The 71,863-nt window shown below is 45.2% G+C and overlaps 1 protein-coding gene and 1 long non-coding RNA gene across 3 annotated transcripts; one reads left to right on the forward strand and one right to left on the reverse strand.

Annotated features, from left to right (window-relative positions):
- Positions 1-2,990: 2,990 nt before the first annotated feature.
- Positions 2,991-60,350, reverse strand: sh3tc2 (SH3 domain and tetratricopeptide repeats 2). The gene is made up of 25 exons (XM_045719398.1): positions 59,993-60,350; positions 46,306-46,404; positions 45,315-45,425; positions 42,718-42,845; positions 42,393-42,498; positions 41,943-42,086; positions 40,969-41,170; positions 38,375-38,448; positions 36,640-36,835; positions 35,199-35,335; positions 34,464-34,514; positions 33,449-33,717; positions 32,814-33,008; positions 32,346-32,647; positions 31,849-32,080; positions 29,857-30,183; positions 28,446-28,666; positions 28,066-28,232; positions 25,837-26,014; positions 25,519-25,669; positions 24,828-24,950; positions 24,442-24,592; positions 24,063-24,259; positions 22,863-23,103; positions 2,991-3,049 (listed from the first exon to the last, which is right to left on the reverse strand). Exons 1-25 carry the CDS (start codon positions 60,033-60,035, stop codon positions 2,991-2,993), a joined length of 4,104 nt encoding a protein of 1,367 aa, XP_045575354.1. The 5' UTR covers positions 60,036-60,350.
- On the forward strand, positions 26,230-27,627 carry LOC123743080 (uncharacterized). 2 transcript variants are annotated; one of them, XR_006769827.1, is made up of 4 exons: positions 26,230-26,337; positions 26,611-26,657; positions 27,219-27,265; positions 27,442-27,473. It is a non-coding gene; the product is annotated as an uncharacterized lncRNA (long non-coding RNA). The 2 variants fall into 2 exon arrangements; XR_006769826.1 differs by lacking the exons at positions 27,219-27,265; positions 27,442-27,473 and adding an exon at positions 27,533-27,627.
- Positions 60,351-71,863: the final 11,513 nt, after the last annotated feature.

Raw genomic sequence — 71,863 nt, forward strand, 5'->3', positions numbered from 1 at the left:
ATCAAGTTAGAGTAGCTAGCTTGTCTAACTATCTTAGCTGGCATTCCCGCTTGCAAGATTGGTAGACTTTAGAAAAGCAAGCACTGCCTCCCGAGTGGCACAGTGGTCTAAGGAACTGCATCGCAGTGCTAGCTGTGCCACTAGAGATTCTGGGTTTGAGTCCAGGCTCTGTTCCAGCCGACCGGGAGACCCATGGGGCAGCGCACAATTGGCCCAGCGTCGTCCGGGTTAGGGGAGGGTTTGGCCGATTGGGATGTCCTTGTTCCGTCGTGCACTAGTGACTCCTGTGGCGGGCTGGGCGCAGTGCACGCTGATGCGGTCACCAGGTGCACAGTGCTTCCTCCGACACATTGGTGCAGTTGGCTTCCGGGTTAAGTGTGCACTGTGTCAAGAAGCAGTGCGGCTTGGTTGGGTTGTGTTTTGGAGGACACACGGCTCTCAACCTTCGTCTCTCCTGAGTCCGTACGGGAGTTGCAGCGATGAGACAAGACTGTAACTACCAATTGGATACCATGAAATTGGGGAGAAAATGGGGTAAAAAAAAGCCAAAGATGAAAAGCAAGCAATTACTAAATTACCTGAATACCTTCAATCGGTTACCCAGATTTTAGCAGAGATGCAGAGAAGCTATGGCTTTTATCTAAAATTCAGTGAAACAGAAAGCAATCCAAAAACTAAAGAAATAAGTCCTAGCACTCCTGTTGTAAAGAAATAACCACCAGTCAGGAGGATACAGACAGCTCAAGAGTATGCTTAGATATGCAAAACAATAAAACATATTTTGATTATGGCTCTAGGAAAAAGCTTTTTCAGGTGTTTGACAAAATTCTAAATTGTCCAATTTTTCCGATGGGGGGCCTAGCCCACTTCGAGACCAGCCATCCTTGCTTACTTTGTGCCCCCTCAGATTTTGGGGGTGCATGACACCCCAGTGTGTGTGTCTGTGTGTGCCAGCTGTGAATGTGACCCACCCTCAGTGTTCCTGCTCTGTATACAGTAGCTCTGCCTGCTAATGTGACCCACCCTCAGTGTTCCTGCTCTGTATACAATAGCTCTGCCTGCTAATGTGACCCACCCTCAGTGTTCCTGCTCTGTATACAATAGCTCTGCCTGCTAATGTGACCCACCCTCAGTGTTCCTGCTCTGTATACAATAGCTCTGCCTGCTAGTGCGTGTGAGCTCAGAGCTGATTATTACAATGACACATCTTCACAAACGCTGGACAGCTTTAAACTCAAGTATATGATGTATGCTGTACTGTAGTCAAAACATGTCAAGATGTATGTTGAAAACTTCCCATAAGCAGCAGTGAGTCATGTTCGTTATTTCTCCTCTTGAGCATTGAGCATTGAGCATTGAAAAGACCTCAAAACCTTTTAGACTGTTTATTTTCTTCAGTGAAATATTTCAAATATATATATATTTTTTTAAGTGTTCTCAATGAATGTGAAGGACTGTTGGAAATGTTACTTAAGTATAGCTATGGCTTTTATCTAAAATTCTATGAAACAGAAAGTCAGCCACAAACTAAAGAAATAAGTCCTAGCACTCCTGTTGTGAAGACCTGGGTAGGTGATGGAGGCTTTGCTGACTCGCCAGGAGAGTCAGTGATGACACACACACACACACACACACACACACACACACACACACACACACACACACACACACACACACACACACACACACACACACACACACACACACACACACACACACACACACACACACACACACACACACACACACACAGAGAGAGAGAGAGATGAGCAGTCAGCAGTCCTCATCAGCAGGTTAAATAATGAAGGAGTTCCATTCATTTTACACTCCTGTCATCACATCTCAACAGAAGCAATTGTCCCTCCTCTCTGATTCATTGAAATGGCTTGAGAGTAAAAACGAATACGGTGGGATGGACAAACTCAGCATAGGCCCTTGGGGACGGTTTCCTAAACATGGGAATGATGTAGGACTAAAAAGCATGCTTAATGGAGAATCCCTGTTGAAAATGCTCTTTAGACCAGGAATACTATGTCATGCTTAATGGAGGATCGCTGTTGAAAATGCTCTTTAGACCAGGAATACTGTGTCATACTTAGTGTAGAATCCCTGATGAAAGTGCTCTTTAGACCAGGAATAGGCTTGGCCTGGTTCCTGGGAAACTAGTGATGTCCTACCAGAGACACATTGTCAATGATCCTGTCGGTCCCTCTCACTCTTAATCTCCTCTTTGTCTATCTTAGCTCTTCTAATGTTCTCTGGAAGTTCTCTGTTATGTTTGTGAGATCTCTCAGAGTTCACTCAAAGTACTAACGCATTTGATTTCATGAATAACTGTCTGGGAAGTAAACACTGAATTACTTTTATTTACTTAAAAAAACCTCTTAAGGGTCCGCCCCTTTTTTTCAATTTTCGCCTAAAATGACATGCCCAAATCTAACTGCCTGTAACTCAGGCCCTGAAGCAAGGATATGCATATTCTTAGTACCATTTGAAAGGAAACAATTTGAAGTTTGTGGAAATGTTCAAGGAAAGAAAAAAACAACCGTTTGTCACGTCCTGACCATAGTAAATGGTTATTTTCTATGGTAGAGTAGGTCAGGGTGTGACAGGGGGTGTTTGTCTATGTTTTGTATTTCTATGTTCAGTTTCTAGTTTTGTATTTCTATGTTGGTTTTGTTTAGTATGATCTCCAATTAGAGGCAGCTGGTCATCGTTGTCTCTAATTGGAGGTCATTTTTAAATTGATGTTTGTCCCACCTGCTTTTGTGGGTGATTATTTGTGAGTAGTGTTTGTTTCTCCTCTGTGTCACAGTTTGTTATTTTGTAGATTTCAATTATTTGATGTATTGCATAGTTTTCATGGATTAAATAAATATGTGGAACGAAACACACGCTGCACTTTGGTCTGATCCTTTCTACAGCCATGATAGAATCACCCAACCACCAAAGGACCAAGCAGCGTGGTATGGATCAGCAGGGCAAATGGACTATGAGGAGATATTGGACGGGAAAGGACCCTGGAAGCAGGCTGGGGAGTATTGCCGACCTAAGGAGGAGATCGAGGCAGCAAGAGTGGAGCGGCGATACTACGAGACGCTATATCCACCAAGAGGGAAGTGCGAGAGGCACCCCCCAAAAAAAAATTGTGTGGGGGGGGGGGGGCACACGGGGAGTTTGGCAGAGTCAGGTTGGAGACCTGAGCCAACTCCCGATGCTTACCGTGGGGAGCAAGTGACCGAGCAAGCACAGTGTTATGCGGTGAAGCGCACTGTGTCGCCAGTGCGCACTCACAGCTCGGTGCGCTCGGTGCAAGCTCCTCACCGTTGCCGTGCTAGAGTTGCCCATCAGCCAGGAAGAAGTGCGCTGGCTCAGCGTATCTGGTCTCCAGTGCGTCTCTTCGGCCCAGGTTATCCTGCGCCTGCTCTACGCACGGTACCCCCTGTTCACCAGCACAGCCCAGTTCGTCCTGTGCCAGCGCTCCGCCCTTGCTGGGCTCAAATAAACATCCAGCCAGGACGGGGTGTGCCAGCCCTAAGCTCCAGACCTCCAGTGCGCCTCCACGGCCCAGTATACCCTGTGCTTGCTCTGCGCACCCAGTCTCCTGTGCGTCTCCCCAGTCCGGTGAGACCGGTTCCAGCTCCACGAAGGAAGCCTCCACTGGTGGGGGGGGGTGGTTGTTTCTTGGGGGGGTTTGTTGTTTTGTGTAGGTCGGTCGGAGTCCGCACCTTTGGGGGGGGGGGGTACCGTCACGTCCTGACCATAGTAAGTGGTTATTTTCTATGGTAGAGTAGGTCAGGGTGTGACAGGGGGTGTTTGTCTAGATTTTCTATTTCTATGTTCAGTTTCTAGTTTTGTATTTCTATGTTGGTTTTGTTTGGTGAGATCTCCAATTAGAGGCAGCTGGTTGTCGTTGTCTCTAATTGGAGGTCATATTTAAGTTGATGTTTGTCCCACCTGCTTTTGTGGGTGATTATTTGTGAGTAGTGTTTGTTTCTCCTCTGCGTCACGGTTTGTTATTTTGTAGATTTCAGTTATTTGATGTATTGCATAGTTTTCACGGATTAAATAAATATGTGGAACGAAACACAAGCTGCACTTTGGTCCAATCCTTTCTACAGCCGTGACACCATTCTTTTGTATTTTTTTGTACCATCATCTTTGAAATGCAAGAGAAAGGCCATAGTGTATTATTCCAGCCCAACTGTAATTCAGATTTTGGCCACTAGATGGCAACAGCATATGTGAAAAGGTTTATACTGATCCAATGAACCATTGCATTTCTGTTCAATGTTGTATCAAGACTGCCCAAATGCGCCTAATTTGTTCATTAATAACTTTTCATATTCAAAACTGTGCACTCTCCTCAAACAATAGCTTGGTATTCTTTCACTGTAATAGCTACTGTAAATTGGACAGTGCAGTTGGATTAACAAGAATTTAAGCTTTCTGCCAATATAAGATATGTCTATGTCCTGGAAAATTTTCTTGATACTTACAACCTCATGCTAATCCCTTTAGCCTACGTTAGCTCAACCATCCCGTGGAAGGGACACCGATCCCAAAGGAAAAAAATATAATTTATTCAACTTCTGTAGTGCTTTTCGTAACAGAAATAATCTCAAACCGCTTGAAAAAGCAAAAAAATAAACAATCACATCATATGACAGAGTCAGTCTGGACAATGATTTGTTTTGAGTGTTTCAAACCTCCAACAGATGGAGCGACAGTCCTGCTAGTTATATTCCAACAGATGGAGTGACAGTCCTGCTAGTTATATTCCAACAGATGGAGCGACAGTCCTGCTAGTTATATTCCAACAGATGGAGCGACAGTCCTGCTGGTTATATTCCAACAGATGGAGCGACTGTCCTGCTAGTTATATTTCAACTCTGTTTATCCCTCTGTTTATCCCTTCGCTGTTCGGACAAACTCTCTGCAGCATTGTCTGACAAGGTAAAGCAATCTAAATGAGAGGCAAAGATGAATTGTTATGCTTCAGTAAACAACAACCTAATATGGTGCCGTAGATAGGACGCTGGGACAGAAGGGTGTGAGGGGGATTACACACAAGGAGCTAAGAGAAAAAAAGAGAGAGCGAGAGAGGGGGAGGAGAGTGTGTGTGTGTCCACTGCAGCACCAAACCCTGGGAGAGAAGGGATATTTCATTGAAGAAATATTCAGCATGAAACATTGTTAGTGCTCTCTGCTTAGCATCAGCCTCTGCTAGGGGGCAGTTTAGAGTTTACCCTGTGAAATGGAACATACAGATCACTGCCAAACTAAAGGAAACGCTTAAGTGTGTGTTGAAAGTGTGTGTGTGTGTGTGTGTGTGTGTGTGTGTGTGTGTGTGTGTGTGTGTGTGTGTGTGTCACTCATCCAGATCTCAACCCAATTGAACACTTATGGGAGATTCTGGAGTGGCGTCTGAGACAGTGTTTCTAGTGGGAGAATGACTCCAATAGAGTTCCAGACATTTGTAGAATCTATACCATGGTGCATTGAAGCTGTTCAGGCTCGTGGTGGCCCAACACCCTATTAAGACACTTTATGTTGGAGTTTCCTTTATTTTGGGAGTTACCTGTATGTGTTGTATTTTAAACATCTCAAGCCAGTAGTAAAAGCTTGGGTAATGCAAATCAGTGTTCCCGTTTCCGAGCAGGGCCAGAGTACACTGAATTGATCTGCTGTTCATCTGGTTAAATATGGCCACTTGACACACTCCAGTAAATATGGAACAATCACTAAGAATCTCCTGGCAGAAAATAGGAAAATAATGGCCCCATAATAGACTAAAAGAATGGAAATTGAAATTGTGATATTCGGATGTACCGATCCTGTGCAGGTGTTGTTACACGTGGTTTGCCACTGCGAGGACGCTCAGCTGTCTGTCCTATCTCTCTGTAGTGCTGTCTTAGGCGTCACACAGTACGCACATTATCTTTGAAAGACAGGGACCTGAAAAAGGGACGTTTCTTTTTTTGCTGAGTTTAAGACAACAATGTAGGGGAAATGGCACTGCACAGCTTCCATAAAGCAGTTGCTTTCAAACTAGGGATTTCATGTCTAATTGAGGTAAGACAGTAATTTTGCTCATAGATTATGCATGTATGAACTACACATTGACACATCCAGCCCAAAGCGGGAGGTTTAAAAAATATACTTACTAGTTGACAAAGTACCGGAGCATGTCTTTAAGTACAGGACGTTGTACACCTCTGTAAAAAAACTTCCAGCTAAGTAGTGGGAGGTAGGCCTATACTCTGTGTGTGTGTGTGTGTGTGTGTGTGTGTGTGTGTGTGTGTGTGTGTGTGTGTGTGTGTGTGTGTGTGTGTGTGTGTGTGTGTGTGTGTGTGTGTGTGTGTGTGTGTGTGTGTGTGTGTGTGCGTGCGTGTGACAACCCTCCCACTCTGTCTGCCATATTCTTTCTCTTTTTTCTTGTTTTCCTTGTTAGGATGTCGGCGGGCAGAGCTGGGACGGTCGTCAGCGACATGGGACACACCTGGGCCCGGATGTGTCCCGGGATAAATACACCTCTTCCCCGTTCATTGAGGAGACTCTCTCCATGCAGACACACCTGGGCCCGGATGTGTCCCAGGATAAATACACCTCCATTCATTAGGAGACTCTCTCCATGCAGACACACCTGGGCCCGGATGTGTCCCAGGATAAATGCACCTCCATTCATTAGGAGACTCTCTCCATGCAGACACACCTGGGCCCGGATGTGTCCCAGGATAAATACACCTCCATTTATTAGGAGACTCTCTCCATGCAGACACACCTGGGCCCGGATGTGTCCCAGGATAAATACACCTCCATTCATTAGGAGACTCTCTCCATGCAGACACACCTGGGCCCGGATGTGTCCCAGGATAAATGCACCTCCATTCATTAGGAGACTCTCTCCATGCAGACACACCTGGGCCCGGATGTGTCCCAGGATAAATACACCTCCATTCATTAGGAGACTCTCTCCATGAGACACACCTGGGCCCGGATGTGTCCCAGGATAAATACACCTCCATTCATTAGGAGACTCTCTCCATGCAGACACACCTGGGCCCGGATGTGTCCCAGGATAAATACACCTCCATTCATTAGGAGACTCTCTCCATGCAGACACACCTGGGCCCGGATGTGTCCCAGGATAAATACACCTCCATTCATTAGGAGACTCTCTCCATGCAGACACACCTGGGCCCGGATGTGTCCCGGGATAAATACACCTCCATTCATTAGGAGACTCTCTCCATGCAGACACACCTGGGCCCGGATGTGTCCCGGGATAAATACACCTCCATTCATTAGGAGACTCTCTCCATGCAGACACACCTGGGCCCGGATGTGTCCCGGGATAAATACACCTCCATTCATTAGGAGACTCTCTCCATGCAGACACACCTGGGCCCGGATGTGTCCCAGGATAAATACACCTCCATTCATTAGGAGACTCTCTCCATGAGACACACTGATAGATTTTGGTTGTGGCATTTTTGTGGGCGTTTTGTTATTTTGCTTTGGCACTTTTCAACACCCCTCATTATCACATTTAATCACGCAACCACTCACTTACACTACTGATTACCGACTACACACACCATTGTTAATTGTCTTTATGTTACTTCAGTTAATAAATATATTTTTGTTATTCCTTATCTCCACATGGTCTCCCTGTTTGTTATGGACTTCGAGCCGGTTCGTGACAGTGTGTTTGCATTGTATGTAGAGAAAGAGTATGGGGGCACCAGTCTATCACTATTCCACTAACCACTACAGTGTTTCCACAACTCATCCACTCTGCTGTCACTCACACAACCCACTGCTTACACAGTGTCAGCACAATGAAAGAGAGAGAGAAAGAGGGTAGAGAAAGAAGGAGCGAGAGAGAGGGGGGGGCAGAGAGAGAGAGTGGAGAGAGGACAGAGAGAGAGGGGGGGAAGGAAAGAGAGAGGGTGAGAGAAGGACAGACAGAGAGAGCGAGAGAGAGAGAGAGAAAAGGAAAGAGAGAGGGGGAGAGAAGGACAGAGAGAGAGGGAGAGAAGGACAGAGAGAGAGGGGGGAGAAGGAAAGAGAGAGAGTGAGAGAAGGACAGACAGAGAGAGAAAGACAGAGAAGGAAAGAGAGAGGGGGGGAGAAGGACAGAGAGAGAGGGGGGAGAAGGACAGAGAGAGTGAGAGAAGGACAGACAGAGAGAGAAAGGAGAGAGAGAGCAAGAGAGATGAAACAGCCCACTCATGTCCAGCACACATCACCCACATACTGTTTAGATGCTGTTGTTCGGAGTTGGCAGTTATCAACAACATAAAGAGTGTGTGTGTAAAATCTGTTATTTTCACCGAAACAAAAAAAGCCCACTTCTCATGCGCCACGCATCTCCTCACGTCTCCTAAAACAGGGAGTGTGGCAGGCTCAAAGGAACTGTTCACTAAACATTTTCCTCTGGTGAATGAGGACACAAGGCAGCAGCCCAAAAGTTCTACGATAGAAAAGAGAGAGGTCACATACTGTACCATAAGTCATATTCCTTTAGTGTATCTGGGTTTCTTTGTCCTGGTAACACCTCATGTAAAGCACACGCACGCAAGCACACGATTGGAGATGTTTCCACAAAAGAAATAATCTAGTTGATATGGGGATGACAATGTCAATGACATCTAGTAAAAGACATGAAGTCAGTCAGAACAATGTTTAATGAACAAACATGTCCCCTGAGAACACTCAAATTGAAAACAATTCCAAACTTAATTTGGAGCTGTATCAAACTTGTAGGCCTCCGGGAAAGAGAGGCTGCCTTCGGGGAAGAGAGGCTGCCTCTGGGGAAGACAGTCTGCCTCTGGGGAAGACAGTCTGCCTCTGGGGAAGACAGTCTGCCTCTGGGGAAGACAGTTTGCATCTGAAATGGCACCCTATTCCCTATACAGTGCACTCGTTTTGACCAGGTTAGCACACTTTATAGGGAATTCGATTCCATTTGGGAGGCAGTCAGCTCTGTATGCCAGTCATGTGTGCAAACAATGTTTGGCGTGGCGTATAGACTCTCCAGTCAAGTCTGTTGAATGCAGATTAACACAACAACACTCAAATGTGTGTGTGAGAGAGAGACAGAAACAGATAGAGAGATACAGAAACATAGACAGAGGAAGAGAGAGATACAGAAACAGAGAGAGAGAGAGAGAGAGAAAGAAAAGAGAGAGCGAGATGGAGAGACAGAAACAGAGAGAGAGAAGCACAGAGAGACAGAGATACAGAAACAGACAGAGAAAGAGAGACAGAAATAGAGAGAGCGAGAGCGAGAGAGAGAGAGAGAGAGAGAGAGAGAGAGAGAGAGAGAAGCTACGTGGTCATTGTGATGTGTTTGTGTAGACACTGAGTTAGCTGAATTGGATCATAACCAATCCTTCAACATGTCCAATAATAACACGTTTTGAAGCTCTTTGAAGATTCTCTCCAAATATACTAACATAGTTCCTCAGCAATCAACAATGATATAAAGTACTGATACTGACTCAATAGTATTGAGTTCTTCATTACAAACATGCACGGTATTCACTACCAAAGCTCAGACAGTACCTTTAGGTCTCTGCCAGCAAAACTCTCTCACTTTCTTTTCTATGTGATATCTCTGCAATAGAACACACCTGCCTCTGGATGGATGTGAGTGTTGATATGTGATATCTCTGCAATAGAACACACCTGCCTCTGGGTGGATGTGAGTGTTGATATGTGATATCTCTGCAATAGAACACACCTGCCTCTGGGTGGATGTGAGTGTTGATATGTGATATCTCTGCAATAGAACACACCTGCCTCTGGATGGATGTGAGTGTTTTCTATGTGATATCTCTGCAATAGAACACACCTGCCTCTGGGTGGATGTGAGTGTTTTCTATGTGATATCTCTGCAATAGAACACACCTGCCTCTGGATGGATGTGAGTGTTTTCTATGTGATATCTCTGCAATAGAACACACCTGCCTCTGGATGGATGTGAGTGTTTTCTATGTGATATCTCTGCAATAGAACACACCTGCCTTTGGATGGATGTGAGTGTTGATATGTGATATCTCTGCAATAGAACACACCTGCCTCTGGATGGATGTGAGTGTTGATATGGAAATACCGCCCAGCAGAAGTAGACAGATGGACTTGGTTATGACACATGTGATCATGTGGTCAACCTGAAACCAGAATGTGACCAAGAGGACTGTTTCCAACTCAGTCTGGGTCACTGCCAGACTAGTTCAGAGAATAATAAACTTCTCTATCTCTGATCTCTCTGTCTCTGCTCTCCCTCCCTCCTCTCCCGTTCCATATATGATCCATATTTATCTTCCCTATCTTTCACCCTGCCCACCCCCTCTCTCTTTTTCCCCAGAACCTGTTGCCAAAAGAGAGGGGATGGAACCAGGACTCGATATACAGTACACATTAGCATACTGCCATCGAGTGGCCAAACAATAGATTACAAACTGGCTTAGTGAGTTCAAGCAGCACAACAATGATCTCTACTGGTTAAAATACAACACAATGTGTACATTTGATACTGACTGTGTAGACTCTACTATGGGCTTTTAACGCTTAATTATTTCTCAAAGTAATGAAGAAATAAATGAAGAACAATTCATCTGACGATACGCACTGGAGAGCACAAACTCCTTTCCTCTCCACTCATTTGAAGCCAAACTCAGACTGCAAATGTTTGCTAATGTTTGTTCATGTTGTGGTGTTTCAAGCATATCCCTACCGCCTGGCATGTCCCACATTTGTATATACAAAATCACACGCGATTAGAAATGTTAACATTCGGTCAATTGTAACCAATATTGAGAACCATATCACGAGGTGATCTCTCTGTAAACCATCAATATGCGCTAAGATCACACACACAGCTGATCTCAATGCCAACCACTATTGGCCACTATGGCCTTTTCTCATATGAACAAAAGTCCGTCCTCCGCCCTCTCTCCTCCATCTTCTCTCCTCTGTGACCCGGAAACCAATTAGTGGTCAAGTCGAGTGTCAATTTGTTCCTAGGAAAACGGAAGACGGTCCTCCTCTCCTCGATAGCCTCCCATTTACGAGGAAGTACAAGTCTATCCCACCTGATGCCACTTTCAGAACAACTGGGAACTCGGAAAGAAACATGCTCCGACTTGGCAAAATCCTTCTGAATGGTTATCCAACTCGGAAACTCTGGCATCTTTCTAGAGCTCCGACTATCTGACCTGAAAGTCACTAACTTCCTGATTTCACCTTGTTTTGTCAGAATTCCTGTAAGGTACAGGGCTGCAGGAAGGCTCGAGGTCAGGGCAGGCTGAATGGTCAGGCAGGCTCGAGGTCAGGGCAGGCTGAATGGTCAGGCAGGCTGAATGGTCAGGCAGGCTCGAGGTCAGGGCAGGCTGAATGGTCAGGCAGGCTGAATGGTCAGGCAGGCTCGAGGTCAGGGCAGGCTGAATGGTCAGGCAGGCTGAATGGTCAGGCAGGCTCGAGGTCAGGGCAGGCTGAATGGTCAGGCAGGCTGAATAGTCAGGCAGGCTGAATGGTCAGGCAGGCTCGAGGTCAGGGCAGGCTGAATGGTCAGGCAGGCTCGAGGTCAGGCAGGCTGAATGGTCAGGCAGGCTCGAGGTCAGGGCAGGCTGAATGGTCAGGCAGGCTGAATGGTCAGGGCAGGCTGAATGGTCAGGCAGGCGGGCTTTAGCATCAGGGCAGGCAGAAAAGGCTGGAACAGGGAGGGCTAGAAAACAGAGACTAGGAAAAACAGGAGCACGGAAAAACACACTGGTAAGCTTGACGAGACAAGACAAAATGACTACAGACAAACGGGATAAATGCACTTTGGATAATGGGGAAGATGGGCGGCACCTGGACAGGGGTGGAGACAAGCACAGAGACAGGTGAAACAGATCAGGGTGTGATAATGTAGTTTTTGGGGGTATATGTACTTTACTTTACTATTTATTTATTCGACTACTTTTACTCTTACTTCACTACATTCCTAAAGAAAATAAAGTACTTTTTACTCCATACATTTTCCCAGACACTCAAAAGTATTTGTTACACTATGTGTAACGGCTGTCTATGGAAGAAGTGGACCAAAATGCGGCGGAGTTAGGGTTCGTCATATTTAATGTCACGAACACTATGCATTTACAAAAACAACAAAAACTGACAGCCAACACAGTCCTGTCAGGTACTACCACATTGACAAGCACAATTACCCACGAAACACAAAGGAAACGTAGGCAACTTGTGTGTGACTCCCAATCAACCACAACCCTCTACAGCTGTGCCTGATTGGAAGTCACACGGCCAAAATCAACGAAACAATAAAACACTCACTCCCTTCTGCCACGTCCTGACCCAACTACACCCTCTACTGGTCAGGACGTGACACTATGACACGAAAATAGTCAAATTCACACACAAATGCTTTGTTTGTAAATTATGTCTGAGTGTTGGAGTGTGCCCCTGGTTATCCATCAATAAAAATAAAAAATAAATTGTGCAGTCTGGTTTGCTTAAGAGGTTATAAGATTTATTTTTTTAAATGTATGCGGAATTTTTAATCGTTAATACTTTTACTTTTGATACATAAGTACAGTTTGGCATTTCCATTTACTTTTGATGCTTAATACAGTATTTCATAATTAGTCTTAATACAGTATGTCATCCATTAATAACTAGTCTCAATACAGTATGTCATCCATTAATAACTAGTCTAAATACAGTATTTCATCCATTGATAACTAGTCTAAATACAGTATGTCATCCATTAATAACTAGTCTTAATACAGTATGTCATCCATTAATAACTAGTCTTAATACAGTATGTCATCCATTAATAACTAGTCTTAATACAGTATGTCATCCATTAATAACTAGTCTAAATACAGTATTTCATCCATTGATAACTAGTCTAAATACAGTATGTTATCCATTAATAACTAGTCTTAATACAGTATGTCATCCATTAATAACTAGTCTTAATACAGTATGTCATCCATTAATAACTAGTCTTAATACAGTATGTCATCCATTAATAACTAGTCGTAATACAGTATGTCATCCATTAATAACTAGTCTTAATACAGTATGTCATCCATTAATAACTAGTCTTAATACAGTATGTCATCCATTAATAACTAGTCTTAATACAGTATGTCATCCATTAATAACTAGTCTAAATACAGTATGTCATCCATTAATAACTAGTCTTAATACAGTATGTCATCCATTAATAACTAGTCTTAATACAGTATGTCATCCATTAATAACTAGTCTTAATACAGTATGTTATCCATTAATAACTAGTCTAAATACAGTATGTCATCCATTAATAACTAGTCTTAATACAGTATGTCATCCATTAATAACTAGTCTTAATACAGTATGTCATCCATTAATAACTAGTCTTAATACAGTATGTCATCCATTAATAACTAGTCTTAATACAGTATGTCATCCATTAATAACTAGTCTTAATACAGTATGTCATCCATTAATAACTAGTCTAAATACAGTATGTCATCCATTAATAACTAGTCTTAATACAGTATGTCATCCATTAATAACTAGTCTTAATACAGTATGTCATCCATTAATAACTAGTCTTAATACAGTATGTTATCCATTAATAACTAGTCTAAATACAGTATGTCATCCATTAATAACTAGTCTTAATACAGTATGTCATCCATTAATAACTAGTCTTAATACAGTATGTCATCCTTTCATAACTAGTCTAAATACAGTATTAAATCCTTTCATAACTAGTCTAAATACAGTATTAAATCCTTTCATAACTAGTCTAAATACAGTACTAAATCCTTTCATAAGTAGTCTAAATACAGTATGGTCAAGTGGAAAAGAAAGTATTCCTGAGCTGTCCACATCTAGAATTGGTAACTAAATCAAACCAATCATGATTGTGTTAATATAATATGTTTCCATTAAATTAAAGTCTAATTAATCGACTATACTGTACACAACTATACTGCACTGTACTTTACTGAACTATGATGTTCTTAACTATACTACTGTACTGAACTCTACTACTGTACTGTACTGAACTACACTGTACTGAACTATACTACTGTACTGTAATTAGCTATACTGTACTCTACTCTACTACTGTACTGAACTATACTACTGTACTGTACTGAGCTATACTGTATGGAAATAAACCACATAACTGAACTATACTACTGTACTGAACTATTCTACACTACACTACCGTACTGAACTACACTACTGTACTTAACTATACTATACTACACTACTGTACTGAACTATACTACTGTACTAAACTATATTACTGTACTGAACTACACTGCACTGAATTATACTACTGTACTGTAATGAACTATACTGTACTCTACTGTCCTGCACTACTGTACTGAACTATACTACTGTACTGTACTGAACTATACTATTCTGAAATATACCACTGTACTGAACTATACTAATGTACTGAACTATTCTACACTACCGTACTGAACTATGCTACATGACTGTACTGAACTACACCACTGTACTGAACTATACTACACTACTGTACTGAACTATACTACTGTACTTAACTATACTATACTACACTACTGTACTGAACTATACTACTGTACTGAACTATACTACTGTACTGTACTGAACTACACTGCACTGAATTATACTACTGTACTGTAATGAACTATACTGTACTCTACTGTACTGCACTACTGTACTGAACTATAGTACTGTACTGAACTATACTATTCTGAAATATACCACTGTACTGAACTATATTAATGTACTGAACTACACTACTGTACTGAACTAAACTACACTACAGTACTGAACTAAACTACTGAACTGAACTATACTACACTACTGTACTGAACTACAGTACTGTACTGAACTATACTACACTACTGAACTACACTACACTACTGTACTGAACTATACTACTGTACTGTACTGAACTATACTGTACTGAAATATACTACTGTACTGCACTATACTACTGTACTGAACTATTCTACACTACCATACTGAACTATGCTACACCACTGTACTGCACTGTACTTAACTATACTATACTAATGTACTGAACTATACTGTACTCTACTGTACTGCACTACTCTACTGAACTATACTACTGTACTGTACTGAACTATACTATTCTGAAATATACCACTGTACTGAACTATACTACTGTACTGAACTATTCTACACTACCGTACTGAACTATGCTACATGACTGTACTGAACTACACCACTGTACTGAACTATACTACACTACTGTACTGAACTATACTACTGTACTTAACTATACTATACTACACTACTGTACTGAACTATACTACTGTACTGAACTATACTACTGTGCTGAACTACACCACTGTACTGAACTATAATACACTACTGTACTGAACTATACTACTGTACTTAACCATACTATACTACACTACTGAACTATACTACTGTACTTAACTATACTATACTACACTACTGTGCTGAACTATACTACTGTGCTGAACTACACCACTGTACTGAACTATACAACACTACTGTACTGAACTATACTACTGTACTTAACCATACTATACTACACTACTGTACTGAACTATACTACACCACTGTACTGAACTATACTACACTACTGTACTGAACTATACTACTGTACATACTATACTACACTACTCTACTGAACTATACTACACTACACTACTGAACTATACTACACTACTGTACTGAACTGTACTACACAATAGTACTGAACTACACTACTGTACTTAAATATACTATAACGACACTACTGTACAGAACTATACTACACTACTGTACTGAACTATACTGTACAGAACTATACTACATTACCATCCTGGACTATACTGTACTGAACTATACTACACTACTGTACTGAAATGTATTACACTACTGTACTGAACTATACTACTGTACTGAACTACGCCACTGTACTGAACTATACTACACTGCTGTACTGCACTATACCGTACTGAACTATACTAACCCTACTCTACTGAACTATACTACTGTACCGTACTGAACTATACTGTACTGAACCATACTACACTACTGTACTGAACTACACTACTGTACTGAACTATACTACACTACCGTACTGAACTATACTACACTACTGTACTGAACTATACTACACTACCGTACTGAAGTATACTGTACTGAACTATACTACTGTACTGTACTGAACTATACTGTACTGAACCATACTACACTACTGTACTGAACTGTATTACACTACTGTACTGCACTTCACTAGTGTACTGAACTTCACTACTGTACTGAACTATACTACACTACTGTACTGAACAACACTACTGTACTGAACAATACTACACTACTGTACTGAACTACACTACTGTACTGCACTATACTACACTACTGTGCTGAACTATACTACACTACTGTACTGAACAACACTACTGTACTGCACTATACTACACTACTGTGCTGAACTATACTACACTACTGTACTGAACTTTACTAATGTACTGAACTGCACTACTGTACTGAACTACACTACTGTACTGAACTAAACTACTCTACTGAACTATACTATACTACTGCACTGAACTACAGTACTGTACTGAACTATACAACACTACTGTACTGAACTACACTACACTACTGTACTGAACTATACTACTGTACTGTACTGAACTACTCTGTACTGAACTATACTACTGTACTGTAATGAACTCTACTGTACTCTACTGTACTGCACTACTGTACTGAACTATACTACTGTACTGTACTATACTGTACTGAAATGTTCTACTGTACAGCACTATACTACTGTACTGAACTATTCTACACTACCGTACTGAACTATGCTACACCACTGTACTGCACTATACTACTGTACTTAACTATACTATACTACTGTACTGGACTACACTACACTACTCTACTGAACTACACTGCACTAACGTACTGAACTATACTGTACTGAACTATACTACACCACTGTACTGAACTATACTACACTACTGAACTACACTACACTACCGTACTAAACTATACTGTACTGAACTATACTACACTACTGAACTACACTACTGTACTTAACTGAACTATACTACACTACTGTACAGAACTATACTACACTACTGAACTACACTACACTACCGTACTAAACTATACTGTACTGAACTGTACTACACAACTGTACTGAACTACACTACTGCACTGAACTATATTACACTACTGTACTGAACTATACTGTACAGCACTATACTACACTACCATACTGAACTATACTGTACTGAACTATACTACTGTACTGAACTGTACTACACTACTGTACTGAACTATACTACACTACTCTACTGAACTATACTACTCTACTGAACTATACTACTGTGCTGAACTGTATTGTACTGAACTATACTACACTACTCTACTGAACTATACTACTGTACCGTACCGAACTATACTGTACTGAACTATACTACTGTGCTGAACTATACTACACTACTGTACTGAACTGTATCGTACTGAACTATACTACTGTACCGTACTGAACTATACTACTGTACCGTACTGCACTATACTACTCTACTGAACTATACTACTGTGCTGAACTATACTACACTACTGTACTGAACTGTATCGAACTGAACTATACTACACTACTCTACTGAACTATACTACTGTACCGTACTGAACTATACTACTCTACTGAACTATACTACTGTGCTGAACTATACTACACTATTGTACTGCGCTATACCGTACTGAACTATACTACACTACTCTACTGAAATATACTACTGTACCGTACTGAACTATACTGTACTGAACCATACTACACTACTGTACTGAACTACACTACTGTACTGAACTATACTACACTACCGTACTGAACTATACTGTACTGAACCATACTACACTACTGTACTGAACTACACTACTGTACTGAACTACACTACTGTACTGAACTATATCGTACTGAACTATACTGTACTGAACCATACTACACATTCTTACAATACAAATTTTGGATTAATTACCAGCCTTGTTATTTTCAATGGTCCTGATAATAGTATGTTTTCATTAAATTGAAGTCCAATCAATTGACTGTACTGTACTCAACCATACGGCACTGAACTGTACTGAACTATGCTTTTCTGAACTTTACCACTGTATTGTACTGAACTATTCTTCTGTACTGAACTGTACTACTGTACTGTACTGTACTACTGTACTGTACTGAACTATTCTACTGTACTGAACTATTCTACTGTACTGAACTATTCTACTGTACTGAACTAAACTACACTACTGTACTGAACTAAACTACTGAACTGAACTATACTACACTACTGAACTGAACTATACTACACTACTGTACTGAACTACAGTACTGTACTGAACTATACTACACTACTGAACTACACTACACTACTGTACTGAACTATACTACTGTACTGTACTGAACTAAACTACTGAACTGAACTAAACTGCACTACTGTACTGAACTAAACTACTGAACTGAACTATACTACACTACTGTACTACACTACACTACTGTACTGAACTATACTACTCTACTGAACTATACTACTGTACTGTACTGAACTACACTGTACTGAACTATACTACTGTACTGTAATGAACTATACTGTACTCTACTGTACTGCACCACTCAAGTTTCTTACAATTCACTGGGTCTATATTCTTACAATAAGTATTTTTGGATTAATTACCAGCCTTGTTATTTTCAATGGTCCTGATAGGTCGATATTCATTGGTGCCTTGAGAAGAGAATCTAGACACAGCTGCCTGTTATCTAACTCGTTTGACCCGGTAACAGATCAACTGATCTGCTGGTCTTTTCCTTTTTGGTTGCTTGCAAGTTTGTTTTAACACACTGGTGCATGTAATGTCCAGTCAGTAGCACTTTAAGACATTCAGTACTGACCTACAGCTGACTTTAAGTCTGCCTGTTGGTTACAATTTAGGGTTTAAAGTTACACATGATCACTGCCTGCTTCCACCACCGTGGATTGTTTGTGGACTTACCAGAGGAGCACTATCAAGCAGGTGCCTGCCCAGTAATTGGAATGTTCTATTGGAAAAACGGGGGGTATTTTCTTAATGTCTTAAATCACTTAATGTTTCTGTGATGTTATGGCCTGACATGTTGAAGTATATTATGTATTAGCCAGTGGTATACTAACTATTTGTTCTGTATACATCTGGACCTTCTTTGGACACTCTTAACAAACCTCCAAACAAGCTTCAATGCCATACAACTCTCCTTCCGTGGCCTCCAACTGCTCTTAAATGCTAGTAAAACTAAATGCATGCTCTTCAATCGATTGCTACCCACATCTGCCCGCCCAACCAGCATCACTACTCTGGACAGTTCTGACTTAGAATATGTGGATATCTACAAATACCTAGGTGTCTGGTTAGACTGTAAACTCTCCTTCCAGACTCACTTTAAGCATCTCCAATCCAGAATTAAATCTAGAATTGGCTTCCTATTTCGCAATAAAGCCGCCTTCACTCATGCTTCCAAACATACCCTTGTAAAACTGACCATCTTACCGATTCTTGACTTCAGCGATGTCATTTACAAAGTAGCCTCCAACACTCTACTCAGCAAATTAGATGTAGTCTATAACAGTGCCATCCGTTTTGTCACCAAAGCCCCATATACTACCCACCACTGCGACCTGTATGCTCTCGTTGGCTGGCCCTCGCTTCATACTCGTCGCCAAACCCACTGGCTCCAGGTCATCTACAAGTCTTTGCTAGGTAAAGGCCCGCCTTATCTCAGCTCACTGGTCATCATAGCAACACCCACCCGTAGCACGCGCTCCAGCAGGTATATTTCACAGGTCATCCCCAAAGCCAACACCTCCTTTGGCCGCCATTCCTTCCAGTTCTCTGCTGCTAATGATTGGAATGAATTGCAAAAATCACTGAAGCTGGAGACTTATATCTCCCTCTCTAACTTTAAGCATCAGCTGTCAGAGCAGCTTACCAATCACTGAACCTGTACACAGCCAATCTGTAAATAGCACACCCAACCATATTGTTATTTAATTTTTTGCTCTTTTGCACCCCAGTATCTCTACTTGCACATTATCATCTGCAAATGTATCATCCAGTGTTAATGCTAAATTGTAATTATCTCGCCACTATGGCCTATTTATTGCCTTACCTCCCTAATCTTACTACATTTGCACACACTGTACATAGACTTTTCTATTGTGTTATTGACTGTATATTTATTTATCCCATGTGTAACTGTGTTTGTCACACTGCTTTGCTTAATATAGGCCAGATCGTGGTAGTAAATGAGAACTTTTTCTCACCTGGTCTACCTGGTTAAATAAAGGTGAAAGAAAAATAAATGATATTTAGAAATATTGACTAAAGGATCTGTTTGTTATTTAGAAACTCTGGCCTAAGTTTATACTGTATGTTAGGGTTGGTTAATGAATCCTTACAACTGAATAACACCAAAACAAACACAAAGATCTAGTCATACATAACTTTAATTCACTTTAATTCAATTCAAAAACTAAATATTTACAAAAGCTTTATAAACCTCTGTAATATACAGAGTATGTAAACTATAGAAAAATTGCTCTTCATAATTACATACAGACATAATATGAATGAGAAAAAACACTGTCATTGCTAGACATAGTAAAGATGGCTGACATCTTTGTCTGTCTAAATAGCTGTAGGAGTGATACTATCTTTATGGAGAGTATCTGTGAGGATGTGAACAGATCTATCATCATCCTGGTTAGTCTGTGGCTGAACGGTGTCTGTCTGTCTTTATAACGTTACTGTCTGAACAATCAACATCAGTGTCTATACCTGTGTCTGTAGGGCTGTCTCCATGGGTTACCTCTGTGTCTGCCTTGGAGAGGAGAGTCTATGTCTGTATCTGTGTCTGTGTGACTGCTGTCTGTAGGGCTGTCTCCATGGGTTACCTCTGTGTCTGCCTTGGAGAGGATCTGTGTCTGTGTGACTGCTGTCTGTAGGGCTGTCTTTGTAGGGTGTGTCTGTATTTGTGTCTGTTGAGTCGCTATGTTTGATGCATGTGTCTGTTGGCATAGTCTCTGTGGTGTTAGGGTCAGAAGGTATTCTGTCTGTACTGTCAGTTTCCTCTGTTATTGTAGTGTCTACAAATACACTGCTTGTTGTTGTATAGTCATTATGTGTGTGTTCAACATCTGCTTGACCAGGGCTTGTGTCTGTACTGTCAGTGTCTTGGTCTGTGTGAGTAGCCTCTGTGAGGTTCTTGTCTGGATTTGAGTGACTGGTGTCTCGGTCTCCTTTAAACACATCAGAATATGTTTCATGGCTATCTGCATTGATGTGTCTGCTATCCTTACAGTTAGCATTTTTGTAGTTAGCTTCTGCATTGATAGAGTCACCACATCCAGTCTCAGTCTCTGTTTCTCTCTTTTCTGTGACTCTATGCTGTCTCTCTGTGTTTCTACTCTCTATAGTGTTGGGGTGTCCTGTCTCTGTCTCTCCTCTCTCCATGTCTCCCAGTCCTGTGTGTTGTCCCTCTGTCTCTCCTCTCTCCATGTCTCCCAGTCCTGTGTGTTGTCCCTCTGTCTCTCCTCTCTCCATGTCTCCCAGTCCTGTGTGTTGTCCCTCTGTCTCTCCTCTCTCCATGTCTCCCAGTCCTGTGTGTTGTCCCTCTGTCTCTCCTCTCTCCATGTCTCCCAGTCCTGTGTGTTGTCCCTCTGTCTCTCCTCTCTCCATGTCTCCCAGTCCTGTGTGTTGTCCCTCTGTCTCTCCTCTCTCCATGTCTCCCAGTCCTGTGTGTTGTCCCTCTGTCTCTCCTCTCTCCATGTCTCCCAGTCCTGTGTGTTGTCCCTCTGTCTCTCCTCTCTCCATGTCTCCCAGTCCTGTGTGTTGTCCCTCTGTCTCTCCTCTCTCCATGTCTCCCAGTCCTGTGTGTTGTCCCTCTGTCTCTCCTCTCTCCATGTCTCCCAGTCCTGTGTGTTGTCCCTCTGTCTCTCCTCTGTCCATGTCTCCCAGTCCTGTGTGTTGTCCCTCTGTCTCTCCTCTCTCCATGTCTCCCAGTCCTGTGTGTTGTCCCTCTGTCTCTCCTCTCTCCATGTCTCCCAGTCCTGTGTGTTGTCCCTCTGTCTCTCCTCTCTCCATGTCTCCCAGTCCTGTGTGTTGTCCCTCTGTCTCTCCTCTCTCCATGTCTCCCAGTCCTGTGTGTTGTCCCTCTGTCTCTCCTCTCTCCATGTCTCCCAGTCCTGTGTGTTGTCCCTCTGTCTCTCCTCTGTCCATGTCTCCCAGTCCTGTGTGTTGTCCCTCTGTCTCTCCTCTCTCCATGTCTCCCAGTCCTGTGTGTTGTCCCTCTGTCTCTCCTCTGTCCATGTCTCCCAGTCCTGTGTGATGTCCCTCTGTGTCTCTCCCCTCCATGTCCCATAGCCCAGCATGCTCCAACCTCAGGCTCTTTGCACTGTCCATGTCAATAGCCTATCTGTAGACTCACTACGTCTAGTCTCTGGCTAGATCTCCTTCATGTCGGTGTTTCTCGTCTCCAGGTCTGTATCACATGTCTCTCCTCCCCTCTCCTCCGTCTCTCCTCCCCTCCCCTCCCCTCCGTCTCCTCCCCTCCCCTCCGTCTCTCCTCCCCTCCCCTCCGTCTCTCCTCCCCTCCCCTCCGTCTCCCCTCCCCTCCGTCTCTCCTCCCCTCCCTCCCCTTCCGTCTCCTCCCCTCCCATCTGTCTCCTCCCCTCCCCTCTGTCTCTCCTCCCCTCCCCTCCGTCTCTCCTCCCCTCCCCTCCCCTCCGTCTCCTCCCCTCCCATCTGTCTCTCCTCCCCTCCCCTCCCCTCCGTCTCTCCTCCCCTCCCCTCCCCTCCGTCTCCTCCTCTCCACTCCGTCTCTCCCAGCCCAGAGAGTTCCCTCCTCAGGCTCTGTGCCCTGTCCCTGTAAGCCTGGCAGAGCAGTGGGTCTGGCATGTGGTTGGCATGGATCTCTGCCAGCTTCATGTAGACCACATACAGTGCCTGTGGGTTGGCACGGTCCTCCAGGGCAGCAGCCTGAGCCAGCTGAAAGTAGCCCACCGAGTCATAGGCATCCTGGGGAGAGGAAGGTAGGGGGAGTGGGGGGAGAGTTGGAGGAGAGGAGGGTGGGGGGGTGGATGAGAGGAGAGAAGGGAAGCAGGGGGGAGATAAAAAGGGTAGGGGGGATGGAGGAGAGGAGGGCAGGGGGAGATGGAGGAGAGAAGGGCAGGGGGAGATGGAGAGAGCAGGGGGAGATGGAGAGAAGAGGGCAGGGGGGAGAGATGGAGGAGAGGAGGGCGGGGGGAGATGGAGGAGAGGAGGGCAGGGGGAGATGGAGTAGAAGAGGGCAGGGGGGAGAGATGGAGGAGAGGAGGGCGGGGGGAGATGGAGGAGGGTGGTGGGAGATGGAGGAGAGGAGGGTGGTGGGAGATGGAGGAGAGGAGGGCAGCAGGGGGGAGAGATGGAGGAGAGGAGGGCAAGAGGGAGATAGAGGAGGGCAAGAGGGAGATGGAGGAGAGGAGGGGGAGCGAGATGGAGGAGAGGAGGGCAAGGGGGAGATGAACGAGAGGAAAGGAAGGTAGGGAGATGGAGAGATGGGGGAGAGGAGGAGGACAGAGGTGTTGGGATTAATTGGCCTTTTAGTTAATGTATTAATTAATAGTGTAAAAGGGTTTGTTACTATTTCTCTCTCCTTCTTTTATTTAACATGTATTTCATCAGGCAAGTCAGTAAGAACAAATTCTTATTTACATTGACGGCCTCGGCCAAACCCTAACGACGCTGGGCCAATTGTGCGCCGCCCTATGGGGCTCCCGATCGGTTGTGATACGGCCTGGAATTGAACCTGGGTCTGTAGTGACACCTCTACCACTGAGATGCAATGCCTTAGACCGCTGCACCAGTCAGGAGCCCCTGTCTCTGTCTCTCTCACATACTGAAGTTTTATTAAACTGGAAAGCCTATACAGATGAATGAACTATCCGATATTAAAGAAAATCAGCAGTACTTCTGACCTCCAGAGCCGGAGCCTTTACCTTTAGTTTGTGCAGGGTCAGGTCCCCCAGCCTGCAGTAGACCTTGGTGTAGTATCTAGCCTCCAGGGGGTGCTGCAGAACAGCAGGGCTGAGAGACAGAGACTTGAGGTAGTAGTTCTCTGTCATCTCATACTGCTCCAGACTGTAGTACACCGTAGCCAGACGGTGGTACGCTGCGCGCTCGTTCACACACACACCTGGGGGACAAGAACATAGCAGGATGGTTATCTACACCAATGGAATGAATAGATTCAAACCAAGATAGGTAGTTCTGGTTAGAGGAAGCAGACCAGTAGCTGGAGCCAAAGGGTTTCTGCTTCAAATCCCGGTCCAGGTCATAAAAGTGGAAATTGAACTCTGTCCCTCCCTCCTCCAGTACCTGTTTTGGTGCTGATCTGTACAGCCAGAATGGCGTACTGTAGAGCCTCTTCATGTTCTTCCTGGGTCATCAGTAGTTCAGTCAGTTTACTCAGCAGTCTGAACTCTGAGTCGACGTCACGAATGCTCCGAGCAAACGGGAGACTGCCGTCCTAAAACAAGACCAGTGGTGTTATAATGTGTTGCTTTTAACAGGCTGAGGCCAGAGTTTAAAGACACCTGTTATAAATGTCTGTACATTTCCAATTGAACTGAAACTATTATACAGAAAGCTTTGAAATAAATGTTACCAAGAAGTCAGAACAATCTGCAATCTCATGGAGTAGACGGACACTCCAAAACCTAATTTCCTCCTCTGGTGACCAATAAAGTTTAATTCAATGATACCCTGTAGAAGGGCAGTGATGCCAGTCTCTTCCTGTTGCCTTTGAAGAAGACGTCTCCTGCCTCCTCGTAGATACTCATGGCGAAGCGTGGGTCGTTCATCCTCAGGGCTGTCTTCACTGCCGCCTGCCAATCAATCATAATCGATTCATAATCAATACATCACCTTATTGATCCAATGCTGTGAGCGAGCGTCTCGTATGGTCAAAGTAGCAGGACTAGAAGATGGGAACTATAATTCATTCAACACTTTGTTGTTTGGATTTGGGTCATGCATTGCAGGATGTTGTAAACAAGGTTTGTAGAGAGACAGATTGTGACATCATATGATAAAACATGCTATGATGATTTTATCCAGTGTGATTATAGGTCAGGTGTGGGGAGTAGATGGTTATCACTGTGGTTGTTGACTGATAAAAGTCCATAATGTTTATGCCTGCTCTTCTTGTCCTCCCTCCCTACCCTTCTCCCACGGTGAGGGGTCCTGTCAGCAAATTCGTCTTTGTGGATGAGGTAGTAGATGTGTTCTCTCTCTCTCTCCCCCCTCTCTCTCCTCTCATCCCCCCCTCTCTCTCTGAACTCACCTGTAGATACATGTCAGCCAGTTCGTCTTCATGGATGAGGTAGTAGATGTGTTCTCTCTCTCTCTCCCCCCTCTCTCTCCTCTCATCCCCCCCTCTCTCTCTGAACTCACCTGTAGATACATGTCAGCCAGTTCGTCTTCATGGATGAGGTAGTAGATGCGTCCCACCTGAAGCCAGGTCTCTGACTCTTCCTCTCTCTTCCCCAGGTCGATGGAGATACGCAGACTCTGCTTACTGTAGTCCAGAGACTTCCTTGATGATCTGTTTGAATTGAATAACTTTATCAATCCTCAGAAATTCAGAAATTCACAGAAATTCACTCAAAAGCAGTTACTTTGCAGTGTTGATAGGGAGAGAGAGAGGGAGATAGACACAGAGTGAAAGACAGAGAGAGAGAGATCGAAATTGAGACAGAGATGTAAACCTACTTCTCAGTATTGAGGGAGAGGTAGAGGCTGCTGAGGATCTCTAGATATTCTCCCTCTAGTCTCTTGTCCTTCAGGTCCCTGGACACAGACACACAGTGCTCATAGTAGAGGATACTCTGTCCATACAGCTGCACGTTAGCATAGTGACGACTCAGGACTTTAGCCACCACCATCTGACCTAGAGAGAGAGAGAGACACACACAAGAGGACAGAGACACAAGAGGACAGAAACACAAGAGGACACAGGACAGACACAAGAGGACAGAGGATAGAGACACAAGAGGACAGAAGACAGAGGACAGAGACACAAGAGGACAGAGGCCTGGAGGGTTAGTTTTGACAGTGATATTTACTGGGTAGGTTCCTGGTGTGGAGGGTTAGTTTTGACAGTGGTATTTACTGGGTAGGTTCCTGGTGTGGAGGGTTAGTTTTGACAGTGATATTTACTGGGTAGGTTCCTGGTGTGGAGGGTTAGTTTTGACAGTGATATTTACTGGGTAGGTTCCTGGTGTGGAGGGTTAGGGTTAAGGTAACTCACTGGGTAGGTTCCTGGTGTGGAGGGTTAGGGTTAAGGTAACTCACTGGGTAGGTTCCTGGTGTGGAGGGTTAGTTTTGACAGTGGTATTTACTGGGTAGGTTCATGGCCTGGAGGGTTAGGGTTAAGGTAACTCACTGGGTAGGTTCCTGGTGTGGAGGGTTAGTTTTGACAGTGATATTTACTGGGTAGGTTCCTGGTGTGGAGGGTTAGTTTTGACAGTGATATTTACTGGGTAGGTTCCTGGTATGGAGGGTTAGTTTTGACAGTGATATTTACTGGGTAGGTTCCTGGTGTGGAGGGTTAGTTTTGACAGTGATATTTAATGGGTAGGTTCCTGGTATGGAGGGCTAGTTTTGACAGTGATATTTACTGGGTAGGTTCTTGGTGTGGAGGGTTAGTTTTGACAGTGATATTTACTGGGTAGGTTCCTCGTGTGGAGGGTTAGGTTTGACAGTGATATTTACTGGGTAGGTTCATGGTGTGGAGGGTTAGTTTTGACAGTGATATTTACTGGGTAGGTTCCTGGTGTGGAGGGTTAGTTTTGACAGTGATATTTACTGGGTAGGTTCCTGGTGTGGAGGGTTAGTTTTGACAGTGATATTTACTGGGTAGGTTCCTGGTATGGAGGGTTAGTTTTGACAGTGATATTTACTGGGTAGGTTCCTGGTGTGGAGGGTTAGTTTTGACAGTGATATTTACTGGGTAGGTTCCTGGTGTGGAGGGTTAGTTTTGACAGTGATATTTAATGGGTAGGTTCCTGGTATGGAGGGCTAGTTTTGACAGTGATATTTACTGGGTAGGTTCCTGGTGTGGAGGGTTAGGGTTAAGGTAACTCACTGGGTAGGTTCCTGGTGTGGAGGGTTAGTTTTGACAGTGATATTTACTGGGTAGGTTCCTGGCCTGGAGGGTTAGGGTTAAGGTAACTCACTGGGTAGGTTCCTGGTGTGGAGGGTTAGGGTTAAGGTAACTCACTGGGTAGGTTCCTGGTGTGGAGGGTTAGGGTTAAGGTAACTCACTGGGTAGGTTCCTGGTGTGGAGGGTTAGGGTTAAGGTAACTCACTGGGTAGGTTCCTGGTGTGGAGGGTTAGTTTTGACAGTGGTATTTACTGGGTAGGTTCATGGCCTGGAGGGTTAGGGTTAAGGTAACTCACTGGGTAGGTTCCTGGTATGGAGGGTTAGTTTTGACAGTGATATTTACTGGGTAGGTTCCTGGTGTGGAGGGTTAGTTTTGACAGTGATATTTACTGGGTAGGTTCCTGGTGTGGAGGGTTAGTTTTGACAGTGATATTTACTGGGTAGGTTCCTGGTGTGGAGGGTTAGTTTTGACAGTGATATTTACTGGGTAGGTTCCTGGCCTGGAGGGTTAGGGTTAAGGTAACTCACTGGGTAGGTTCCTGGTGTGGAGGGTTAGGGTTAAGGTAACTCACTGGGTAGGTTCCTGGTGTGGAGGGTTAGGGTTAAGGTAACTCACTGGGTAGGTTCCTGGTGTGGAGGGTTAGGGTTAAGGTAAATCACTGGGTAGGTTCCTGGTGTGGAGGGTTAGGGTTAAGGTAACTCACTGGGTAGGTTCCTGGTGTGGAGGGTTAGGGTTAAGGTAACCCACTGGGTAGGTTCCTGGTGTGGAGGGTTAGGGTTAAGGTAAATCACTGGGTAGGTTCCTGGTGTGGAGGGTTAGGGTTAAGGTAACTCACTGGGTAGGTTCCTGGCCTGGAGGGAGATGAGGAGGCCCATCTCATAACACAGCCTGGCATCCTGGCTCCTCCCCCTGTCCTTGTAGCTCCGCCCCAACCATAAGTAGGTCTGGACGTGCTCCTCGTCAACGGGACACTCCCAAATCTCCAGGAACAACCACAGAGACCTGAGGGATATACATTAGGAAACAGTCCCTTTCATTTAGCAGGCTACAACCATGTAGAGATACAGATACTAACTCGACCAGGAAAGGATTCATATTATTAGAAATGTAACATGCACGCCGCATGTACGCAGTCACCTACAGTATACACACACACACACACACACTTCTGACCCACTGCCCCCTCAGCCCCACACACCCTCCCTCCTTGCTGACCTGAATAGGAATCGTTCTGCCAGTGTGGGTGCCCCCACGCCCAGTGCCAGGCAGCCCAGGTTGGCGAGGGCCAGGGCCTGGTTCCTCTGGTTGCCACTCTCCCTGGAGATGGTGAGGGCATGGTGGAGGTGGCTGCCGGCCTCGGGGATGCCACCCTGCTGCCGCAGACACAGAGCCAGCAGGTTGTGGATCACTCCCCTCTGGGTCGGGCTGTCGGTTCCCTGCAAGGAAAGAAAGGAGATAGAGGTTTGATTGATTGATTCATTGATTACAAGATCTTTTCAAGTCCTGTTAAAAACTACTGTAACACGAGCAGGTGGAAAGGCAGAGCTACTACCTTGTTCCTTACATCTGACCAGTTCTTTCAGAGCTAAACAAGTGCGTAGTGGGTAGAGACTAGAGGTCAATGTTGGCTGTGATGATGATACTCATAATATTGTAGAGATAATGATAATGTTACCTGTAGAGACTGTAGTTACCTGTAGGGACTGTAGTTACCTGTAGAGACTGTACTTACCTGTAGAGACTGTAGTTACCTGTAGAGACTGTAGTTACCTGTAGAGACTGTAGTTACCTGTAGGGACTGTACCTACCTGTAGTGATTTTAGTTACCTGTAGAGACTGTAGTTACCTGTAGGGACTGTAGTTACCTGTAGAGACTGTACCTACCTGTAGTGATTTTAGTTACCTGTAGAGACTGTAGTTACCTGTAGAGACTGTACTTACCTGTAGAGACTGTAGTTACCTGTAGAGACTGTAGTGACCTGTAGAGACTGTAGTTACCTGTAGGGACTGTTGTTACCTGTAGAGACTGTAGTTACCTGTAGATACTGTAGTTACCTGTAGGGACTGTACTGACCTGTAGAGACTGTAGTTACCTGTAGAGACTGTTGTTACCTGTAGATACTGTAGTTACCTGTAGAGACTGTACCTACCTGTAGTGATTTTAGTTACCTGTAGAGACTGTAGCTTACCTGTAGAGACTGTACTTACCTGTAGAGACTGTAGTGACCTGTAGATACTGTAGTTACCTGTAGAGACTGTACTTACCTGTAGAGACTGTAGTGACCTGTAGATACTGTAGTTACCTGTAGAGACTGTACCTACCTGTAGTGATTTTAGTTACCTGTAGATACTGTAGTTACCTGTAGAGACTGTAGTTACCTGTAGAGACTGTAGTTACCTGTAGAGACTGTAGTTACCTGTAGATACTGTAGTTACCTGTAGGGACTGTAGTTACCTGTAGAGACTGTAGTTACCTGTAGGGACTGTAGTTACCTGTAGAGACTGTAGTTACCTGTAGATACTGTAGTTACCTGTAGAGACTGTAGTTACCTGTAGAGACTGTACCTACCTGCAGAGACTGAAGTTACCAGTAGGGACTGTAGTTACCTGTAGAGACTGTAGTTACCTGTAGGGACTGTAGTAGTGGCTGCAGGGTGTTCTGTGCCCTCTCAGGCTGTCCCGTCAGGACTAACAGCCATCCCAGCAGTACTGACGCCTCAAACCCCTCCTCCTCGTTGATACCTCCCCCGGTCTGTACAGCCTGCTGGGCACAGGGCAGGGCCTTCTCCAGGGCCCCGTGTTGCTGGTACACACAGGCCAGGCCCAGACATAGGTCTCTCTGGGTCTTAAGGTCGTCACCCCGCTCTGCAATTGCCAGAGCCTGCTGCAGGTACACCACAATCTGGGCTGGGAGAAGAGACGTCCCCTCTTTCCATCGCGGGTTCAGACGCACCTATGAAACATTTACATGTAAAACATTTGAAGAATTATAAACTCAGCAAAAAAGACACATCCTCTCACTGTCAACTGCATTTATTTTCAGCAAACTTAACATGTGTAAATATGTGTATGTACATAACAAGATTCAACAACTGAGACATAAACTGAACAAGTTCCACAGACATGTGACTAACAGAAATGAAATAATGTGTCCCTGAACAAAGGGGGGGGGGGGTCAAAATCAAAAGTAACAGTCAGTATCTGGTGTGGCCACCAGCTGCATTAATTAATGCAGTGCATCTCCTCCTCATGCACTGCACCAGATTTGCCAGTTCTTGCTGTGAGATGTTACCCAACTCTTCCACCAAGGCACCTGCAAGTTCCCGGACATTTTTGGAGAGAATGGCCCTAGCCCTCACCCTCCGATCCAATAAGTCCCAGACGTGCTCAATGTGATTGAAATCCGGGCTCTTCGCTGGCCACGGCAGAACACTGACATTCCTGTCTTGCAGGAAATCACGCACAGAACAAGCAGTATGGTTGGAGGCATTGTCATGCTGGAGGGTCATGTCAGGATGAGCCTGCAGGAAGGGTACCACATGAGGGAGGAGGATGTCTTCCCTGTAACGCACAGCGTTGAGATTGCCTGCAATGACAACAAGCTCAGTCCGATGATGCTGTGACACACCGCCCCAGACCATGACGGACCATCCACCTCCAAATCGATCCCGCTCCAGAGTACAGGCCTCGGTGTAACGCTCATTCCTTCAACAATAAACGCGAATCCGACCTTCACCCCTGGGGAGACAAAACCACGACTCGTCATTGAAGAACACTTTTTGCCAGTCCTGTCTGGTCCAGCGATGGTGCGTGTGTGCCCATAGGCAACGTTGTTGCCGGTGATGTCTGGTGAGGACCTGCCTTACAACAGGCCTACAAGCCCTCAGTCCAGCCTCTCTCAGCCTATTGCAGACAGTCTGAGCACTGATGGAGGGATTGTGCGTTCCTGGTGTAACTCGGGCAGTTGTTGTTGCCATCCTGTACATGTCCCGCAGGTGTGATGTTCAGATGTACCGATCCTGTGCAGGTGTTTTTATACGTGGTCTGCCACTGCGAGGACGATCAGCTGTCCGTCCTGTCCCCCTGTAGCGCTGTCTTAGGCGTCTCACAGTACGGAAATTGCAATTTATTGCCCTGGCCACATCTGCAGTCCTCATGCCTCCTTGCAGCATGCCTAAGGCACGTTCACGCAGATGAGCAGGGACCCTGGGCATCTTTCTCTTGGTGTTTTTCGGAGTCAGTAGAAAGGCCTCTTCAGTGTCCTAAATGTTCATAACTGTGACCTTAATTGCCTACCGTCTGTAAGGTGTTAGTGTCTTAACGACTGTTCCACAGGTGCAAGTTCATTAATTGTTTATGGCTCATTGAACAAGCATGGGAAACAGTGTTTAAACCCTTTACAATGAAGATGTGTGAAGTAATTTGTATTTTTATGAATTATCTTTGAAAGACGGGGTCCTGAAAAAGAAACGTTTCTTTTTTTGCTGAGTTTATGTTCTTTTGCATTTTTTTTAATTTTTTTAAGTTTATTTCCAGTCTGTTGTATACTGTGTAGTAATATTTCATTTGTTTTTGAAATATTAGAATGTGATTGCTTAACAAACAAACCATAGCCTACCGAGTTCCTGCTGAACAGTTCTATCCTGTGGAAGGCGTCCTGTAGTGAGTGGTCCTGTCCAGTGTCCAGGCTGAGTGATGCCAGGGCCAGGTAGGGCATGTATTTACGGTTGTAGAGCCGGGACAGGAGCCAGTTGAGGTCCAGGGGGGCGATGGGGCGTCCCTCCTCAGCAGACAGGGTAACGGTGAGGAACTGGAGACGCTCTACGAAGGGCAGGGCATCATCTATCTTTCTATATTAATAATTGTAATAATAATGATGATATACTTGATTTATAACAAACTTTTAATTATACAACAATCACATCAAAAGTGATACAGTGTGTGTATTAAAAGTATATAAAAACAAGGGACATAGGCTGTGTCCAAAATGGCATCCTTATTCCCTATATAGTGCATTCCCTTTGACCAGAGCACTATGGGACCTGGTCAAAAGTAGTGCACTATATAGGGAATTGGATGCTATTTGGGAGCATTGACAACACAGACAACACCAACCTAAGGAGGAGGAAGAGGCTGGCAGTGAGGTAGCAGACCCGTGCCTCGAGGTGTTTGTCCCCCTCCACCACAGACCTCCGCAGCACCAGCTTCAGCAGCTCAAACTCATCCAGGGAGGTGAAGGTGTGGCAGGGGAGGCAGAGGAGCAGAGCACTGGCCTTCTCCAGGGTCGGGGGCAGCTTTTCAGCCATCTTCTGTTTGAGGTAGACAGCTGTGAGGTTGGTGTACAGGGCGATGAGGAGAGGGAGGTCAGAGAAACCGTCGACAGAGACTCCAAGGGCTTCCTCGTAATACACACGGGCCTGGGACAGAGGGGTACGAAAAGGACATTGAAATGCATTTAAGAGTACACTCATGTAATGCATGTGTGTTTGTGTGTGTGAGTGCATGCATACATGTATGTGTTTATACATGTGTGTGTGCTGTGTACATGTATGTGTACTCTAGTGTTCCTCCCTTCTGCCCTACCTGGGAGTACTTGAGCTTCTTGGCACAGAGCCTCCCCAGTAGGAAGCATGCCCGTCGGTGTGCCCAGGCCATGCCAGTTCTCTTGGCCCCCTCCCTGACAATCTCCAGGTGACCCAGTAACTCCTCTTCACTCTGCCCTGAGAACGTCAGCCACAGGAATGAGTGGTGGAGGTCATATAGGGGCAGGAAGTCCTCCTGGAGGAGAGGAGAGGAGAGGAGAGGAGAGGAAAGGAGAGGAGAGGAGAGGAGGGGGGAGGGGAGTGGTGGGGAGAGGAGAGGAGAGGTGGGGAGAGGAGAGGAGAGGAGAGGAGAGGAGAGGAGAGGAGAGGAGAGGAGAGGAGAGGAGAGGAGAGGAGGAGGGGAGGGGAGGGAGGAGAGGAGAGGAGAGGAGAGGAGAGGAGAGGAGAGGAGAGAGGAGAGGAGAGGAGAGGAGAGGAGAGGAGAGGAGAGGAGAGGAGAGGAGAGGAGAGGAGAGAGTACTTTATTGCCAATCAACAGTGCTTGAATGAATGAATGAATGAATGAATGAATGAATGAATGAATGAATGAATGAATGAACAAACACAAGTGAACTGTATGAACCCTACAGGTCTAAATCCTTTCCATTTCTAAACAGTGGCCCTGTGACCTCTCACCTGAAAGTGATGCATGTTGAGCAGGGTCAAGGTGCGGTCACAGACCTCCGACTCCTCCCCCTCCCAGCTCCCCTCCTCCAGGAAAAGGGGTGGGTCTTCCTGGAACTCGTTCATCTCTCTGAAGGTGTTGTACAGACTGAAGGACAGCAGCTCCCCGTCACCGCCACACCCTAAAGCATTCTGGGATGCGTAGGAGGAGTGGTATGGGAGTGTAGCATCACTCTTCTCTGAGATGATGGACTGCTGGGCACTGGTGGGGGGCTTATGCTCTGAGAGAGAACGATATGAACACTGAGTGTAAGGGTTTAGATACACTGCATATGAAACTCAATGTAATGTACAATGTTCAAGTAAACTGCATTAGAAATGTAGCTATGAAACATCCTTGGCTGTCAAAGTAAATTGTACTCGCAGTTCAGCTTGGTGCAGCCTTCTCAACAAAATATGACAATATTCTCTCCCTTGTAAAATGTCATGTATGTTAAAAGTCAAACATTATTAGTTTCCTTCTCTCCTAAACAGGGAAGAAAAATAAAGAGTTTGACTTTGTATAGAGTTCCCTGCTGTCTCTGTTGTTTCCAAAACATCTACAGCTGTCAGGAGAAAATGTTATTGGCTTTGACTGAGACAGAAGGATATATTTAAGCAATAAGGCACAAGGGAGTTTGGTATATGGCCAATATACCATGGCTAAGGGCTGTTCTTCTGGACACAGCCCTTAGCCGTGGTATATTGGACATATACCACAAACCCCTGAGGTGCCTAATTGCTATTATAAACTGGTTACCAACATAATTAGAGCAGTACAAATACAGTTTTGTCACACCCGTGGTGTACGGTCTGATATACCACAGTTGTCAGCCAATCAGCATTCAGGGCTGGAAACACAGTTTATAATGGCCTCTAAACAGTCCTCTACCATTCAGCTGAGACTGTATTAAGAATCTGATCAACAACGTATTATTAACGTTGATAAACATAATATTACCTTGTTATTAGATAACGTATTACTAACCTTGTTTAGGTTGGTTTCTGATGTACGTAAAATCAGACTGATCCAGTCTATCTGAAGAAAACATGCATATATTTTACCACCTTTTCACAGTAAAAAATGTTTACATATATAGAAACACAGTGGTTCTCTACCTACAGTAGTCTGACAGTACTCAGTAAAACACAGTGGTTCTCTACCTACAGTAGTCTGACAGTACTCAGTAAAACACAGTGGTTCCCTACCTACAGTAGTCTGACAGTACTCAGTATAACACAGTGATTCTATACCTACAGTAGTCTGACAGTACTCAGTAAAACATATTGGTTCTCTACCTACAGTAGTCTGACAGTACTCAGTAAAACACAGTGGTTCTCTACCTACCTAGTCTGACAGTACTCAGTATAACACAGTGGTTCCCTACCTACAGTAGTCTGACAGTACTCAGTATAACACAGTGGTTCTATACCTACAGTAGTCTGACAGTACTCAGTAAAACACAGTGGTTCTCTACCTACAGTAGTCTGACAGTACTCAGTATAACACAGTGGTTCTATACCTACAGTAGTCTGACAGTACTCAGTAAAACACAGTGGTTCTCTACCTACAGTAGTCTGACAGTACTCAGTAAAACACAGTGGTTCCCTACCTACAGTAGTCTGACAGTACTCAGTATAACACAGTGGTTCTCTACCTACAGTAGTCTGACAGAACTCAGTAATTCCCTATACTGTATTGACCGAATGATCCTCCCCCTACCTAGTCTGTAGACAGTACTGATGTCAGAGGAGAAGAGTCTCTCTAGCAGGCCACTGTCTCTGGGTTCAGTACTGCAGGGGTTAACCTGGGACAGAGAAACACGCTCCTTCTCACTCAGAAACACAAGTTGTCCATCTCTGAGAGGGAGAGAGAGAGAGCGAGAGTGAGAGAGTAGAGAGAGAGAGGGAGGGTGAGAGAGACAAAGAAAGCATTATCACCCACATGACTCTGCTCTCAACCACCCCTCCATCCCAGCCCATCTTTCCAACCATCCATCTCTTTACACCAACATCTCTCCATCCCTCCACCCCTCCATCCCTCCAGCCCATCTCTCCATCATCCATCTCTTTACACCTCCATCCCTCCACCCCTCCATCCCAGCCCATCTCTCCATACATCCATCTCTTTACACCTCCATCCCTACATCTCTCCATCCCTCCACCCCTTCATCCCTCCAGCCCATCTCTCCATCCATCCATCTCTTTACACCTCCATCCCTACATCTCTCCATCCCTCCACCCCTCCATCCCATCTCTCCATCCATCCATCTCTTTACACCTCCATCTCTCCATCCCTCCATCCCTCCATCCCAGCCCATCTCTCCGACCATCTATCTCTTTACACCTCCATCCCTCTATCCTTCCACCTGAAGCCTCTACTATTGACAACAGATAAACAGATAGACCATGTAAATGTGAACAGAAAACATCACACATTGTCTGCGATCCTAACTGTTCCTAGAAGACTGAGAAGAGTTGACAGGTGAATAAAAACATGTTTTGAAAGAAAATACAAATTGAGTAAATTAGATTGTGCACAAATAACTTGTGAGCACATTATTGTGGAACAAACTCCTATTTGTGTTCACAATAACTGTTCACAACAAAATCAGTATAAGTGAATAATACTTATAGTCCTCACAATGGTTTGTTATTGTAATGCTGTTATGTACAGTCCTCACAGTGGTTTGGTATTGTAATACTGTTATGTATAGTCCTCACAGTGGTTTGTTATTGTAATACTGTTATGTATAGTCCTCACAGTGGTTTGGTATTGTAATACTGTTATGTATAACTCTTACAGTACCATCAAACCTCTGAAACTTATCCAGAACGCTGCAGCCTGCCTTGTTTTCAACCTTCCCAAGTTCTCCTATGTCACCTCTCTCCTCATCACACTCCACTGGCTTCCTGTCGAGTCTCGTATCCACTAGATGACCATGGTGCTTACCTACAGAACAGCAAGAGGAACTGCCCCTCCAAACCTTCAGGCTATTCTCAAACCGTACATCTCAACCCGAGTTCTCCGTTCTGCCGCCTCTGGTCTCTTGTCCATCTTCCGAAAGCACCTGAAACCCTACCTCTTCAAAGAGTAACCCACCCCTGGATAAGATAGTCTGCTAAATGGCTAAAATGTAAAAATGTAAATGTATTGCTCTTACAGTGGTTTGGCGTTGAGTGGCTTCACGTGAGCCTTGTGTACGAAGCCAGTGTTTCCTGTAGAGCAGTGTGTTCCTATGAACAGGTCCAGACCTCGGAGTAGCATCCCATGTATCTCAATCAGGTCACCTCGACTCAGCTGGAGCTCATCACAACCTACTGGGTTATGGTCCACTACAGCCTCACAGGAACCAGTTACTGCAGGGAGAAGGGAGAGGAGAGGGGGTTGGAGTAAATGCCTAGTATTTACATTGAACACTGGCCATGGCATGAGTATAGTGTGGCGTAGGTAGAAGGTTCCTGCTCTCAACTGTAGGATGGTCAAACTGTCCTCTCTCTGGAGGCTTAGGACCTCACCTACAGGCTGGTCAAACTGTCCTCTCTCTGGAGGCTTAGGACCTCACCTACAGGCTGGTCAAACTGTCCTCTCTCTGGAGGCTTAGGACCTCACCAACAGGCTGGTCAAACTGTCCTCTCTCTGGAGGCTCAGGGTTAGGGGCTCACGCATAGGGTAGTCAAACTGTCCTCTCTCTGAAGGCTTAGGTTTAGGACCTCACCTGCAGGCTGGTCAAACTGTCCTCTCTCTGAAGGCTTAGGATCTCACCTGCAGGCTGGTCAAACTGTCCTCTCTCTGAAGGCGGGTTAGGACCTCAACTACAGGCTGGTCAAACTGTCCTCTCTCTGAAGGCTTAGGATCTCACCTACAGACTGGTCAAACTGTCCCCTCTCTGAAGGCTTATGACCTCACCTACAGGCTGGTCAAACTGTCCTCTCTCTGAAGGCTCAGGGTTAGGGGCTCACGCATAGGGTAGTCAAACTGTCCTCTCTCTGAAGGCTTAGGTTTAGGACCTCACCTGTAGGGGGGTCAAACTGTCCTCTCTCTGAAGGCTTAGGGTTAGGACCTCACCTGTAGGGTGGTCAAACTGTCCTCTCTCTGAAGGCTTAGGGTTAGGACCTCACCTGTAGGGTGGTCAAACTGTCCTCTCTCTGAAGGCTTAGGGTTAGGACCTCACCTGTAGGGTGGTCAAACTGTCCTCTCTCTGAAGGCTTAGGGTTAGAACCTCACCTGTTGGATGGTCAAACTGTCCTCTCTCTGAATGCTTAGGACCTCACCTACAGGCTGGTCAAACTGTCCTCTCTCTGAAGGCTTAGGGTTAGAACCTCACCTGTTGGGTGGTCAAACTGTCCTCTCTGTGAAGGCTTAGGGTTAGAACCTCACCTGTTGGGTGGTCAAACTGTCCTCTCTCTGAATGCTTAGGACCTCACCTACAGGCTGGTCAAACTGTCCTCTCTCTGAAGGCTTAGGGTTAGGACCTCACCTGTAGGGTGGTCAAACTGTCCTCTCTCTGAAGGCTTAGGGTTAGGACCTCACCTGTTGGGTGGTCAAACTGTCCTCTCTCTGAAGGCTTAGGGTTAGGACCTCACCTGTTGGGTGGTCAAACTGTCCTCTCTCTGAATGCTTAGGACCTCACCTACAGGCTGGTCAAACTGTCCTCTCTCTGAAGGCTTAGGGTTAGGACCTCACCTGTAGGGTGGTGAAACTGTCCTCTCTCTGAAGGCTTAGGGTTAGGACCTCACCTGTTGGGTGGTCAAACTGTCCTCTCTCTGAAGGCTTAGGGTTAGGACCTCACCTGTAGGGTGGTAAAACTGTCCTCTCTCTGAAGGCTTAGGGTTAGGGCCTCACCTGTAGGGTGGTCAAACTGTCCTCTCTCTGAAGGCTTAGGGTTAGGACCTTACCTATAGGATGGTCAAACTGTCCCCTTTCTGAAGGGGAGCATCCGGCACAGCTAGGGTACTTCCTCAGGGACCACCTACACAAACAGGAAACACATCAGCTTGGCACAAAATGGCAGCCATATTTCCCTACAAGATATGAGATGAGAGGAGGGGTAGAAGGGGTATGGGTTAGGTTAGAGACTAGGTAACTTACTGGTAGAAGGGGTATGGGTTAGGGGGTAGAGACTAGGTAACTCACTGGTAGAAGGAGTATGGGTTAGGGATAGAGACTAGGTAACTTACTGGTAGAAGGGGTATGGGTTAGGGGGTATGGACTAGGTAACTTACTGGTAGAAGGGGTATGGGTTAGTGGGTAGAGACTAGGTGACTTACTGGTAGAAGGGGTATGGGTTAGTGATGGAGACTAGGTAACTCACTGGTAGAAGGGGTATGGGTTAGGGATAGAGACTAGGTAACTCATTGTTAAAAGAGGTATGGGTTAGGGGGTAGAGACTAGGTAACTTACTGGTAGAAGGGGTATGGGTTAGTGGGTAGAGACTAGGTAACTTACTGGTAGAAGGGGTATGGGTTAGGGGGTAGAGACTAGGTAACTTACTGGTAGAAGGGGTATGGGTTAGGGGGTAGAGACTAGGTAACTTACTGGTAGAAGGGGTATGGGTTAGGGGTAGAGACAATGTAACTTACTGGTAGAAGGGGTATGGGTTAGTGGGTAGAGACTAGGTAACTTACTGGTAGAAGGGGTATGGGTTAGTGGGTATAGACTAGGTAACTTACTGGTAAAAAGGGGTATGGGTTAGGGGTAGAGACAAGGTAACTTACTGGTAGAAGGGGTATGGGTTAGTGGGTAGAGACTAGGTAACTTACTGGTAGAAGGGGTATGGGTTAGTGGGTAGAGACTAGGTAACTTACTGGTAGAAGGGGTATGGGTTAGGGGTAGAGACTAGGTAACTTACTGGTAGAAGGGGTATGGGTTAGGGGTAGAGACTAGGTAACTTACTGGTAAAAGAGGTATGGGTTAGGGGGTAGAGACTAGGTAACTCACTGGTAGAAGGGGTATGGGTTAGGATAGAGACTAGGTAACTTACTGGTAAAAGGGGTATGGGTTAGGGGGTAGAGACTAGGTAACTTACTGGTAGAAGGGGTATGGGTTAGGGGGTAGAGACTAGGTAACTTACTGGTAAAAGGGGTATGGGTTAGGGATAGAGACAATGTAACTTACTGGTAGAAGGGGTATGGGTTAGTGGGTAGAGACTAGGTAACTTACTGGTAGAAGGGGTATGGGTTAGTGGGTATAGACTAGGTAACTTACTGGTAAAAGGGGTATGGGTTAGGGATAGAGACAATGTAACTTACTGGTAGAAGGGGTATGGGTTAGTGGGTAGAGACTAGGTAACTTACTGGTAGAAGGGGTATGGGTTAGTGGGTAGAGACTAGGTAACTTACTGGTAGAAGGGGTATGGGTTAGGGATGGAGACTAGGTAACTTACTGGTAGAAGGGGTATGGGTTAGGGGTAGAGACTAGGTAACTTACTGGTAAAAGGGGTATGGGTTAGGGGGTAGAGACTAGGTAACTCACTGGTAGAAGGGGTATGGGTTAGGGGGTAGAGACTAGGTAACTTACTGGTAGAAGGGGTATGGGTTAGGGATGGAGACTAGGTAACTTACTGGTAGAAGGGGTATGGGTTAGGGGGTAGAGACTAGGTAACTTACTGGTAGAAGGGGTATGGATTACGGGGTAGAGACTAGGTAACTCACTGGTAGAAGGGGTATGGGTTAGGGTAGAGACTAGGTAACTTACTGGTAGAAGGGGTATGGGTTAGGGTTGGGACTAGGTAACTTACTGGTAGAAGAGGTATGGGTTAAGGGGTAGAGACTAGGAAACTCACTGGTAGAGGAGCTATGGGTTAAGGGATAGGGACTAGGTAACTTACTGGTAGAAGGGGTATGGGTTAGGGATGGAGACTAGGTAACTTACTGGTAGAAGGGGTATGGGTTAGGGATAGAGACTAGGTAACTCACTGGTAGAAGGGGTATGGGTTAGGGATAGAGACTAGGTAACTCACTGGTAGAAGGGGTATGGGTTAGGGGGTAGAGACTAGGTAACTTACTGGTAGAGGAGGTATGGGTTTGGGTAGAGACTAGGTAACTTACTGGTAGAAGGGGTATGGGTTAGGGGGTAGAGACTAGGTAACTTACTGGTAGAAGAGGTATGGGTTAGGGAGTAGAGACTAGGTAACTTACTGGTAGAAGGGGTATGGGTTAGGGGGTAGAGACTAGGTGACTTACTGGTAGAAGGGGTATGGGTTAGGGATAGGGACTAGGTATCTCACTTGTAGAAGGGGTATGGGTTAGGGATAGAGACTAGGTATCTCACTGGTAGAAGGGGTATGGGTTAGGGATAGAGACTAGGTAACTCACTGGTAGAAGGGGTATGGGTTAGGGATGGAGACTAGGTAACTCACTGGTAGAAGGGGTATGGGTTAGGGATAGAGAGTAGGTAACTCACTGGTAGAAGGGGTATGGGTTAGGGATAGAGACTAGGTAACTCACTGGTAGAAGGGGTAGGAGTTAGGGATAGAGACTAGGTAACTCACTGGTAGAAGGGGTATGGCAGCGGCTGCATGGTGTTGACAGGCACTAGTCCGTGTTGTCCGGTGGAGAGAAGGGTGCCCTCCCAGTGACTGTCCTGCCCCGTGTCTTTAACCATCAGCAAGTCGTTACGTCTGAAACACAGCTCCTCCTCCTCCTCATCACTATGCTCGGCACTGCTCACCAGCGCCTTGGCAAAGAACGACCCTGGGGGAGAGAGAGATAAATACAGTTGAATGACACGCAGAGAACAACAGACACACTCTCAGACAGGGGGATGCAAGTTTCTGTAAAGAATGAACATTTGACTGAACTGAGGCTCTGTCCTCCTTCACAGAATCCATTAAAAATCCATTCTCACTCAACACAGGCACTTCTTCCTTTCACTGGCTATTGATTTCTCTCAGGCGTTAGGGAGAAGAGTACTTCCTTGTAAAACATTATGCCTACTCAGACATTGTACAATGTAAATGCATGGTAGTACAATCGCTCTCTAAATTAAATTAAGTTAAACATCCATCTTTGTTTTGCTGTGTTACTTTATCTCTGGACATTGCATAACATGTAATCAGTTTAGATTTAGTTGCATTTCATTTCTAGGTATCTGGAACAACATGTTTTGAAATGGAACAACTTTTTCGCTTCTGTTCTGTTCTGTTCTGAGAGTGTGATATAAACTGCTGTTGATGATGAGGGTTAAGAAAGTAGAGAATATAAGCTGTCCATAAGGAGTTTGTAGAGGTCTTCATAACGTGTCCATTAGTCATTTGTACACTGTCCATAAGATGTCTATAAAGAGTTCATATGATGTTAAAATGGTCTTCATAACCTGTCACAAGGAGTTCATAAAGTAACCATCCCTACCCTTCTGCAGCAGCAGTCCCAGGTAGTGTGGCCAGGTGCTGTTCTTAATAAGGTTATAACATGTCATAAGGTGTTCATAAGGTGTTCATAAAGAGTTCATAAGGTGTTCGTTCACCCTCCTGCAGCAGCAGTCCCAGGTAGAGTGTGGCCAGGTGTTTCTCATCTACAGTCACAGTAATCTCCAGGTCCCTCAGCAGCTCAGTGTCCAGCCAGAACGACTGGTCACACAGGAAATTCTCCAGGCACCGCGCCACATAGCCTGGACATACAAACGAGACATATGTTCATAACATGTCATAAGGTGTTTATAACATGGCATATGGTGTTCGTAAGGTTCACCACGCCACATAGCCTGGAGACACAACAAAGTAAGATGAAGTTGTCCCTACATCCTGATGTAAGATCTGTTTTTTCCAGGCTGATGGTTTAGTTTAGGATCGGGTGAGGGACACTGATCCGAGTTCTGCGCCTATTTGCAACTTCTAACCAGACCGGATGTAATAATCAGCCACCAGACTGTGTTAATGAGAGTTTGATCCAGGTCAGGTAGGATAGTACAGCTCACCTAGAGCCAGGTAGGTAGAGAACTTCCACATCTCCTCTACAGTCTTGAAGGTGATGACAAAGCTGTCCTTCTCAGCGTGGACAGACAGCAGACGGGCAGACAGGTCCTGTAGGGAGGCAGAAAAACCGAAGACATTGATGAAGAAACAGCGAGGATGCAGAGAAGGTCACTTTTATTCTCTACCAACCACTAGCATCTACATCAGAGAGAAACAACTTTTATCAGGACAACGGTTGGAACTGCACCTCTGGTCTAGGCGGGGTCATCTGTTTTGGCATGCCTTGAAGTCTAACCTCTAACCCCTGACCTATGACCTGTGACTAACCTTGAAGAGCTGGATGACGTCCTGACTGTTGCTCTCGACGACCCTGAGTCTGGTACGGAGCGCCTCCTGTAGCTCAGAGTCAGGTATTACACCTGAGCGCCGCCGACCGCTGAACACCAGCACCACGTCTACACACAAGCAGACACACACACTGTCAGTCTCGAGATCACAGGTGGGAGTATTGACTGCTACTGTGATATTGTAATGTAGAAATCAACATGCAGAGGTAAAACTTTTAGGAGTAACTTTTCCGAGTGTGTTACAGAGCCATTCTCAGTGAGTGTATTGTAGAGCCATTCTCAGTGAGTGTATTGTAGAGCCATTCTCAGGAAGTGTATTGTAGAGCCATGCTCAGTGAGTGTATTGTAGAGCCATTCTCAATGAGTGTATTGTAGAGCCATTCTCAGTGAGTGTATTGTAGAGCCATTCTCAGTGAGTGTATTGTAGAGCCATTCTCAGTGAGTGTATTGTAGAGCCATGCTCAGTGAGTGTATTGTAGATCCATTCTCAGGAAGTGTATTGTAGAGCCATTCTCAGGATGTGTATTGTAGAGCCATTCTCAGGAAGTGTATTGTAGAGCCATGCTCAGTGAGTGTATTGTAGAGCCATGCTCAGGGAGTGTATTGTAGAGCCATGCTCAGTGAGTGTATTGTAGAGCCATGCTCAGTGAGTGTATTGTAGAGCCATTCTCAGTGAGTGTATTGTAGAGCCATGCTCAGGGAGTGTATTGTAGAGCCATGCTCAGTGAGTGTATTGTAGAGCCATGCTCAGGGAGTGTATTGTAGAGCCATTCTCAGTGAGTGTATTGTAGAGCCATGCTCAGGAAGTGTATTGTAGAGCCATTCTCAGTGAGTGTATTGTAGAGCCATGGTCAAGGAGTGTATTGTAGAGCCATTCTCAGGAAGTGTATTGTAGAGCCATTCTCAGGAAGTGTATTGTAGAGCCATTCTCAGTGAGTGTATTGTAGAGCCATGCTCAGTGAGTGTATTGTAGAGCCATGCTCAGTGAGTGTATTGTAGAGCCATTCTCAGGAAGTGTATTGTAGAGCCATTCTCAGGAAGTGTATTGTAGAGACATTCTCAGTGAGTGTATTGTAGAGTCATTCTCAGGAAGTGTATTGTAGAGCCATGCTCAGGGAGTGTATTGTAGAGCCATGCTCAGGGAGTGTATTGTAGAGCCATTCTCAGTGAGTGTATTGTAGAGCCATTCTCAGTGAGTGTATTGTAGAGCCATTCTCAGGGAGTGTATTGTAGAGCCATGCTCAGGGAGTGTATTGTAGAGCCATGCTCAGTGAGTGTATTGTAGAGCCATTCTCAGGGAGTGTATTGTAGATCCATGCTCAGTGAGTGTATTGTAGAGCCATTCTCAGGAAGTGTATTGTAGAGCCATTCTCAGGGAGTGTATTGTAGAGCCATGCTCAGTGAGTGTATTGTAGAGCCATTCTCAGGGAGTGTATTGTAGAGCCATTCTCAGTGTGTGTATTGTAGAGCCATTCTCAGGGAGTGTATTGTATAGCCATGCTCAGTGAGTGTATTGTAGAGCCATTCTCAGTGTGTGTATTGTAGAGCCATTCTCAGAGAGTGTATTGTAGAGCCATTCTCAGGAAGTGTATTGTAGAGCCATTCTCAGGGAGTGTATTGTAGAGCCATGCTCAGGGAGTGTATTGTTGAGCCATTCTCAGTGAGTGTATTGTAGAGCCATGCTCAGTGAGTGTATTGTAGAGCCATTCTCAGGAAGTGTATTGTAGAGCCATTCTCAGTGAGTGTATTGTAGAGCCAATCTCAGTGAGTGTATTGTAGAGCCATTCTCAGGAAGTGTATTGTAGAGCCATTCTCAGGGAGTGTATTGTAGAGCCATTCTCAGGGGAGTGTATTGTAGAGCCATTCTCAGGGGAGTGTATTGTAGAGCCATTCTCAGGGAGTGTATTGTAGAGCCATTCTCAGGGAGTGTATTGTAGAGCCATTCTCAGGAAGTGTATATTAGAGCCATTCTCAGGAAGTGTATTGTAGAGCCATTCTCAGGGAGTGTATTGTAGAGCCATTCTCAGTGAGCTCATATAACACAGCAGCTGCTGCGTGTGTCAGTGTTAGACTAGGAATAACATAGCTATTACAGCCTTGAGTGACTCTTAGTGGAGTTTTAAAGGGACCCTTTAACATTAGGTCCATTTGGGGGAGAGCTACACTGGAACCTGCTGGAGGAAAGACACAGAGAACCGTAGAGTAGCTACGTTGCTGTGTCGACAGTAACGTTAACATTAAAGTCAGTTTTCTTACAGGATGTTGACATACTGTACAAACAGACAACATGAACGATACAGTGATTATATAGACGACTGTATAGAATACAGACAGGGTCAATAGAGGTGTAATGACAGCATCAACACAAACAGATCCACAATAAGCATCACACCACACAGCCATGACCAGCAGCTTTTAACACCGCAACGTTAGCAGTTAACACATCCATAGCAGGAATAGAGAGAGAAACACCCTGGCTGTCCCAAATAGCACCGTGTGGGTCAAAAGTAGCACCTATAGGTATTAGGGTACCATTTGGAACACATCCGTACAGAGTATCTGTGAGTAGAACAGTACCTGAGGAGAACCTCTCTCCCACGGCCAGTGACACGGTGCTTCCTCTGGTGAACGCCTCCTTCCTCTTCCAGTAACTATCCGACTCTACCTCCCCGCTCCCAGACTCCACCCCTGGAGAAGACAGGAAACAGAGGTCAGGTCAGGTCAGAGGAACCCTCAGGAAGGAACGGGTGAGACAGTTGTTTCGGGGGTTGATTTAAAATAGACTTTTGTGTCAGCTACATGTGATCTGTATGCAAGTGCAAGATCATCGAGCAACCTTGTTTTGTGACAACTGTGAAGAGGGAATGGAGACCACAATGCTTCATCGTATATCCTTCTGGAATGCAAACCAGTCAAGGTAACCAGACAAAGTGACCGAATTGGAGGTTTGACTCTGTTACTGTATGAGGAACCATTCACACTAAAAGTTACATATCTGCTGGTGTACAGTATATTCTGTGGTCCAGCTGATGAGGATTTCAACAGAGATTAGTCTGTTTCCTCCAGAACATCAACAGAACATAAATTGTCTATCAAAGCCCACCCATCTATTAACATACTGCCTCTCCCAGATGGTCTATTATAATATAACGACCTGCTTGAGCTGTCCTGACAGGGCTTTGTGACCGCTGGAGGCTTCCCCCGTGTTGTGTGACACACACTTGCACGCGCAAACACACACACACACACACACACACACACACACACACACACACACACACACACACAGAAACACATAAAAACAATCAAAAAGGCTTCATGAGCAGCTGGGCTGGCTTCCCCATGTTGTTGTCACATTGTACAGAGAGGATGTCCCCAACACTTCCTCAACCTGGGACTGTTGAGGTTATTGTGTAATACAATGTTTCATTGTTTGCTACAGTACACATCCAGAAGCATTCAAACTCAACATTTGTCTGGGCAATATAACTCATGCAGGACTTAATTGGGATAGAAACAGCTGGATGTTTTGTGTCATCGAACGCTTTAAGGCTTTTACTGTAGTTACCTGGATTCATGACATCATTCCCTGGGAAGTGCTGATTGGTTCCCGCTAGTGTGTACGGTGGTTCTCTCCATAGTGCATCCAGCTCAGCAGGGGAGATGTCTGGGAGGGGGGGAAGGAGATAAGTGTTACACACATCAGTAAAGGGTCGCGTTCCCCTGATCAGACGTTGCATGCATCAACCAATGGTTGCGTGCCATGTCATCAACTTTGCCGCCAGGCACCAGATTGTTATAACATATGAAGTGGTTAGCTAATGAATAAAATGTCTATCCAGGCATGTGTAAGATCTGACATGCGACAGCAATGCCTGGGCAGAGCATGCCCAGTGTCTGGGAATGGGGAAGGAAATTAGTGTAACACACATCAGTAAATGTCTGGGAGGGAGAAATGATATTAGTGGGACACACCCACCAGCAAATGTCGGGGAAGGAGATTAGTGTAACACAAAGTAGTAAACATCATCAAGGGGTGAATGTCAATGGTCTAAAGTGGATTCCTCTTTATATCTCCATCAATACTCTGATGAGGGGAAGGACACAAGGAAGGACACATTTACTAGTCCTGAAAGAAGATTGTTTTGAAAACGTTGTTGTATCACAAACAGATCACATTTGGGACCAAACAGCAAACAGTGAACAGACATGCATCGTCTTTACCAGAAAAGCAAATAGCCATCAGATAAAGTAAAACTGCATTTCTTAATCCTGGCCCTGGGGACCACAAGGAGTGCAAATGTTTGTTTTTGCCCTAGCGCTATGGCCTCACCAGCCACCCTGATCTACAGACAGATACTAGCACTATGGCCTCACCAGCCACCCTGATCTACAGACAGATACTAGCACTATGGCCTCACCAGCCACCCTGATCTACAGACAGATACTAGCACTATGGCCTCACCAGCCACCCTGATCTACAGACAGATACTAGCACTATGGCCTCACCAGCCACCCTGATCTACAGACAGCTACTAGCACTATGGCCTCACCAGCCACCCTGATCTACAGACAGCTACTAGCACTATGGCCTCACCAGCCACCCTGATCTACAGACAGATACTAGCACTATGGCCTCACCAGCCACCCTGATCTACAGACAGCTACTAGCACTATGGCCTCACCAGCCACCCTGATCTACAGACAGATACTAGCACTATGGCCTCACCAGCCACCCTGATCTACAGACAGATACTAGCACTATGGCCTCACCAGCTACCCTGATCTACAGACAGCTACTAGCACTATGGCCTCACCAGCCACCCTGATCTACAGACAGATACTAGCACTATGGCCTCACCAGCCACCCTGATCTACAGACAGATACTAGCACTATGGCCTCACCAGCCACCCTGATCTACAGACAGCTACTAGCACTATGGCCTCACCAGCCACCCTGATCTACAGACAGATACTAACACTATGGCCTTACCAGCCACCCTGATCTAGAGACAGATACTAGCACTATGGCCTCACCAGCCACCCTGATCTACAGACAGCTACTAGCACTATGGCCTCACCAGCCACCCTGATCTACAGACAGCTACTAGCACTATGGCCTCACCAGCCACCCTGATCTACAGACAGATACTAGCACTATGGCCTCACCAGCCACCCTGATCTACAGACAGATACTAGCACTATGGCCTCACCAGCCACCCTGATCTACAGACAGATACTAGCACTATGGCCTCACCAGCCACCCTGATCTACAGACAGATACTAGCACTATGGCCTCACCAGCCACCCTGATCTACAGACAGCTACTAGCACTATGGCCTCACCAGCCACCCTGATCTACAGACAGCTACTAGCACTATGGCCTCACCAGCCACCCTGATCTACAGACAGCTACTAGCACTATGGCCTCACCAGCCACCCTGATCTACAGACAGATACTAGCACTATGGCCTCACCAGCCACCCTGATCTACAGACAGATACTAGCACTATGGCCTCACCAGCCACCCTGATCTACAGACAGATACTAGCACTATGGCCTCACCAGCTACCCTGATCTACAGACAGATACTAGCACTATGGCCTCACCAGCCACCCTGATCTACAGACAGATACTAGCACTATGGCCTCACCAGCCACCCTGATCTACAGACAGCTACTAGCACTATGGCCTCACCAGCCACCCTGATCTACAGACAGCTACTAGCACTATGGCCTCACCAGCCACCCTGATCTACAGACAGCTACTAGCACTATGGCCTCACCAGCCACCCTGATCTACAGACAGATACTAGCACTATGGCCTCACCAGCCACCCTGATCTACAGACAGATACTAGCACTATGGCCTCACCAGCCACCCTGATCTACAGACAGATACTAGCACTATGGCCTCACCAGCTACCCTGATCTACAGACAGATACTAGCACTATGGCCTCACCAGCCACCCTGATCTACAGACAGATACTAGCACTATGGCCTCACCAGCCACCCTGATCTACAGACAGATACTAGCACTATGGCCTCACCAGCCACCCTGATCTACAGACAGATACTAGCACTATGGCCTCACCAGCCACCCTGATCTACAGACAGATACTAGCACTATGGCCTCACCAGCCACCCTGATCTACAGACAGCTACTAGCACTATGGCCTCACCAGCCACCCTGATCTACAGACAGCTACTAGCACTATGGCCTCACCAGCCACCCTGATCTACAGACAGATACTAGCACTATGGCCTCACCAGCCACCCTGATCTACAGACAGATACTAGCACTATGGCCTCACCAGCCACCCTGATCTACAGACAGCTACTAGCACTATGGCCTCACCAGCCACCCTGATCTACAGACAGCTACTAGCACTATGGCCTCACCAGCCACCCTGATCTACAGACAGCTACTAGCACTATGGCCTCACCAGCTACCCTGATCTACAGACAGATACTAGCACTACACACCTGGTTCAAATAATTGAAGCTTGATGATGAGTTGATTATTAGATGTAGATGTGTAGTGCTCGGGCAATAACACAAATGTGTACCCCCTGGTGTCCAGGGACCAGGATTGGAAAGCGCTGTGGTAAGAGTCGACAGGGGAAGGGAAACACAATGACCCACAGACACACGTCTGCACTGGCATCATCAGCCAAAAACCCCACACATCACTGAGCGTTACCCATGAGACAACAGCTCAGTAAGACGAGAGAACATTCAGACCAGAACACACTCAGACAAGAACAAGCATGCCCTCTAAATACAACAAAACAACGGTCAGCCTTTGTGTATTGTATACAAAACTGCATTGGTAAGCCACGGCTGACGGTCAATGTCAAAATTGTCTTCATGTTTTTTGAACTTGTCATAATAGTGGTAATATTACCGAACATAGCAGAGAGACTCTCTACACTGGACAAAGCATAAAGACAATACACAATGATTGACTGATCTGTTATCCTGCACTTAGACACAGAACACAACGAGCTGCACAGTTTAGTAACAATGTGACTGACAGTACTGCCACTACAGTACACACAACAAGCACAATCAGACACCACCTAACACAGCGTCACACTGACACACCATGCCCTGTACTATACTATACCTTCATGGGATAGCCTGTTACCCATATCATATAGATATACCTACAGCAGCAGTGTCTGTCTGAACGAGACAGTTACTGCTCTCTGTCTTCTCATGTTAGTGACCGACTAGCCTCAGCTCCAGGCTGTGGGTACTGACGGCAAGGTGACGTGGAACCAACCTGGGAAGAAAGGGCAGCGTTTGAGGAGCGGAGAGCACTCTCTGCAGAGCTTCTTCCTGTATCTCTATCACCCCATCAATTCTCTCTCTCATTCTCTCTCCTTTCTTTCTCTGGAAATTCATCTCTCCCATCTACCCCCCCCCTCCACCACCCACCTCTCTCTCTCTCTCTCTCTCTAGCTGCTGCCCAGTCTATGAACACAAAGCACTCTCTTCTGATGGCATGTGTGTGTTGGCTGGTCAGTGAGAGAGAGTGTGTGTATGGTCACTGAGTGTGTGTGTTTGTGTGTATGGTCACTGAGTGTGTGTGTGTTTGTGTGTATGGTCACTGAGTGTGTGTGTGTGTTTGTGTGTATGGTCACTGAGTGTGTGTGTGCGTGTGTGTGTATGGTCCCTGAGTGTGTGTTTGCGTGTGACTCCTTACTGTAAGTCTCTCTGGATAAGAGCGTCTACTAAATGACTCACTACTGTAAGTCTCTCTGGATAAGAGCATCTGCTAAATGACTAAAATGTAAGTATTGAAACATCATGTTGTAGCACTACTGAATCAAGAGTTGTGCAACACCTTGCCAGAAACAGGAATCATTATCAAAACAGTTTGAAAATATTTGTATGGTGTTTTGAGTCCAGTTAAGTGCAGAATTTTCCAAATGTTGTAAATGGGATTCCCTCCTCTTATTGTTTATTCCCTCCTCTTATTGTTTATTCCCTCCTCTTATTGTTTATTCCCTCCTCTTATTGTTTATTCCCTGCTCTTATTGTTTATTCCCTGCTCTTATTGTTTATTCCCTCCTCTTATTGTTTATTCCCTGCTCTTATTGTTTATTCCCTCCTCTTATTGTTTATTCCCTGCTCTTATTGTTTATTCCCTCCTCTTATTGTTTATTCCCTGCTCTTATTGTTTATTCCCTCCTCTTATTGTTTATTCCCTGCTCTTATTGTTTATTCCCTGCTCTTATTGTTTATTCCCTCCTCTTATTGTTTATTCCCTGCTCTTATTGTTTATTCCCTGCTCTTATTGTTTATTCCCTCCTCTTATTGTTTATTCCCTCCTCTTATTGTTTATTCCCTCCTCTTATTGTTTATTCCCTGCTCTTATTGTTTATTCCCTGCTCTTATTGTTTATTCCCTCCTCTTATTGTTTATTCCCTGCTCTTATTGTTTATTCCCTGTTCTTATTGTTTATTCCCTGATCTTATTGTTTATTCCCTGTTCTTATTGTTTATTCCCTCCTCTTATTGTTTATTCCCTGCTCTTATTGTTTATTCCCTCCTCTTATTGTTTATTCCCTGCTCTTATTGTTTATTCCCTGTTCTTATTGTTTATTTCCTGATCTTATTGTTTATTCCCTCCTCTTATTGTTTATTCCCTGCTCTTATTGTTTATTCCCTCCTCTTATTGTTTATTCCCTGCTCTTATTGTTTATTCCCTGTTCTTATTGTTTATTTCCTGATCTTATTGTTTATTCCCTCCTCTTATTGTTTATTCCCTGCTCTTATATGGTGTGTTGATAAACTCAAGCCAGCAGTATTAACTAAAAAGCAGGCCCTAATTTGCACAAACAAACGAATGCAAAACTACATCTAGCATAAAGAAAACTGATCAATGAATGCTTGCCTTGGACTATTAGCATAGCAGCCATTAGCGGCCGAAATGCTACACAAAACCAGTGGTGGAAAAAGTACCCAATTGTCATACTTGTGTAAAAGTATAGATACCTTAAAAGAAAGTTACTCAAGTTAAAGTCACCCAGTACAATACTACTTGAGTAAAAGTCTAAAAGTATTTGGTTTTAAATATACATAAGTATAAAAGGTTAATTACATTTTTTAATATACTTAAGTATCAAAAGTGAAAGTAAAAGTATACATTTCAAATTCCTTAAATTAATCAAAGTGGACGGCACCATGTTCTTGTTTTTAATTACAGATAGCCAGGGTCACACTCCAACACTAAGACATTATTTACAGATAGCCAGGGTCACACTCCAACACTCAGACATTATTTACAGATAGCCAGGGTCACACTCCAACACTCAGACATTATTAACAGATAGCCAGGGTCACACTCCAACACTCAGACATTATTTACAGATAGCCAGGGGACAACTCCAACACTCAGACATTATTTACAGATAGCCAGGGTCACACTCCAACACTCAGACATTATTTACAGATAGCCAGGGGACAACTCCAACACTCAGACATTATTTACAGATTGCCAGGGTCACAGTCCAACACTCAGACATTGTTTACAAAAGATGCATTTGTGTTTAGTGAGTCTGCCAGGCCAGAGGCGGTAGGGATGACCAGGGATGTTCTCTGTTTAGTGAGTCCGCCAGGCCAGAGGCAGTAGGGATGACCAGGGATGTTCTCTGTTTAGTGAGTCCGCCAGGCCAGAGGCAGTAGGGATGACCAGGGATGTTCTCTGTTTAGTGAGTCCGCCAGGCCAGAGGCAGTAGGGATGACCAGGGATGTTCTCTGTTTAGTGAGTCCGCCAGGCCAGAGGCAGTAGGGATGACCAGGGATGTTCTCTGTTTAGTGAGTCCTCCAGGCCAGAGGCAGTAGGGATGACCACGTATTCTCCTGATAAGTGCATGAATTTTACAATCTTCTTGCTCTGCTAAGCATTCAAAATGTATTGAGTACTTTGGGTTGTCAGGGAACGCGTATGGAGTAAAAAGTACAATATTTTCTTTAGGAATGTAGTGAAGTAAAAGTAAAAGTTGTCAAAAATATATATAGTAAAGTAAAGTACAGATACCCCAAAAACAACTCAAGTAGTACTTTAAAGTACTTTACACCACCGCACAAAACACATGTTCTTGTTAAGTGAATTCCTTTTCTTTTCTCTTCTTCGATGTGATAACATTTGGTACTCACATTTTAATTGACGCACACTTTCTTGGATTGTTTCGGAGAGTCTCACCTGAGTGTTTGGTGTGCTCTCACCTGTCTGAGTTCATGAAGGACCAAATAGAGGGGAAGCGCCCGCAAACGCTCCTGTTTTTACACTTGACCATAGAGTGATCTATAGGGCACTCAGCCACGCGGAGATATGGTTGAGTGGGTAACATTCCAAACTAATTTGCTATCTTAATAACGTCCCACAAGTCAGGGGTTCAAATTTCCGCTTGTCCCACTTTCACTCCTTCTCTGTATCCTCATGTTTCTAGTCTGTGTATATAAAGCATTGAAGATATAAAGGTGGAATTCCACACAGAAAAAGCTGGAATTCCTATTCAGACTTGAGATCAGTTGACTTAACATGGACTTATGTCAAATAATGCCCATATTTTATTCACTCAAGTCCATGTTCAGTCTATATATCTCAAGTCTGAATAGTGCCCTATGTGCTCAGTGTAACAAGGGTGGTTCAACACAACAGTTAAGACTGAAGACTGGCTGAGTGGACAGTGTTTTGACAAGCAGGAGACCCGGATTCAAATCCATGTTATCATACACACAACAGCTTTATGGTGTACATGTTATCTCTGCTATAAGTTGGGACATGTTGTCTCTGCTATAAGTTAGACATGTTGTCTCTGCTATAAGTTGGACATGTTGTCTCTGCTATAAGTTGGACATGTTGTCTCTGCTATAAGTTGGACATGTTGTCTCTGCTATAAACTGGACATGTTGTCTCTGCTATAAACTGGACATGTTGTCTCTGCTATAAATTGGACATGTTGTCTTTGCTATAAGTTGGACATGTTGTCTCTGCTATAAACTGGACATGTTGTCTCTGCTATAAGTTGGACATGTTGTCTCTGTTATAAGTTGGACATGTTGTCTCTGCTATAAGTTGGACATGTTGTCTCTGCTATAAGTTGGACATGTTGTCTCTGCTATAAGTTGGACATGTTGTCTCTGCTATAAGTTGGACATGTTGTCTCTGCTATAAGTTGGACATGTTGTCTCTGCTATAAGTTGGACATGTTGTCTCTGCTATAAGTTGGACATGTTGTCTCTGTTATAAATTGGACATGTTGTCTCTGCTATAAGTTGGACATGTTGTCTCTGCTATAAGTTGGACATGTTGTCTCTGCTATAAGTTGGACATGTTGTCTCTGCTATAAGTTGGACATGTTGTCTCTGCTATAAGTTGGGACATGTTGTCTCTGCTATAAACTGGACATGTTGTCTCTGCTATAAGTTAGACATGTTGTCTCTGTTATAAGTTGGACATGTTGTCTCTGCTATAAACTGGACATGTTGTCTCTGCTATAAGTTAGACATGTTGTCTCTGTTATAAGCTGGACATGTTGTCTCTGCTATAAACTGGACATGTTGTCTCTGCTATAAACTGGACATGTTGTCTCTGTTATAAGTTGGACATGTTGTCTCTGCTATAAGTTGGGACATGTTGTCTCTGCTATAAGTTGGACATGTTGTCTCTGCTATAAACTGGACATGTTGTCTCTGCTATAAGTTGGACATGTTGTCTCTGCTATAAGTTGGGACATGTTGTCTCTGCTATAAGCTGGACATGTTGTCTCCGCTATGAGTTGGACATGTTGTCTCTGCTATAAGTTGGACATGTTGTCTCTGCTATAAACTGGACATGTTGTCTCTGCTATAAGCTGGACATGTTGTCTCTGCTATAAGTTGGACATGTTGTCTCTGCTATAAGTTGGGACATGTTGTCTCTGCTATAAGCTGGACATGTTGTCTCTGCTATAAGTTGGACATGTTGTCTCTGCTATAAGTTGGGACATGTTGTCTCTGCTATAAGTTGGGACATGTTGTCTCTGCTATAAGTTGGGACATGTTGTCTCTGCTATAAGTTGGGACATGTTGTCTCTGCTATAAGTTGGGACATGTTGTCTCTGCTATAAACTGGACATGTTGTCTCTGCTATAAGTTGGACATGTTGTCTCTGCTATAAGTTGGGACATGTTGTCTCTGCTATAAGTTGGACATGTTGTCTCTGCTATAAACTGGACATGTTGTCTCTGCTATAAGTTGGACATGTTGTCTCTGCTATAAGTTGGGACATGTTGTCTCTGCTATAAGTTGGACATGTTGTCTCTGCTATAAACTGGACATGTTGTCTCTGCTATAAGTTGGACATGTTGTCTCTGTTATAAGTTGGACATGTTGTCTCTGCTATAAGCTGGACATGTTGTCTCTGCTATAAGTTGGACATGTTGTCTCTGCTATAAACTGGACATGTTGTCTCTGCTATAAGTTGGACATGTTGTCTCTGCTATAAGTTGGACATGTTGTCTCTGCTATAAGTTGGACATGTTGTCTCTGCTATAAACTGGACATGTTGTCTCTGCTATAAGTTGGGACATGTTGTCTCTGCTATAAGTTGGACATGTTGTCTCTGCTATAAGTTGGACATGTTGTCTCTGCTATAAGTTGGACATGTTGTCTCTGCTATAAGTTGGACATGTTGTCTCTGCTATAAGTTGGACATGTTGTCTCTGCTATAAGTTGGACATGTTGTCTCTGCTATAAGTTGGACATGTTGTCTCTGCTATAAGTTGGACATGTTGTCTCTGCTATAAGTTGGACATGTTGTCTCCGCTATAAGTTAGACATGTTGTCTCTGCTATAAACTGGACATGTTGTCTCTGCTATAAGTTGGACATGTTGTCTCTGCTATAAGTTGGGACATGTTGTCTCTGCTATAAGTTGGACATGTTGTCTCTGCTATAAGTTGGACATGTTGTCTCTGCTATAAGTTGGACATGTTGTCTCTGCTATAAGTTGGACATGTTGTCTCTGCTATAAGTTGGACATGTTGTCTCTGCTATAAGTTGGACATGTTGTCTCTGCTATAAACTGGACATGTTGTCTCTGCTATAAGTTGGACATGTTGTCTCTGCTATAAGTTGGACATGTTGTCTCTGCTATAAACTGGACATGTTGTCTCTGCTATAAGTTGGACATGTTGTCTCTGCTATAAGTTGGACATGTTGTCTCTGCTATAAGTTGGACATGTTGTCTCTGCTATAAGTTGGACATGTTGTCTCTGCTATAAGTTGGACATGTTGTCTCTGCTATAAAGCTGGACATGTTGTCTCTGCTATAAGTTGGACATGTTGTCTCTGTTATAAGTTGGACATGTTGTCTCTGCTATAAGTTGGGACATGTTGTCTCTGCTATAAGTTGGACATGTTGTCTCTGCTATAAACTGGACATGTTGTCTCTGCTATAAGTTGGACATGTTGTCTCTGCTATAAGTTGGGACATGTTGTCTCTGCTATAAGTTGGACATGTTGTCTCTGCTATAAGTTGGACATGTTGTCTCTGCTATAAGTTGGGACATGTTGTCTCTGATATAAGCTGGACATGTTGTCTCTGCTATAAGTTGGACATGTTGTCTCTGCTATAAGTTGGGACATGTTGTCTCTGCTATAAGTTGGACATGTTGTCTCCGCTATAAGCTGGACATGTTGTCTCTGTTATAAGTTGGACATGTTGTCTCTGCTATAAGTTGGGACATGTTGTCTCTGCTATAAGTTGGACATGTTGTCTCTGCTATAAACTGGACATGTTGTCTCTGCTATAAACTGGACGTGTTATCTCTGCTATAAGTTGGGACATGTCGTCTCTGCTATAAGTTGGACATGTCGTCTCTGCTATAAGTTGGACATGTTGTCTCCGCTATAAGTTAGACATGTTGTCTCTGCTATAAACTGGACATGTTGTCTCTGCTATAAGTTGCTCTGCGGACATGTTGTCTCTGCTATAAGTTGGACATGTTGTCTCTGCTATAAGCTGGACATGTTGTCTCTGCTATAAGCTGGACGTGTTGTCTCTGCTATAAGTTGGGACATGTTGTCTCTGCTATAAGTTGGACATGTTGTCTCTGCTATAAGCTGGACATGTTGTCTCTGCTATAAGTTGGACATGTTGTCTCTGCTATAAGTTGGACATGTTGTCTCTGCTATAAGTTGGACATGTTGTCTCTGCTATAAGTTGGACATGTTGTCTCTGCTATAAACTGGACATGTTGTCTCTGCTATAAGAAGTTGTCTCTGCTATAAGTTGGACATGTTGTCTCTGCTATAAATTGGACATGTTATCTCTGCTATAAGTTGGACATGTTGTCTCTGCTATAAATTGGACATGTTATCTCTGCTATAAACTGGACATGTTGTCTCTGTTATAAGTTGGGACATGTTGTCTCTGCTATAAGTTGGACATGTTGTCTCTGCTATAAATTGGACATGTTGTCTCTGCTATAAGTTGGACATGTTGTCTCTGCTATAAATTGGACATGTTGTCTCTGCTATAAATTGGACATGTTGTCTCTGCTATAAACTGGACATGTTGTCTCTGCTATAAGTTGGACATGTTGTCTCTGCTATAAGTTGGACATGTTGTCTCTGCTATAAACTGGACATGTTGTCTCTGTTATAAACTGGACATGTTGTCTCTGCTATAAGTTAGACATGTTGTCTCTGCTATAAGTTGGGACATGTTGTCTCTGCTATAAGTTGGGACATGTTGTCTCTGCTTTATGCATGTTACATAACCCTAAACATTTTGAATGTAACATCATTTATAATCTCACAATGAGCCTGGCAACTGTAGTAGTAATGAGTGCTATTGCCTTTCCTAGGAAAAGTATTACATTCCCACTGTCCTCTTTAGACATATTCCAGAAAAGTTGGACAAATATGACAGCTCTGTCTATTAATCTCAATACATTTCTAAAATGTGTCACTCGAAATGAATGTATAAAAATATTATTGTAATTTGATGCTGACTTTTACATTTTCTGAAACCCCAGAAAGGCGTTTTCACAGCTCTCTCTTAAAAACACCCATATTACCAGAGTGTACCTTGAGATTAATTCAAATGTCTGCCACAGTACAGTTTCAGAGTACTTCCATTCTGTTTTAAACACATTCTACTGTATGTATCAAAACACATTGGGTTCACATTCAAACAGATGTTAGCTTAGGAGAACTACTTCTCATGGTTTCAGTAGACAATCAGGTGTTCAAATCAAATCACAATTTATTGGTCACATATGTAAGAGTATAGCTTCCGTCCCTCTCCTCACCCCAACCTGGGCTTGAACCAGGGACCCTCTGCACACATCAACAACTGACACCCACGAAGCATCGTTACCCATCGTGCCACAAAAGCCGCGGCCCTTGCAGAGCAAGGGGAACAACTACTTCAGGTCTCAGAGCGAGTGACGTCACCCGATTGAAACGTTATTAGCGCGCACCACCGCTAACTAACTAGCCATTTCACATCGGTTACACATACACATATTTAGCAGATGTTATTGCGGGTGTAGTGAAATGCTTGTGTTCCTAGTTCCCAACAGTGCAGTAGTATGTTTTGAGTCTTTCTATTTTAACAGCGTGGAAACATCAACCCAACGCAAATGGCCTCCTGTCCACTTCTCTCTCTGTCTCGCTGTCATCCATTTTTTGTTCAGGTTAAAGTGAAGAAAAGAAGGATGAGGATGCTCCTTCTCTAGAAACATCACTGGTCCACGGTAGTGTCCCAAATGGCACTCTATATCCCTCTGTAGTGCACTACGTTTCACCACAGCCTTATGGGCCTTGGTCAAAAGTGTGCACTTCATAGGGAATAAGGTACCATTTGGGATGAAACCCCGTGTCCTGATTGAATGGGTGTGATTCTTGTGTGTCAGACAGCTGTAAACAGCCTGAAGGTGTGTCGGGTCAGAACCTCTTAGAGGAGAAACAACACTGTTTCCAGACACTTACAGACACATTACAGATAAATCTAACAGAGCAGGATGTGTCCCAAATGGAACCCTATTCCCTATTTAGTTCACTACTTTTTACCAGAGCCCAATATGGTCAAAAACCCTATCAGAAGCCATATCAGAAGCCCTATCAAAAACCCTATCAGAAACCATATCAGAAGCCCTATCAGAAGCCCTATCAGAAGCCCTATCAGAGGCCCTATCAGAAGCCATATCAAAAATCCTATCAGAAACCCTATCAGAAGCCCTATCAGAAGCCCTATCAGAAGCCCTATCAGAAGCCCTATCAGAAGCCCTATCAAAAGCCCTATCAAAAACCCTATCAAAAACCCATATCAGAAGCCATATCAGAAGCCCTATCAAAAACCCTATCAGAAGCCCTATCAGAAGAGCAAAACGTGGAAATGACACGGGCAAGAGTCTAACAGAGAATATATACCAATATCTTCATCATCATATCACAGACTGGATCATACTGGTTATATTGATGGAACAATCAGTCATCTGATTCTAATGTAGCCTACTGTACCAGTCAAACGTTTGGACACACCTACTCATTCAAGGGTTTTTCCATTATTTTTACTATTTTCTACATTGTAGAATAATAGTGAAGACAATAAACTATGAAATAACACATATGGAATCATGTAGTAATCAAAAAAGTGAGTTTATTCAAAGTAGCCACAGGAAATAAGGAAACTGTATGGCTGTGGGGTAAGTGTGTGTGAAATGGATGTCAGTGAGGTACAGGGGTAACATGAGACAGACAGGGGGCTCTAAGTTTAGCCTAACCACCTGGTACAACACACGCCTGTGTGGCCGTGACTGAACTACTTTTGGGAGATTCCCTCACTGTAGTACAGAAAAACACACTTCTCTATTGCAAATCCTAGTCTAACGATCACACATTATCCATTGATCTCTTTAATTGGCTATGTCCTCAGAGGGGAATGGCATATATAGAGAGAGAGAGACAGAGAGAGAGAGAGAGCGAGAGAGAGACTGTTACGTCATGCCAATAAAGCTAATTTTATTTTATTGAGAGAGAGAGGGAGAGAGGAGAGAGAGAGAGAGAGAGAGAGAGAGAGAGACTTACGTTATGCCCATAAAGAAAATGTAATTTAATTGAGAGAGGGAGAGAGAGAGAGAGAGAGAGAGAGAGAGAGAGAGTAGGACTAACACAAACAGCATAAGTTCCAGACAAAATGGGACTCAAACATACTCAATACAGCCAGATAGAGAGAAGAGAGTGTGTCTCACCTCTGTCCTGCTGTCTGCTCTCTCCTGTCACTTCATTCGTCATGAGGGTGGTATTGGTACAGTAGTCCAGTATAGTAGTCCCAGTGTGTCCTCAGTCTGTTTACCCCCAGTGAGGGAAACTTTCCCCTCCACCAGGTTAAAGCCCAGTCATTCTGCTCCTGTCCCTGTGTTTGGAAAGAGCAACGGACTGTAATGAACGCAGCCGGGAGAGTTTCTGACAGTGTGTGAGAACAGAGTGTGTGACAGTGTGTGAGAAGAGAGTGTGTTTGTGAGAAGATAATGTGTGTATGTCAGGGGCAGCATAACTCCGACAACTGAGGAAGTACTGAAACTCCTCCCCCTCGACTAACTTCTATGGGACAGGGTTTCCACTAGATAACAACCATTAAGTCAGATTCCACAGTCACATAGTAAAAAAAAAAGCCACAAAAAAAAAACCAAAAAATAAATGTAAAAAAGAGAAATTGTAGAAATGGGCAGGGTTTAGCCATCATTCTAACTTTGGGGCTGTGTTAACTAGTGATGAGTCTTAACACATGCTGCGGTAATGTCCAACATGTAATGTTTTATTTTATATCAAGTTGAGTCTGAAGTCATCAAATTTGTGTCTCGAGTCCACAACTCTGTTGACGACCATGGGACGGTGCACCTCTCTCTATCTCGCATTCTTTCTTTCTCTCTCTCTTTCTTTCTCTCTCTCGCTTTCTCTCTTTCTTTCTTTCTTTTTCTCTCTCTTTCCCTCCCTCCTCTCTCTCTCTGTCTCCCCTTTCTCTTGTACTCGCTGTCTTTCCAGAATATCCCTCACCCCCTTCTGAACTCCTCTATAGTGTTGATAGTGTGTTACAGGTCAATAGCTACAACAGGTACTGGTATACACAAACAATATTTTCCTTTCCAAGTTGCCATAAACAGATATGAATGTGGGTACAGCAAACAACATTTACAGACACTTCCTCATTCCTGCCATTGATCCAACCAGTCAGGTTTGACATGTTAGTAACAGGGAGCATAAAGGCAATGACACCCTATTCCCTGTGGGCCCTGGACAAAAGTAGCGCACTATAAAGGAAATAGGGTGCCATTTGGGACGTATAATAGAACTGAGCCAGTAAAACTTAAATTGGTCACGCCTTGGTGTAGGTCATCAGGCCACATTCCAAAGGTGTCTCTCTCTTCTTTCTTTCTCTCTCTCTTCTCTCTCTCCTCTCTCTCTTTCTCAACTATTTACTCTTTCACTTTCTGAGTTTTCTCTGTAGACAGATTATAAACCCACTGTGTATTCTTCGTTGTGTGTGTGTGTGAGTATCTGTGTTTCTCTGTGTTTGGTTAAATATAAACTCTGGAACTGGTTGTATCTCTGGCCCCAGTGAGCCTTGAGAAAGTCACCCTGAGAAAGAATAACACACTGAACACGTGACCACAGAATTCAGGATTAGCTGCACAGGCCCCTCTGTGTCTGTGTCTGTGTGTAGGGTAGGGTGGGTAACAGTGTCTGTGTCTGTGTGTTGGGTAGGGTGGGTAACAGTGTCTGTGTCTGTGTGTAGGGTAGGGTGGGTAACAGTGTCTGTGTGTAGGGTAGGGTGGGTAACAGTGTCTGTGTCTGTGTGTAGGGTAGGGTGGGTAACAGTGTCTGTGTCTGTGTGATAGGGTAGGTAGCAGTGTCTGTGTCTGTGTGAAAGGTAGGGTGGGTAGCAGTGTCTGTGTGTAGGGAAGGGTGGGTAGAAGTGTCTGTGTGTAGGGTAGGGTGGCAGTGTCTGTGTCTGTGTGTAGGGTAGGTAGAAGTGTCTGTGTGAAGGGTATGGGTAGCAGTGTCTGTGTGAAGGGTAGGTAGCAGTGTCTGTGTCTGTGTGAAGGGTAGGGTGGAGAGTGTCTGTGTGTAGGGTATGGGTAGCAGTGTCTGTGTCTGTGTGAAGGGTAGGTAGCAGTGTATGTGTGTAGTGTAGGTAGAGTGTCTGTGTGAAGGGTAGGTGGGTAGCAGTGTCTGTGTGAAGGGTAGGTAGCAGTGTCTGTGTCTGTGTGAAGGGTAGGGTGGGTAACAGTGTCTGTGTGTAGGGTAGGTGGGTAGCAGTGTCTGTGTCTGTGTGAAAGGTAGGTAGCAGTGTCTGTGTGTAGGGTGGGTAGCAGTGTCTGTGTGAAGGGTAGTGGGTAGCAGTGTCTGTGTGAAGGGTAGGTAGCAGGTGTCTGTGTCTGTGTGAAGGGTGGGTAACAGTGTATGTGTGTAGGGTAGGTAGCAGTGTCTGTGTCTGTGTGAAGGGTAGGTAGCAGTGTCTGTGTGTAGGGTAGGTAGCAGTGTCTGTGTGAAGGGTAGGTAGCAGTGTCTGTGTGAAGGGTAGGTGGTACAGTGTCTGTGTCTGTGTGATAGGGTAGGTAACAGTGTCTGTGTCTGTGTGTAGGGTAGGGGTAACAGTGTCTGTGTCTGTGTGAAGGGTAGGTAGCAGTGTCTGTGTGAAGGGTAGGTAGCAGTGTCTGTGTCTGTGTGAAGGGTAGGTAGCAGTGTCTGTGTCTGTGTGAAGGGTAGGTAACAGTGTCTGTGTGTAGGGTAGGTAGCAGTGTCTGTGTCTGTGTGAAGGGTAGGTAGCAGTGTCTGTGTGTAGGGTAGGTAACAGTGTCTGTGTGAAGGGTAGGTAGCAGTGTCTGTGTCTGTGTGAAGGGTAGGTAGCAGTGTCTGTGTCTGTGTGAGGGTAGGTAGCAGTGTCTGTGTGTAGGGTAGGTAGCAGTGTCTGTGTGAAGGGTAGGTAGCAGTGTCTGTGTGTAGGGTAGATAGCAGTGTCTGTGTCTGTGTGAAGGGTAGGTAGCAGTGTCTGTGTCTGTGTGAAAGGTAGGTAGCAGTGTCTGTGTGTAGGGTAGGTAGCAGTGTCTGTGTCTGTGTGAAAGGTAGGTAGCAGTGTCTGTGTCTGTGTGAAGGGTAGGTAGCAGTGTCTGTGTGAAGGGTAGGTAGCAGTGTCTGTGTGAAGGGTAGGTAGCAGTGTCTGTGTCTGTGTGATGGGTAGGTAGCAGTGTATGTGTGTAGTGTAGGTAGCAGTGTCTGTGTGAAGGGTAGGTAGCAGTGTCTGTGTGAAGGGTAGGTAGAAGTGTCTGTGTCTGTGTGTAGGGTAGGTAGCAGTGTCTGTGTCTGTGTGAAGGGTAGGTAACAGTGTCTGTGTGTAGGGTAGGTAGCAGTGTCTGTGTGTGTGTGTAGGGTAGGTAGCAGTGTCTGTGTGTAGGGTAGGTAGCAGTGTCTGTGTCTGTGTGAAGGGTAGGTATCAGTGTCTGTGTCTGTGTGAAGGGTAGGTAGCAGTGTCTATGTGTAGGGTAGGTAGCAGTGTCTGTGTGAAGGGTAGGTAGCAGTGTCTGTGTGAAGGGTAGGTAGCAGTGTCTGTGTCTGTGTGAAGGGTAGGTAACAGTGTCTGTGTGTAGGGTTAGGTAGCAGTGTCTGTGTGTAGGGTAGGTAGCAGTGTCTGTGTCTGTGTGAAGGGTAGGTAGCAGTGTCTGTGTGTAGGGTAGGTAGCAGTGTCTGTGTCTGTGTGAAGGGTAGGTAGCAGTGTCTGTGTCTGTGTGAAGGGTAGGTAGCAGTGTCTGTGTGTGAGGGTAGGTAGCAGTGTCTGTGTGAAGGGTAGGTAGCAGTGTCTGTGTCTGTGTGAAGGGTAGGTAGCAGTGTCTGTGTGTAGGGTAGGTAGCAGTGTCTGTGTGTAGGGTAGGTAGCAGTGTCTGTGTGAAGGGTAGGTAGCAGTGTCTGTGTGAAGGGTAGGTAGCAGTGTCTGTGTGTAGGGTAGGTAGCAGTGTCTGTGTCTGTGTGAAGTTAGGTAGCAGTGTCTGTGTGTAGGGTAGGTAGCAGTGTCTGTGTCTGTGTGTAGGGTAGGTAGCAGTGTCTGTGTGTGTGAAGGGTAGGTAGCAGTGTCTGTGTGTGTAGGGTAGGTAGCAGTGTCTGTGTCTGTGTGTAGGGTAGGTAGCAGTGTCTGTGTCTGTGTGAAGGGTAGGTAGCAGTGTCTGTGTGTAGGGTAGGTAGCAGTGTCTGTGTCTGTGTGAAGGGTAGGTAGCAGTGTCTGTGTGTAGGGTAGGTAGCAGTGTCTGTGTCTGTGTGAAGGGTAGGTAACAGTGTCTGTGTCTGTGTGAGGGTAGGTAGCAGTGTCTGTGTGTAGGGTAGGTAGCAGTGTCTGTGTGAAGGGTAGGTAGCAGTGTCTGTGTGTAGGGTAGGTAGCAGTGTCTGTGTCTGTGTGAAGGGTAGGTAGCAGTGTCTGTGTCTGTGTGAGGGTAGGTAGCAGTGTCTGTGTGAGGCAGGTGTCTGTGTGAAGGGTAGGTAGCAGTGTCTGTGTCTGTGTGAAGGGTAGGTAGCAGTGTCTGTGTGAAGGGTAGGTAGCAGTGTCTGTGTGAAGGGTAGGTAGCAGTGTCTGTGTGAAGGGTAGGTAGCAGTGTCTGTGTCTGTGTGAAGGGTAGGTAGCAGTGTCTGTGTGTAGGGTAGGTAGCAGTGTCTGTGTCTGTGTGAAGGGTAGGTAGCAGTGTCTGTGTGTAGGGTAGGTAGCAGTGTCGTGTCTGTGTGAAGGGTAGGTAGCAGTGTCTGTGTGAAGGGTAGGTAGCAGTGTCTGTGTCTGTGTGAAAGGTAGGTAACAGTGTCTGTGTGTAGGGTAGGTAGCAGTGTCTGTGTCTGTGTGAAAGGTAGGTAGCAGTGTCTGTGTGTAGGGTAGGTAGCAGTGTCTGTGTCTGTGTGAAGGGTAGGTAGCAGTGTCTGTGTGAAGGGTAGGTAGCAGTGTCTGTGTCTGTGTGAAAGGTAGGTAGCAGTGTCTGTGTGTAGGGTAGGTAGCAGTGTCTGTGTCTGTGTGAAAGGTAGGTAGCAGTGTCTGTGTGTAGGGTAGGTAGCAGTGTCTGTGTGAAGGGTAGGTAGCAGTGTCTGTGTCTGTGTGAAGGGTAGGTAACAGTGTCTGTGTGTAGGGTAGGTAGCAGTGTCTGTGTCTGTGTGAAGGGTAGGTAGCAGTGTCTGTGTGTAGGGTAGGTAGCAGTGTCTGTGTGAAGGGTAGGTAGCAGTGTCTGTGTGAAGGGTAGGTAGCAGTGTCTGTGTCTGTGTGAAGGGTAGGTAGCAGTGTCTGTGTCTGTGTGAAGGGTAGGTAACAGTGTATGTGTGTAGGGTAGGTAGCAGTGTCTGTGTCTGTGTGAAGGGTAGGTAGCAGTGTATGTGTGTAGGGTAGGTAGCAGTGTCTGTGTGAAGGGTAGGTAGCAGTGTCTGTGTGAAGGGTAGGTAGCAGTGTCTGTGTCTGTGTGAATGGTAGGTAACAGTGTCTGTGTCTGTGTGTAGGGTAGGTTAGGTAACAGTGTCTGTGTCTGTGTGAAGGGTAGGTAGCAGTGTCTGTGTGAAGGGTAGGTAGCAGTGTCTGTGTCTGTGTGAAGGGTAGGTAGCAGTGTCTGTGTCTGTGTGAAGGGTAGGTAACAGTGTCTGTGTGTAGGGTAGGTAGCAGTGTCTGTGTCTGTGTGAAGGGTAGGTAGCAGTGTCTGTGTGTAGGGTAGGTAACAGTGTCTGTGTGAAGGGTAGGTAGCAGTGTCTGTGTCTGTGTGAAGGGTAGGTAGCAGTGTCTGTGTGTAGGGTAGGTAGCAGTGTCTGTGTGAAGGGTAGGTAACAGTGTCTGTGTCTGTGTGAAGGGTAGGTAGCAGTGTCTGTGTGTAGGGTAGATAGCAGTGTCTGTGTCTGTGTGAAGGGTAGGTAGCAGTGTCTGTGTCTGTGTGAAAGGTAGGTAGCAGTGTCTGTGTGTAGGGTAGGTAGCAGTGTCTGTGTCTGTGTGAAAGGTAGGAAGCAGTGTCTGTGTCTGTGTGAAGCGTAGGTAGCAGTGTATGTGTCTGTGTGAAGGGTAGGTAGCAGTGTCTGTGTGAAGGGTAGGTAGCAGTGTCTGTGTCTGTGTGATGGGTAGGTAGCAGTGTATGTGTGTAGTGTAGGTAGCAGTGTCTGTGTGAAGGGTAGGTAGCAGTGTCTGTGTGAAGGGTAGGTAGCAGTGTCTGTGTGAAGGGTAGGTAGAAGTGTCTGTGTCTGTGTGTAGGGTAGGTAGCAGTGTCTGTGTCTGTGTGAAGGGTAGGTAACAGTGTCTGTGTGTAGGGTAGGTAGCAGTGTCTGTGTGTGTGTGTAGGGTAGGTAGCAGTGTCTGTGTGTAGGGTAGGTAGCAGTGTCTGTGTCTGTGTGAAGGGTAGGTATCAGTGTCTGTGTCTGTGTGAAGGGTAGGTTGCAGTGTCTGTGTGTAGGGTAGGTAGCAGTGTCTGTGTGAAGGGTAGGTAGCAGTGTCTGTGTGAAGGGTAGGTAGCAGTGTCTGTGTCTGTGTGAAGGGTAGTTAACAGTGTCTGTGTGTAGGGTTAGGTAGCAGTGTCTGTGTGTAGGGTAGGTAGCAGTGTCTGTGTCTGTGTGAAGGGTAGGTAGCAGTGTCTGTGTGTAGGGTAGGTAGCAGTGTCTGTGTCTGTGTGAAGGGTAGGTAGCAGTGTCTGTGTCTGTGTGAAGGGTAGGTAGCAGTGTCTGTGTGTAGGGTAGGTAGCAGTGTCTGTGTGAAGGGTAGGTAGCAGTGTCTGTGTGAAGGGTAGGTAGCAGTGTCTGTGTCTGTGTGAAGGGTAGGTAACAGTGTCTATGTGTAGGGTAGGTAGCAGTGTCTGTGTGAAGGGTAGGTAGCAGTGTCTGTGTGAAGGGTAGGTAGCAGTGTCTGTGTCTGTTTGTAGGGTAGGTAGCAGTGTCTGTGTCTGTGTGAAGGGTAGGTAACAGTGTCTGTGTGTAGGGTAGGTAGCAGTGTCTGTGTGTGTGTGTAGGGTAGGTAGCAGTGTCTGTGTGTAGGGTAGGTAGCAGTGTCTGTGTCTGTGTGAAGGGTAGGTAGCAGAGTGTCTGTGTCTGTGTGAAGGGTAGGTAGCAGTGTCTGTGTGTAGGGTAGGTAGCAGTGTCTGTGTCTGTGTGTAGGGTAGGTAGCAGTGTCTGTGTGTAGGGTAGGTAGCAGTGTCTGTGTCTGTGTGTAGGGTAGGTAGTAGTGTGTGTGTGTAGGGTAGGTAGAAAGGGTCTGTGTCTGTGTGTAGGGTTGGTAGCAGTGTCTGTGTGTTGAGGGTAGGGTAGCGTAGTGTGTGTGTGTGTGTGTGTGTGTGTGTGTGTGTGTGTGTGTGTGTGTGTAGGTGTGTGTGTGTGTGTGTGAAGGGTAGGTAGCAGTGTCTGTGTGTAGGGTAGGTAGCAGTGCTGTGTCTGTGTGAAGGGTAGGTAGCAGTGTCTGTGTCTGTGTGAAGGGTAGGTAGCAGTGTCTTGTGTGAAGGGTAGGTAGCAGTGTCTGTGTCTGTGTGAAGGGTAGGTATCAGTGTCTGTGTCTGTGTGAAGGGTAGGTAGCAGTGTCTGTGTGTAGGGTAGGTAGCAGTGTCTGTGTGAAGGGTAGGTAGCAGTGTCTGTGTGAAGGGTAGGTAGCAGTGTCTGTGTCTGTGTGAAGGGTAGGTAGCAGTGTCTGTGTCTGTGTGAAGGGTAGGTAGCAGTGTCTGTGTGTAGGGTAGGTAGCAGTGTCTGTGTGAAGGGTAGGTAGCAGTGTCTGTGTGAAGGGTAGGTAGCAGTGTCTGTGTCTGTGTGAAGGGTAGGTAACAGTGTCTGTGTGTAGGGTAGGTAGCAGGTGTCTGTGTGAAGGGTAGGTAGCAGTGTCTGTGTGTAGGGTAGGTAGCAGTGTCTGTGTCTGTGTGTAGGGTAGGTAGTAGTGTCTGTGTGAAGGGTAGGTAGCAGTGTCTGTGTTTGTGTGTAGGGTAGGTAGCAGTGTATGTGTGTAGTGTAGGTAGCAGTGTCTGTGTCTGTGTGTAGGGTAGGTAGTAGTGTCTGTGTGAAGGGTAGGTGGCAGTGTCTGTGTTTGTGTGTAGGGTAGGTAGCAGTGTATGTGTGTAGGGTAGGTAGAAGTGTCTGTGTCTGTGTGTAGGGTAGGTAGCAGTGTATGTGTGTATTGTAGGTATCAGTGTCTGTGTCTGTGTGTAGGGTAGGTAGCAGTGTATGTGTGTAGGGTAGGTAGCAGTGTCTGTGTCTGTATGTAGGGTAGGTAGTAGTGTGTGTAGGGTAGGGTAGGTAAAAGGGTCTGTGTCTGTGTGAAGGGTAGGTAACAGTGTCTGTGTGTAGGGTAGGGTGGGTCGTAGTGTGTGTGTGTGTGTGTGTGTGTGTGTGTGTGTGTGTGTGTGTGTGTGTAGGGTAGGTAGCAGTGTCTGTGTGTAGGGTAGGTAGCAGTGTCTGTGTCTGTGTGAAGGGTAGGTATCAGTGTCTGTGTCTGTGTGAAGGGTAGGTAGCAGTGTCTGTGTGAAGGGTAGGTAGCAGTGTCTGTGTCTGTGTGAAGGGTAGGTATCAGTGTCTGTGTCTGTGTGAAGGGTAGGTAGCAGTGTCTGTGTTGTGGAAGGGTAGGTAGCAGTGTCTGTGTGAAGGGTAGGTAGCAGTGTCTGTGTGTAGGGTAGGTAGCAGTGTCTGTGTCTGTGTGAAGGGTAGGTAGTAGTGTCTGTGTGTAGGGTAGGTAGCAGTGTCTGTGTCTGTGTGTAGGGTAGGTAGCAGTGTATGTGTCTGTGTGAGGGTAGGTAGCAGTGTGTCTGTGTGTAGGGTAGGTAGCAGTGTCTGTGTGTAGGGTAGGTAGCAGTGTCTGTGTCTGTGTGTAGGGTAGGTAGCAGTGTCTGTGTCTGTGTGTAGGGTAGGTAGCAGTGTCTGTGTGTTGGGTAGGTAGCAGTGTGTCTGTGTGTAGGGTAGGTAGCAGTGTCTGTGTGAAGGGTAGGTAGCAGTGTCTGTGTCTGTGTGTAGGGTAGGTAGCAGTGTCTGTGTGTAGGGTAGGTAGCAGTGTCTGTGTCTGTGTGTAGTGTAGGTAGCAGTGTCTGTGTGTAGGGTAGGTAGCAGTGTCTGTGTCTGTGTGTAGGGTAGGTAGCAGTGTCTGTGTCTGTGTGTAGGGTAGGTAGTAGTGTATGTGTGAAGGGTAGGTAGCAGTGTCTGTGTCTGTGTGTAGGGTAGGTAGCAGTGTATGTGTGTAGGGTAGGTAGCAGTGTCTGTGTCTGTGTGTAGGGTAGGTAGTAGTGTGTGTGTGGTAGGGTAGGTAGCAGTGTCTGTGTCTGTGTGTAGGGTAGGTAGCAGTGTCTGTGTTGTAGTGTATGGTAGGTCGTAGTGTGTGTGTGGGTGGTGTGTGTGTGTGTGTGTGAAGTGTAGGTGTGTGTGTGTGTGGGTGTGTGTGTGTGTGTGTGTGTGTGTGTGTGTGTGTGTGTGTGTGTGTGTGTGTGTGTGTGTGTGTGTGTGTGTGTGTGTGTGTCAGTTAACGAACAAGCATTTGACCAACTTCTGACATTTTGAAATTCCCCATAAGGTCAAATGCTATTTCTAGGGGGTTTAGGGTTAAGGTTAGAAATAGTGTCAGTGTTTAGCCAATAAATAAAAACATTGTAGCACGCAGGTAGAAAATATCCTGATAAAAATAAACATCCTATAAATCACATTGGCTATGCATGGCCAATGAACTTGAAACATTGTATCAAGTATTAAGTTGGGTCCAGCCTGAAGCTCCTGCTAGCAAACTTGCAACACTGTATACAATATTCTGGACCCCAGAGTTTCCTGGCCAGTGAGCTCAGGACAGACACTCCTGTAGGCTATTTGCAGAAGGGATAAGAAGTAATCAGGCAGACATATTTTATGATGTTTCCACCGGTTTAGAGCATTACATTTTCTTCCGCTTTCTGCTGAGTGGTTATCAAAAGGGAGAGAGCTAGAGGAACTACTGTCATTCTCAACAGATGTAAAAACTGAATTAGTTTACTTGCTGTTTGAGGAGGAGAAAACATTACATTGAGAAGCTCCACAGTGATGGTGAGTTAAGCCAATCAGAAATACTATCAGATCCCCAAATGGGCACATCTATAGGCCTACTTCTATGTGTAATCAGGCCAGGTAGCCTAGGCCTACTTCTATGTGTAATCAGGCCAGGTAGCCTAGGCCTACTTCTATGTGTAATCAGGCCAGGTAGCCTAGGCCTACTTCTATGTGTAATCAGGCCAGGTAGACTAGGCCTACTTCTATGTGTAATCAGGCCAGGTAGACTAGGCCTACTTCTATGTGTAATCAGGCCAGGTAGCCTAGGCCTACTTCTATGTGTAATCAGGCCAGGTAGCCTAGGCCTACTTCTATGTGTAATCAGGCCAGGTAGCCTAGGCCTACTTCTATGTGTAATCAGGCCAGGTAGCCTAGGCCTACTTCTATGTGTAATCAGGCCAGGTAGCCTAGGCCTACTTCTATGTGTAATCAGGCCAGGTAGACTAGGCCTACTTCTATGTGTAATCAGGCCAGGTAGCCTAGGCCTACTTCTATGTGTAATCAGGCCAGGTAGCCTAGGCCTACTTCTATGTGTAATCAGGCCAGGTAGCCTAGGCCTACTTCTATGTGTAATCAGGCCAGGTAGCCTAGGCCTACTTCTATGTGTAATCAGGCCAGGTAGACTAGGCCTACTTCTATGTGTAATCAGGCCAGGTAGCCTAAGCCTACTTCTATGTGTAATCAGGTGTTTGTCCTTACTCAAGATTGACAGGAGCGCTCCAAACAAAAGATAATGAATAAATTGACAACTCATATATGGAATGAAATAAACCAAAACTTTTTTCTCACAAGTGTAGTCTAGGTTGTGAGCTTTGCAAACAACGTATCCACTCTGACAATGAGAATGGTAAGGCTGTAATAATAGTGAATGCATTAACAGAAATGACCGTAACCAAACAAACATTGTAGATGTAACAGTAAATGTACTAGTGGTGATACTGGCGTGTCATCCCCGTGGCCTCAGCAATGGATTAGTCCACTGAGACAGGAGTGAATCTGACAGGTGTCTCGTGTACCATATATTTCTTTGTATATTTACCACTGCTCGACTTAAAAATAATATTGGTCAACCAACAGCTATCAACCAAACGATCGACCAGTCGACTAAATGGGGTCAGCACTATTAGGGTTAGAATTAGGTTTAAGGTTAGGAGCTAGGGTTAGTTTTAGGGTTAGGAGCTAGGGTTAGGTTTAGGGTTAGGAGCTAGGGTTAGGTTTAGGGTTAGGAGCTAGGGTTAGTTTTAGGGTTAGGGGCTAGGGTTAGGTTTAGGGTTAGGAGCTAGGGTTAGGTTTAGGGTTAGGAGCTAGGGTTAGTTTTAGGGTTAGGAGCTAGGGTTAGTTTTAGGGTTATGGGCTAGGGTTAATTTTAGGGTTAGGAGCTAGGGTTAGTTTTAGGGTTATGGGCTAGGGTTAATTTTAGGGTTAGGAGCTAGGGTTAGTTTTAGGGTTAGGGGCTAGGGTTAATTTTAGGGTTAGGAGCTAGGGTTAGTTTTAGGGTTAGGAGCTAGGGTTAGTTTTAGGGTTAGGAGCTAGGGTTAGTTTTAGGGTTAGGAGCTAGGGTTAGTTTTAGGGTTAGGGGCTAGGGTTAGTTTTAGGGTTAGGGGCTAGGGTTAGTTTTAGGGTTAGGGGCTAGGGTTAGTTTTAGGGTTAGGGGCTAGGGTTAGTTTTAGGGTTAGGGGCTAGGGTTAGTTTTAGGGTTAGGGGCTAGGGTTAGTTTTAGGGTTAGGAGCTAGGGTTAGTTTTAGGGTTAGGAGCCAGGGTTAGTTTTAGGGTTAGGAGCTAGGGTTAGTTTTAGGGTTAGGAGCTAGGGTTAGTTTTAGGGTTAGGAGATTTAGGGTTAGGAGAGGGTGAAGGTTAGGTTTTGGGGTTAGGGTTAAGGTTAGGCTTAGGGTTAGGAGATAGGGTTAGGGTGAAGGCTAGGTTTTGGGGTTAGGGTTAAGGTTAGGGTTAGGGTGAAGGTTAGGTTTTGGGGTTAAGGTTAGGGTTAGGGTTAAGAGAAAGGGTTAGGGTGAAGGTTAGGTTTTGGGGTTAGGGTTAAGGTTAGGGTGAAGGTTAGGGTTAGGGTGAAGGTTAGGTTTTGGGGTTAGGGTTAAGGT

This window comes from Salmo salar, chromosome ssa05, assembly GCF_905237065.1.
Source record: "Salmo salar chromosome ssa05, Ssal_v3.1, whole genome shotgun sequence".
In the NCBI taxonomy this organism is placed as follows: domain Eukaryota; kingdom Metazoa; phylum Chordata; class Actinopteri; order Salmoniformes; family Salmonidae; genus Salmo; species Salmo salar.

Excerpts from the sequence above, each read along its gene's own strand:
- sh3tc2 (XM_045719398.1), bottom strand. The coding sequence starts at position 60,035 with ATGACGAATGAAGTGACAGGAGAGAGCAGACAGCAGGACAGAG. Across the intron at positions 42,846-45,314 it reads GGGAGAGAGGTTCTCCTCAG|ACGTGGTGCTGGTGTTCAGC; the intron begins GTACTGTTCTAC and ends GCTTGTGTGTAG. Across the intron at positions 23,104-24,062 it reads TGACCCTGCACAAACTAAAG|GATGCCTATGACTCGGTGGG; the intron begins GTAAAGGCTCCG and ends TCCTCTCCCCAG.